This window comes from Leuciscus leuciscus (assembly GCF_965113295.1).
Source record: "Leuciscus leuciscus genome assembly, chromosome: 4".
Taxonomy (NCBI): Eukaryota; Metazoa; Chordata; class Actinopteri; order Cypriniformes; family Leuciscidae; genus Leuciscus; species Leuciscus leuciscus.
In genome coordinates this window covers 18,525,162-18,586,109 of record NC_138728.1, presented here as the reverse complement: position 1 = coordinate 18,586,109, position 60,948 = coordinate 18,525,162, and the positions used below count along the sequence as shown (strand labels likewise).

At 37.2% G+C, this 60,948-nt stretch overlaps 2 protein-coding genes across 5 annotated transcripts; both read right to left on the bottom strand.

Moving 5' to 3' along the window:
* Positions 1–17,322: 17,322 nt before the first annotated feature.
* mdm2 (MDM2 proto-oncogene) lies at positions 17,323–26,018 on the bottom strand. Of its 4 annotated transcripts, none has more exons than XM_082166625.1 (11): positions 25,905–26,015; positions 24,416–24,487; positions 24,258–24,332; positions 23,069–23,202; positions 22,669–22,718; positions 22,495–22,553; positions 22,267–22,336; positions 19,925–20,082; positions 19,668–19,811; positions 18,965–19,033; positions 17,323–18,433 (listed from the first exon to the last, which is right to left on the bottom strand). In XM_082166625.1, the coding sequence occupies exons 2-11, from the start codon at positions 24,473–24,475 to the stop codon at positions 17,810–17,812; spliced, it is 1,443 nt and encodes a 480-aa protein (XP_082022751.1). In that variant the 5' UTR covers positions 24,476–24,487; positions 25,905–26,015; the 3' UTR covers positions 17,323–17,809. The 4 variants fall into 4 exon arrangements, with proteins under 4 accessions (XP_082022751.1, XP_082022752.1, XP_082022754.1 ...); XM_082166626.1 differs by lacking the exon at positions 25,905–26,015 and adding an exon at positions 24,560–25,898; XM_082166628.1 differs by lacking the exon at positions 24,258–24,332 and having other exon boundaries at positions 25,905–26,018.
* Positions 26,019–27,863: 1,845 nt separating this feature from the next.
* Positions 27,864–32,724, bottom strand: slc35e3 (solute carrier family 35 member E3). Its single transcript, XM_082166630.1, has 5 exons — positions 32,115–32,724; positions 31,615–31,725; positions 30,504–30,662; positions 30,168–30,250; positions 27,864–28,216 (listed from the first exon to the last, which is right to left on the bottom strand). The coding sequence occupies exons 1-5, from the start codon at positions 32,526–32,528 to the stop codon at positions 28,030–28,032; spliced, it is 954 nt and encodes a 317-aa protein (XP_082022756.1). The 5' UTR covers positions 32,529–32,724; the 3' UTR covers positions 27,864–28,029.
* Between the last annotated feature and the right edge of the window lie 28,224 nt (positions 32,725–60,948).

Genomic DNA, 60,948 nt, shown 5'->3' with positions numbered 1-60,948 from the left:
ACAGATTTTCCTTTAGCACTTTTCTAATCATTTCCTAATAAATTCCTCATAAACAAGGTCATATAGCTTATGTATGCATTTGTGCTTACTTTACAAAAGCAGAAATATCGACTCCGGCTCACTGGAAAAACGTGCCTGTGGCGACTTTTCTGCAAAGTGATATTAATTTGCTTCTTTTGCTACACAAGTGAAATGTCCAGTGAGTGGCGCTAAAAGTCCATTCAGTTTTATGTGAAACATATGAACGTGAATTTGGCAAAAAAACATTTTTAGGGTGTTGTATGTATTGCAGTTTGGAAAATAAATTTCGGGTGAGTGGCGCTAAAAGGTTAATGCTCTATCTCGTTTGAAAATAATAGGCTATACAGTAAATCCAGTCCAGGCCATACAGTAAATATACAGTAAACCCAAGCCTAAACCTAACTGATAGTGTTAACAAAAGCAAATGTGGGGTATGCTGAAGCAACCATACCATTTTAGCTTACTTCTACAGGCATTTGAGCAGTTTTCTTGTGACTCGTGTTTCCCGAGACTCGTACCCGAGCGCTCTACTTTGCAGGTGCAATGAACCTGGTGAGCTACCAAGCAAAAATACATATGGAGCTGCTTATGTGATACAAACATCAAATGTATTAGTTTACACTATGGTAAAAGTGATTCGAGGTCAAAACATAGGATTGTGCAAGGAACCACATGAAAATATGTCTTTATTATTTATAATTGATAATCTGCCCCTGTAATCATATTTTGTGTAAAAAAAAAAAAAAAAAAAATTGTTAGTGTTTTACCGCCACTATAGCTGGAAGCTGCAGTCAAGATGATAGAGGCACGCTTTTCCAATGAGCCTGGGTTGAGAAATCTAGTGATCAAAAAATGTGGCGCTTAAGTAAAAAAAATAATAATTATTATAATTTTTTTTTTTTATGCATCTTTAATTTCCAAATTGTTAGGCAGTTTCTAATGTGTTCTGTTGGGTTCCTAGAATTTTTCTTTTTTTTTTACTAGTCCAAGTATGTCATTTTCCAGTGCCTAGGAACGACTCGGGTCCTTTCACCAATCTTAATGTTAGTATACATTATTTATAATAGAAAGAATACTATTATAGCATTTATTCATATTGTGAATTAGCTTTTATATCTATATATTTTTATTTTACATTTACATTTTTAAGGTTCAGTTAATTGTTGTGGGCTTTTGTCATTTTAATTTTTTTTTATATTATTATTATTATGTTTTAGGTTTAGTAATTTCTGTACTTCAGTTCTGATTTTCATTTAAAGTCATTTAAAGTATTGTAGTCAATAATTGTATCCCTTAAAACTCATCTTTGATCACCAAAATGTTGTTTGTTTTTTTCCTTGAAAAAATTTCTTCATGTCTTCAACTCTACACCCTTGCCTCATTTAGTATATGCGGTTCTATGAATATGCAAAAATTATCCCCGCCTCCACTCACTCACACCAGCTCAGAGACCCACTACTTGACGATCATATGTTGACGTGATTGGTCACAAGGTAGTTTGTGATGTCAGAAACACCAGCGATTTCAAACCACATTTTTGAGGCTGTCTTTGGTTCACTGCAGTTTTAAGGAGAAAATACCCAGTAATGGTGTTGATTAGTGAATTTGTACATGGTTTGTCTTAAAGCATATTAAAAACATCACATAGACATTTAAACAACATTAAAAGGTTGACTTTTACCACAGGGGGACTTTAGGTTTCTTACATCACATCATATTTCATATTTTTTTTTATAGTTTTAGTGTTAGTTTCAATAACAGCACTGTACACATTGATTTTGCCCAGACTTTTGAGCCAATGCGCTGTTTAGACAAGTCAATGCTGTTCGCCGAATGTTTGATTTTGGACAGTTGGAGAAATCTGGGCAGAAAATCATAGTGTATAATGGATTAGACTTTTGGTTCCATCCAGTTGGAGGATATCGATCCTGTTAAATATTGAGCTGATTTTAAAACAGATAATATGTATGACACTTTATTTAACTGACTCACGTACAACTTCTGGTGCTATCTTTACAGGCCATAATGACTGCTTCTACTCGTCCAAGAAATCATTCAAATTTTCTAATTCATTTTTTTAATCACAACATCAACTCTGCGCTCTTCTTCATGTTCCTCTTCTATTAAAGAGACACATGTTTATGTATAATATGTTGTGTTCAGAATGAATTGAAAGTCTGGTGTGTGATCCTCAGTCGTTTAGTGCACAATGCCCATTTTTTAACTGTATGATGCCTATTTTCTAGTCCATGGATTTGTTTCACCCATTTCATAACCCACCATGTCAGAATCAGAATCAGAAAGAAATGTATTGCCAAGTGTGCTTGCACACACAAGGAAATTGTCTTGGTACTGAAGCTTCCAGTGCACATATACAAATACAAATACAACAAGAAACATAGTGATAAAAATTCTAGGAATAAAAATATAAAAATATGAAAAAATTATAAGGTCACAGTTGGGTTTAGTCAGAATAAACATTTACAGATTATGAACATAATTACAGTATTTTGAATAGCATGAATTAATATAAATATCACCTGAGTTTAGAAGATATTGCACTAAACAATGGGATTATTGCACTTACAGGCATATGCCTTGGGGGGCATGTTAACTGTTCAGAAGGGAAATGGTCTATGGGAAGAAACTGTTCCTGTGCCTAGATGTTCTAGTGGCCAGTGATCTGAGTCGCCATCTTGACGGTAACAGTTCAGTCCAGGGTGAGTGGAGTCTGTGATGATTTCACCTGCTCTCCTCCTCACTCTGGAAGAGTACAGGTCCTGGAGGGTTGGCAGGGGGGGCACCAATAATCCTCTCCGCAGTCCGGACTGTCCGCTGTAGTCTCCTCAGGTCTGATTTGGGAGCTGATCCAAACCAGACAGTCATTGAAGTGCATAAAACAGACTCAATGATGGCTGAGTAAAACTGAATCAGCAGCTAATGTGGCAGGTTGAACTTCAGCTGGCGATGGAAGTACAGTCTCTGCTGGGCCTTTTTTACAATGGAGTCAATGTGATTGTCCCACTTCAGGTCCTGTGAGATGGTAATGCCCAGGAACCTGAATGACCTGTTCATGATGGTCAGTGGGGGGGAGTGCGGGGATGTTCCTCCTGAAATCCACTATCACCTCCACTGTTGTGAGCGTGTTCAGCTCAAGGTTGTTATAACTGCACCAGACAGCCAGTCTGTAAGCAGACTCATCACCGTTTTATGGATGAGACCGATGACAGCGGTGTCGTCAGCAAATTTCAGGAGCTTGACAGAGGGGTCTTTAGAATTGCAGTCATTAGTGTACAGGGAGAAGAGCAGTGGGGAGAGAACACACCCTTGGGGGGCGCCCGTGCTGATTTCATTCGTGTGAAAATCATATGTCTAATACCCTAGCGCAAAAGTAATATCACACCTCTTCACAACAATCCACATGATTTAAGGACTCATTTGCATCTAATTTACGAGTAATGGTCCAAAGTGTTTGTTTAACGTCCTGCTTTAGCAGGTAACACTAATAATTACACATTAAAGGTCCCATGACATGCTACTTTTTGTAGGCTTTAATATAGGCCTTAGTGGTCCCTAGTACTGTATCTGAAATCTCTTTCCAAAAATTCAGCCTCGGTGCAGAATTATAGCCACTACAAGCCAGTCCCAGAATGAGCTTCCTTCAGACAGGCCGTTTCGGTGTCTGTAGCTTTAAATACTAATGAGGAGGAGAAAGGCGGCGCAAGGTGGAGGGTGGGTGTGGCCTTGACCATCTTGCGCAACGGTAACGTGGCGTGCATGTTTACGTTGGATATAGCAATGGCACGAAGACACGCAGTCTTTCAAGCATTTCAGTTTGACCCAGAATCTGATCCAGATGGAGAAGCAACGGATGAAGAAGTTGCAACTCAGCGGCTCCAGCAGGACGTTTCCGAATGGTTAGTTTAAAATATTATACGGTACTTTATTCGGATGGTTTACAATTATTATCATGTAGCTATCGCGAACCTTCTGTTGCCTTTTCATGAGAGATCTGTAACGTCTGTATTTATCTTATTACAATTACATCAAGCTCTGCGATCTTGAAATGCGGATATCGCGCGCGCCATATAACCAACAGGAAAACGGTTATCCAAATAACAAAGACGTGTACAACACTCGCGTTACAGTGTGTGTATTCACACACATAAACTGCATAGCTAATGTTACAGCCACATTCTACATGTAAAATCTAGGTAACCATAAACAGTAAAGCAACACACTTATATATCATTAGTTGACTTACTTGTCCGAGGTGTGTAGTTGAGCCAAAGAGAGTGATCCAGACTTTAGTTTCAGACGTTCAGCAAGCCCAGCTCTGTATTGACCCTTCGGCTTCGGTGTTCATTTGTACATCCAATTATTGAGCAATTGTTATGCTTCGCTCGCTCAAAAGCCATGATATCTCTCGTGGACAAACTAAAATCGTGCGCGCGTTCCTACTTCCTAGCGCATTTTCTCATGGGCGGAAAATATTCTCTGGGCGGGCAAAGCAGAGACAGGGGAGGTAACATTTCCTCCTTATGACGTCATAAGGAGGAGATTCAAGATCAGCGCGTATGAGCCTCCATTTTCTCAAAGGCAGAGAAAGATAGCAAAAGCTCGATTTACACCGATTGAAATTTTTAGAAACTTGGGGACCATATACAGGCTAGGGGAACTCATATTAATGTTAAAAAACCTCAGAAAGTGAAAATTTCATGTCATGGGACCTTTAACACTTTGAGAACTTCATCTTACAATTTAAAGGAGGGCGCACAGTGAAATCAGGGACAAAGCAATGTGACATCTTGATAATTGCTGCAATTAGGCAGATGCTATTCCTGAACAGAGCTTCTGAAACTGTTTGAGAGTCTTCAGCAAACTTTTCCTGCATTCGGCAACTTCTGTTTCACATACTGAATGCTTTTTGTGTCCTGAGACCTGAGAGTAATTGTGGATATCAGCTTGACAGACAACCCAATTTAGCTATCAGGTATCAGTCAGTCTGAGGTAGAGGCGGTCTGGGATTTCGCACCGGGTGCCACAGGAGCTAATTTGAGTGATCCTTGGGTCCACGGCAGTTCTAGCAACAAGGCCACAATGGGCTATATAAGAAACTTTATATGACAAACCGTCAACTTCTAGTCAAACACAAATTGGCTCGCACCAAACACGCTGTCCGTCATAAAAATGCAGGGAAAATACGGTAGGCCGACCCAGAGGATTTGAACTGAGGTTAGAATTGCAAACAACAAAAAACTCCATTGATATTCCGCCTGCAAGTTGTTCTTCGAAAGTGTTTTGGATGCTAACTTTGCAAGAGTGAAAGATCTGCCCTTGTATTTGATCTGTCAAGGCTGTCTGAAGAAGAATGGAGTGTAGACACATATTCAGTGTTATTTCCCCAGAGGGGGCGTTTATTGTGCGCGACAGCGACTAAGGTTGAATAGGTAAATATCTCATCGTGGATTGTTGTGCTTTGGGATCTAGGTGAATTATTGGGGTGCTCTTTGGTGAAGTGCTCCGGTCAAGGTAATTGAGATGTTTTCCTCTTCAGACAAGGGGGGTGGGACTCATAGACCGATCCCACTTGCTTCCTGCAATGAAATGCATTGACTTCAGGTGATGGCATGCTTGTTAAACATTGCCTAGATGCCGTTCCAGGGCTGACAACTACTTTCACAACTCGTCTAGTTCTTCTGAGGCTCTCTTGTTTGGAGCTTGTACCAAGAGCTGTTCTAGCTGCGAGGTAATTGGAACGAGGAAAGAGCTGCCTCTTAGCTAAGTGTCGTTCTTCTGTTGATCTGTAAACAATTGTCTCGTTGGATTCGCCATGACTAATGATTATGAAGTCCTGCTGTGACTAAGTGGCTCACAAGGATGCTTTTGAGCCTGTGCTTCTGTTCCTAGATTTAACTCACGGTGAGATTTAGATCGCTGACATAAGGTGAAAAGCTTTCTAAAAAGCACTGTGAAATAGCAGTGGGAATGTACACAGATAAACAGTGCACTTTGCTCCGTCACTGAGAATCTACTCTGCTCTGAGGCACTAAGCTCTGTGTGTGTGCTAACACCATGTTTCCTATCAGTTGAAATGGCAAGATGAATGAATTTGCACGTTTACTAATTAGTGTGTGTTAATTAATGGTCCCTGCTAATAGAAACATTGCCGTTGGGTGAATGAAAAATAAGGTTCTAGATGTTAGATCTGATAGCCTTGTGGGCAGCACTCTGAAAAATATTCAGAGTTTGAATCCCGACTGGTGGTCCTTTCCGATTCTACCCCCTTCTCTCTACCACTTTGCTATATAAATGGGTTTTTTTATTTGTTTTTTTTACTTTTGCATTTTTAAGATAAGTTTAATGAATAAAAATGGCTTTTTTTCCCCTTAAACGTTGAATACATGTTTGTGTACACATCAAAAACAGATTGTCATAAAAAGATAAAATTATTTGATTTTAAGCTATATATATATATATATATATATATATATATATATATATATATATATATATATATATATATATATATTTATTTATTTATTTTTGTTGTTGATTGGACCACCTGACTGTGATTTTGGGAATAAAAGCTTAACTTAAATATTAATAGGCAGTGAATCAGTGTTGTTAACATTTTTATAAACAATACAAAAATATAAAAATATATATATCAGGTCAGTTGTAACACACTGACATTTTTTTAGTTTATGCCCCAGCCAACCCAAAAATAAAAAGAGATATGATTCTTTCTAATGTTCATTATTATTATTATTAATGCACCCAAAAACAACCAAAAAATATTTTAATTCAGAAATGAAAACATGCTCATCATAGAAAGTGTGTATTGTATGCATGAATTTCATTTTAATGTACTTTTGAATAAATTAATAGATCTGATAATTAGATAATTTCATTGACTAATATAATTTAATTAATTTCGAAATAGATAATTTTATTGACACTGGTACTGTTGCTGATACTCGGGTTTGAGATTTGAACCCAAGTAGTACAAAAAAAATGCATCCCAAACCACCCTGCAGTGTTGTAGGACTCAAGGCTGTGAAAAGGTCTGAATGATTCAGAAAGTGTAACTATGCTTTGAATCTTTAATGGAGCTTTGGTTCACACCAGTGTCACGCAAACCTCCACAACACACACACACACACTGAGTGGATCATACAGTATGTGCAACTCAGCACTGCTCCATTAGAAAACCAAGACCAGAAAAAGAACAGATTCTACCACAAGTCCAAAACCATGTTTTTATAGTCTTTGTTTTGTCATGGACTAAGTCTGGTCTTGAGTACTACAACACTGCCACCCAGTAAAAATCTACTTTGTTTTACTGTTGTGGAACATTGCCTTCAGATCAAGTAAAAAAAAAAAAAATAATTAGGCTAACCCTAACAAAGACCGGCAAGTTTGGTCCTAGAGAGCCGCTGTCCTGCACAGTTTAGCTCCAACTCTAATCAAACACACCTGAACAAGCTAATCAATGTCTTCAGGTTTACTAAGGCTACAGGCATTGTGAGGGTTTTATTCAGGGTTGGAGCCAAACTCTGCAGGACAGCGGCTCTCTAGGACCAAACTTGCCTACCCCTGCCCTAACAAGGCTGCAGCAAAATTGGACATGAGGTTTGATAGCTTGAAAATCAGTGTTGTGATGAAGCTGCAAATGAGATGGGATGCAGACAGGAGCCTGACCTTCACATCACAGCCGGACCGACATAACAAAGTGCCTCGGCTCCACAAACATCCATAGAGTCTGATTGCCAAGACTACAGACACATAAAACTCGACAAATGGCTTCACATGCCATCTGCTCAGACTGGGGATTAAAACGCCTATTGGATACAGAAAGAGCTACAAAAAAAACGTCTAAAAGGAGAGAGAGCATGAGACAAATTTTAGCTGAAGCAAACCGAGCCAGCGCATTGTTTTGAGCCCGCGCTTTCTTTAAAGTCATTGATGAAAGAGAATGCGTGCAAGTGAAAAACAGTTTTGGGAATCAAAGGAGTGCCTCCATCACTTCGGTCTTCCCCTCAGGATGTCATACACCATAGCTACTGCAAGGACATTTTTCAGTCTTGTAACTCCAGGGTGTTGTTTATACACTTCAAAGTGAAGCATACAGAGCAGCCCAAGGTAAATTAATGGCTGTCCAATCTCCTAACTTTGATTTGACAGGCGTTTCCACTCTGCCCTTCCCGTGCACTCGAGGGCGATATCGCGTTGACAAACTCTTCATCTAATGAGAAGACAGAAAAGACAGAAAATTAGATACAGGGAAAGTCTGTCCATTTGAGGACTGCTTATCTGGTTTTCCTCCCATGCGTTTCTGTATATTCCCAACCTTTTAAAGTCACACATTGACGGTTTTCCGGTCCATTGTAATTCCGTCCTTACCGAGAACAAATGAAAGAGAGAGCGCCACTTTCCAAGTTTTTCAACAATTCACAAGAGGGACTCACGTCCAAATGACAGAGTGCTCCAATTACTGTCAATTACCATTATCTCTCCAACCAGGCACACGCTGAGCCTACAACTAAAACATGATAAGAACGGACATAAAAATGCATTCCACATTTCTGAATGACCCCATTACATGTGGGACTGTAAAAAGGAAAAGAATTTTAATTCCACTCCGACAGAATATTTGGATAAAAGAACTAGTCAAGGAACCATAAATTGGAATGGACATCAAGTTCAAACCCAAATATTGCAAAACTGGACTGTGCATGACAATTGGCATGACGTTAGCTTGGCTCTCTGGAATACTTGATTCTGATTGGCCATTTAAAGTTTCCTGAAGTCAAATATTTTTGAATAATGATCAATAAACACTAAGGTCCCTATCATACACCGGTGCAATACAGCAGCAGGCGAGACACGAGTGTTTTTTGCTAGTTTCACCCCGACGCAGTTATCTTTTTCACGTCCTGCGCCACGTTGTTTAAATAGCAAATGCATTTGCGCCCATTTGTGCGTCCATGGGCGTGCTGGTCTAAAAACCTGGTCTAAAGTCAATGGCGCAGTATTTTTTGTAGTTATTGAAAGATCGCGTTAGTAATGTGCACCTATAGACGGGTGCACCTATAGACGGGTCCACAACGCGCGAACACTTTGTCCCGTAGATGGTCTGCTCGCACGCTTTAACCTCACACACGAGCCGATCCGTTTCCTCGCTAGAGAAGCGTTCAGTTTTTCCGCTTGCAAATTCCGGCATGTAAATAGCGAATCCGCCATGGCGCGAGCACAACTGGTATTTAAAGGGAATGGGAGATGAGACTGATTGGTTTAACGCACGTAAATCCCAAAACACACCCATTACTTATTAAGAGAATAGGGACAACCCTTTTAGACCATGCGCCGGGCGCGCCAACCATTTTTCCCGTCGTTAAACTATAAAAGTGGATTTAAACACACCCTAAGTGCACTTTAGACCATGCGCTTAGATCGTTAAAATGGAGCCCTCAGTCTCAATCCCTTACCATGTGAAATTTATGAATGTTAATATGAGGTCTATTATCAAGGACACTTGTCGTTGCTTGAGGATTTCAGACTGCAGCTTGTCTTGAGAGAGGATTGTTTGCTGAGAGGAAGGTGGATTGGGCATTTTTTTTATCCAACATTGGCCATGTAGTCGCTCATTTAGAATACAAATGTATTCATTTTATAACAAAGGTTAAGAACAAATTCATGTGAATTAGGCTGATTTTTTGGTGAGAAGTTCTCCTATATATAAATATATCTATATATCTCCTCATATAAATACAAATAACCAATGCAATTATTAGGGAATGAGACAAATTGTTTTTGCACTAAGAATGTGGAAGATTTGATTGAGAGGTTGAGAGCTTTATTTGTGATTTGATTGTAAAGTTCTTTGTTCTGCCCACTACTCCTGTTTGTTTCTTTTTATGCTTTAGCAACCTTTGATTGTCTAAGTCCTTCCAAGCCTTTTTTATCCCTCATACAGTATATGTCAGCAGGCTGCTGAAGCATCTGTTGTGCTGAGCGTCATAGTCATATGCGAATTAAAGCAGGTGAGTCCAACGGGCTTGCACGCAGGAAATTGATTTTCTCTTCAGAAGAAATAAAGCCTCCACTAACTTGAATGTGATATTTCAGAAGAGAAGCGATGATAGTGGAGAGAGCAGATTTTAACTGGTTGCTTAATCTGTATTGGACAGGCTATGTTATCCACACATCTGCTATTTTTCAGAACACTGAGCAAGCATATGTAAAGCAGCCTTGGTTTAATGATTTATCGTCCCTCTTATTCAATAAATCATGTGCTCTAAGTGCAAAACCATGAGGGAGTTGTGAATCAGAACATGATCCAGCAGATGTTCTCTAATGGAGGGTCACAGGTCTGGCCTGATCTGCTGCATTAGGGGAACTGAAGGGGGAAAACAAGCATAAATAAAAATACCACTAACCATCTTCACATTGTTCTGTACTACTGTCTATCCGTTGTGCTGTCCATTCATCCATCTATCCATTCATCCATCCATCCACCCATCCATCCGTATTTCTGTTATACCATCCATTCATTATTCTGTATTTCTGTTATTCTATCTATCTATCTATCTATCTATCTATCTATCTATCTATCTATCTATCTATCTATCTATCTATCTAACTAACTAACTAACTAACTAACTAACTAACTAACTAACTAACTATCTATCTATCTATCTATATATATATATATCTGTCTGTCTATCTGTCTATCTATCTATCTGTCCGTCCGTCCATCCATCCATCCACCCGTATTTCTGTTATACCATCCATTCATTATTTCATTCCATCCATCCATTATTCTGTATTTCTGTTATTCAATCCATCTATCTATCTATCTATCTATCTATCTATCTATCTATCTATCTATCTATCTATCTATCTATCTATCTATCTATCTATCTATCTATCTATCTATCTATCTATCGATCGATCTATCTGTCTGTCCATCCATCCATCCACCCGTATTTCTGTTATACCATCCATTCATTATTTCATTCCATCCATCCATCATTCTGTATTTCTGTTATTCTATCTATCCATCTATCTATCTATCTATCTGTGTCTGTCCATCCGTCCACCCGTATTTCTGTTATACCATCCATACATCTATTTCAATCCATCCATCCATCATTCTGTTTTTCTGTTATTCTATCTATCCATCTATCTATCTATCTGTGTCTGTCCGTCCATCTGTCCATCCATTCATCCATCCGTATTTCTGTTATTCCATCCATTCATTCATCCATCCATCCATCCATCCATCTATCTGTGTCTGTCCGTCCATCCGTCCGTCCGTCCGTCCGTCCGTCCATCCATCCACCCGTATTTCTGTTATTCCATCCATCCATCTGTTGTTCTTTTGCTCCATCCATCCATCTATCTGTGTCTGTCCATCCATCCATCCACACATATTTCTGTTATTCCATTCATCCATCCGTATTTCTGTCCATCCATCCGTCCGTCCGTCCATCCATCCACCCGTATTTCTGTTATTCCATCCATCCATCTGTTGTTCTTTCGTTCCATCTATCTATCTATCTATCTATCTATCTATCTATCTATCTATCTATCTATCTATCTATCTATCTATCTATCAAGAGTGAATTTATTTGGCTTTTGCAATTCTGCACTAATCAGAAGACGATGAAGTTTGGACGTGCCCTTTAATTGCCTTGTTGCAATATCAATATGTTTATGCAAACAGCTTCTGCTCTGGAAAATTAACTGTCAGCTTGCTGAAGTACGTAAATAAACAAGAAATGGATGCGGAGACAATTTGTTTTCAGTCCTTTCATCCTGTTACGGGGTAACTGTCAAAACAGATAAAAGAAAAAGCGGAAAGTTTGCCAAGTGAGGGAAAAAAGATGAAATGAGAATGACACAGAATCATGAGAGACCCCATTTTGCTGCCTTGATAGCAGTAACACATTGAATGTTGGGATGAAAGATGCCTCTCAACTTTAACAGCCCGAGCTCTACTTACAGTGTACTAGTTCTGTAGAACAGTCCAGCCATGAAATTGTGAGGCTGTTTTCATGCAGAGCTCTGCTAACTAAGGCTAATTGTGTTTAAGAAAAGCATCACTATTATCATTGCTATTACTTTGAAATCCATAACTGTTCCTGCATTTTTTTTCCTATATTGTTTCTTAAACATTTATGCATTATATGTCATGCTTTAGGAGCTCAACGAGAACAAAATGGGAAACCAAAGAAACCTCGTGCAACCTTCTGAAACTTTAAACACTGGTTTAGATAGTGTGATTTATACACTAAATTTTTAAAGACTTTATTTCCATTTTTGTCTTTGCATTGCACAATGTGACTTTGTATCTCACAAATGCAACTTTGTTTCTCGTAATTGCTACTTTATATCTCGCAATTACAATATTATTTCCCATATTTGCGATTATTTCTTATTTTAAATATGCCATGAAATCATCTATTTTCTAAGTGCATGTTGTTGATCTTATTGTGAATGATTCACAAATGCATGTTTCATATTTCTGTTTATTTCACCACACAATTTTGAATTGAAAGGTCATAACTCAATCTTTCTGTGAAACGTCAGACTTTTCTCTGATTAATTATGCCGAACTTCTCCAATAATTTCGCCTCCATCCAATCAACAACCAATGGATAGGACCAAGTTCCCGCCTTACTTTTTTCCCACTTTTCATTATTCTATTTCAGTCGGATGTACATATGAAACAAATGAAAGAAAATATCTGTTGCTACTTCATTATATTGTGACTTTTCTCTCTCAATTAGCAGTTTTATTTTTTATTCAGTTTTATACATTATTATTATTATTACTATTTACTGTTTTCTACACTAAAAAAGTTGGTTTAACTTAAAAAAGTATTTTGAGTTTTGAACTTTAAAAAAATGTAGTTCATTGAAATAAAAAAAAATGAGTTAATACAACAAATGAGATTGGTTTTGTAAATAGAAACTCAAAATATTGTGTTATCTGAACCACATTAATTGTCTAAGTTGATTTGACAAAAGACAAAAAGTTGAGAAAACAAATCATGAAATAATTTTTTTACAGTGATATTTTTGAGGATGCCTCATCTCACCTGACACAACTCTTTCATATAAACTCACCTAATCTGGTTATACATTTTACATAACTGTAGATATAGTCATAAAGACAGCATACAAAAAAGGGTATCAGCGAGTAACCATTACACATCATTTATACTGAGAGAGAAGAAATATTTTCTGGAATGAAAATAAGATAGTGATCGCTTGTGTACAACAAAATCAGTTGAGCTGAAAAGGCCTTATATAAAAAGTAAACTGCAGTAAAAAAAAAAAGAAAAAAACATAACGGGCACAGTAAACTGCCTATCACTAGAAGCAAATGATGTGGAGCTGTTGGCATGCTGCAGGCTGGCACGTCACATGTCAATGTTTCCAGACACCAGCATATAAACAGCTTCACTGTGCCCTGACTGTAACAAACGCTTTAGCTGACAAACAGGACAAATAGCTGTCCAGGATCCGCTTGTACTCGTGTGACCGTACCAGAACCCTCGGCCTGCTCGTGGCCAGGACGTTCATCCCAACCTTCTGCAAGAATGCGATAGACAAATGCGGATTTAGACGCTCGGTGGCACGTGTAGCGCGGCTGTCAAGCAAGAGACTGTTCAGCATACACAGTCATTTTTCTGTAGATTTTTTGGGTTTTCCCATTTTTTTTCCTATGACAAATGCCATGAATTTTCCTCCAGGGATAAATAAAGAATGTCTGTCTGTTTTTCTTTATAGTTATTTCAGCAACGAATGCTTTTATTTCAGTCTGATGACTGCTGCATTTAATTTTTCGGCTGTGTATAATAAATAACTGTGCCAATATTTTATCATTATCCTTGGGGCAGAATATAATGGATTGTACACTAGTTTAAATTATGCAAACATGAGTTATAAATGTGAAATTAGGTTTTGAATATACAGACATAAGAAAAGAAACTTCCCTATTTTCTACTACTGTTGGTTTTATTTATGAGGATTATGGATTTGGGTTTCCAATATGTTTCGAGGAACAGAGAGATTAGACATTTCGTTTCATTTTGCACACACATGCGTACACACACACACACACACACACACACACACACACACACACACACACACACACACAAACAAACACTTTCTTTCTTTCTCTCTCTCTCTCTCTCTCTCTCTAACACACACACACACACACACACACACACACACACACACACACGTGTGGGAAAGGGGGAAAAACATCACAGATCTCATTATAAATTAATAGTAGTTGCATTATACATACATGTACACACTCACATGCCATCAATACATAATTTGTTACTTTTTCCTTTGAACTGCCTTACTTACATACAAAGGTTCAGCCTTTTTAATGAAATAGTCGAAACGGAGCTATATGTCTTTAATGATGAGATAACTCAATGCTACTGGTTGATAAATAATACTGATGATAATAATAATAATAATAATAATAATAACCATGTGAAAATTTGTTAAAATTACTTATTTATTATACTAATGCATTCAAATAGGAGGCACAAATTATTGTGGCAGGGTGGACTACTAATGAGAATATAGTATCTGCTGTATGAGAATGCAGTGTCACAGTGCCCTCTAGCGGTAGCGCTCTAGAACTCGCCACATCTCAGAGCGATAGTTCGCTTCATCTCTGTCAAGTCCTGCGCCTCATACAGTATAAAACTAACACGTCGTCATATGCCCTTAATAATAAAGGTTATTTAATTACTAGCTCCATGAAGAACCTGTAACATCAACAGAACCTTCCCACTGCCCAAAAGGTTCGTCAGATTAGGGATGTTCTTCACACCCATTGGGGTTTCTTTTAAGAAATGTGAATTGAAAAGTTATTTTGGCAAAAAAAAATGTGGTTTCCTCTATGGTATTGCTGTGTAAACCCTTTATTTGTGTTTAAAACCTTTACTTTAAGAGCATATTTCTGCACAAATGAGCGGAAACGACGCTGGTGTGCGACACGTAGCATTACCTCAGCGACTGCGGTAAAGAATAGGCTAGGCTACTAAAGATTCTGAAACCTGGAGGATTTAAAGTTGTTGTTGGATTTTCACTTTGTATCTTCAGAACTGGGAAATGGAGTTATGCGTCTCTGTGATCATGTGAATGACAAATTTGTTGGGAAGAAAAATATGGCAGACTGACAGCATCCGTGTGATATGACTATGAGCACACATCACATTAAAGATTAATTTGCATTGCTTCGAGAGAAATGCTTTGTCGTGCTATGGACCTACAAGCATGGTGAAAAATATGAGTGGCATATGGCCGCCAATGTTTTTATTATTTTACTAAGAATTCCCAGTAAGCTAAAGGTGTTCTAAAAATTCATTGAGGCAGATTTTTAATAGATGAAGTGGCACTGAATCTGCCCAGAGGTTACATGATGATGACACACATGAGGACTTTCCATATACATAAGACGTTTTTACATTAAAAAACAAACAGACGAACATCATTACTATTCTTTATAGCCTGTTTTCGACTGGGGGCAGAACATTTGAAATGTGGAAAATGTCACATTTTAACTGCAATATAAAATGTGGAGAAAACATTGAATACTTTCTGGATGCACTCTATATATCCGTAGTTGTGTTGCATATATCAGATAACAGGTTCAAGTTGCCAATTATGTAGCCTTTGTCAAGTTTAAAAGCATTTCAGATGAGTGCACGGTTGCCCTCGGCTGTTGATCAGTCAGAACTGTCAGATGAAAGGCTTGGCAACAAGATATAAAGGCAAAAACAGTTTATGTAAAATTTGATGGTTGTCAGATTGCACACGTCAAATAACGTATGCTCCTGCAATGATACTTAAAGTAATAGCGGCTAATATTTATAGCTTGTATGACCCGACTCCCACCTTTTCAAGTCAATGCAAAACAAAAGTATGGTCAGTAAGTCAGTATCTACTTTATTCGGTCACTGTAACATTTTCTTTGAAGTGCATAGTTGGACACAGTGAGGCATATTTCCAATCCCCTCAAATTAAATACTTTCATTTGAAAAACCTAATTTCTCTTAAAGATTTTAATTACATGCTTTAAAGTGCAATGAAATGTGAAATAAATGGTTTATTTAGGGAATAGAACTCAGGGCACAACATTATCAGGCATGAGATGAGAATCTGGGCACATATGAAACTTTTCGGTCCGTAAAATTCATTAACTTTTATTAGAGAATTTGTAATATATATATATATTTTTTTTTTGGTGAAGCACATCCATCAGGTCACATGGGTACAGGAAGTGTATGGCAAGACTTTGGTGAATTAAAAGGTATAGAAGTGTATAGAATTCAATAAGTAGCTATCATAAAACAGTTAAACAGGGATCAAACATGGGTCAGCTGTCAAAGAACAAAATGCATGTAATACTGTTTATTTTATGATTATTAAACTTATTTCATCCATTGCTCTTTAACAGACGCCCGTGATTTTGGTTGTTTTTACCAAGTCTTAGTGTGATTGTAATTGTTCATGTTGTGAGAGTGTTTCAGAGAGTGAAATGACATACCTCAAGTCCTCAAGTCTGAAAACTTCTGATAGCACTTCATTTGTAGAACATCTGGCTGTTAGAAAAGAGAATAACTATTAGTGTAAACCTTTCAGGTTCATTTGGCAAGTTGCTTCCACTTTGCGCGTTTCAACTGAAACAACTTAACATTAGGTGACATTTACACTCTGATAACTTGCAGAAACAGAACTGGATAAGTCTTTTTGAACATTTTTAGAAAGAAAAAAAAAAGGGAAAAAAACTGTCCTTTGAAAATAAGCATCTTACCATGTCAATGAACTTGTGTTGTGCAACTTCAAAACACTTCTTTTTCTTTTTTTTTTTAAGCAAATTTTAAACAGAACATTGTTAAATAGCTGGTGGAAGGTATATTCAACAAAGTAAACGCACAATAGAGAATACAAACGATTCACTTGTTCATGCTGCAACACAATAGATTCCCATTGTAAAGCCTTTTGTAAATGTAAGGAGGCGGAAGTTTGTGCCAAGTTGCTATTAGAGAGAAACAAGTCAGAACTTGTTTGCTGATATTGAGTGAAAAGTGGGTCCCTAGAAACCAAAGCTCTCTCTGGGTGACCGCTGTGTACGACCCAACAAACAACAGCACAGGCAACTGACTCCAGCCACCTGAACCACCTTTCCTACAGCCCACTGGCTGAAAACCATTACACACCATTCAAAAGAGCAATCATCACCTGTACTGTAAATGTGTAAGAGCCTCAAAATAATCATTTATTATGCCTCACTCAGAGAAAATAAAACAGTCTTTGCAGCAGAAAACAATGCTGGGGAGCATTTCCTTCAAGAGGAGGAACAATTTAAAGGGGATGTCTCAAGAGCTCAGGAACATTTCAGTGCAGCAAAGAACTCAAATTAACATCGATCAGAGAAACTTATACATCAGCATTTACATAAATTAAATTATTACAAACATTTCTAGTAGATGATATAATGCATACAGCATCACTGCAAGTCCACAAGTAGTTGTTTTAATTCTAAGCCCTTAAACTCGACCCTTAAAACATAAATGTATTTTCTAACCAGCATGTGAGTGAGAACCTCGCTTGTTGAGTCATAAATAAAATTCATTAATCATTAAGAAATTTGAACAAGAACTATAATACAAGGCAAGGCAACAAATGAGCCTCCCAGACTTCATGTGAGGAAAGTAGAGGAGAGGAGGTATATCTGCAGTGCCTCAGCTCACGTAGGTCAACACCACTGACTGAATGGGCTCTCGGCACACCGGACACAACTTGTTCCGGTTCTTTAATTTCTTGGCGCAAGTGTAACACGCCATAAGGTGTCCAGTCCTTCCGTGGACGATGCAGCCATTCTTGGGGCGACTCTGACAGATGACGCAGGGCTCGAGGCATGTGGCGGGCAGGCAGGCCTCCAGGCTGTTGAAGCGCTCTAACTCAGGGGTCTCTTCCTGGCTGCTGCCCACACCAGAGGAGGTGGAGGGCTGCGATGACGAGGTCTGAGAGTCAGTCAGGGAGCCGGGGGTGACAGAAGAGGGAACTACTTCTTTGGCGGCGGCGGAGATGGGAGATTGCAAGCACTTGCCGTCGGGTACGTCCACTCCTTCGTCCGTCTCTGGAAGAGGGCTTGAGGGTTTGGAAGGAAGCATTTTGTCATCCGAGGCCAAGATGGTTGTTGTGGTGATGCTGGTGACTTCAGTGCTGGTTTGAGTGTTAGTGGAGGGGTTTTCATTGTTGGAGTCTGATTCTGGAAGCCAACCGGGTCGGACATTCCAGCAGCTTTTGCAATGCCGAGGAAGAGGAGGGTTGAGCACGTTACATTCAGCACACTTCCAGTAGTCCTGAGTGAACACATAGTTGCATTAAGTACATGTTTTTCATATCTACTATGCACATGCACATTTTTCTTGCTTTTTTGAAATACAAAAGCCTGTTAAATCCAAGGGTCTGAGAAAGGGTGGAAATTGACATGAAACACTGGTTTTGGTGCAAGAAACTTTAAAATGAAATGCTATAAAAGTTTAAAATATGGTCAACATGAAATCAAAATGTAAGTTATTGATACACATTCCTGGTCGTATTACACACAATTCATTAGTGCACAAAGTTCATAAGGGGGGAAAAATGTCTGTCTTCATAATCATAAACAAAATGTCATAACCAGCTGCTTCTCTGAAACAACTTTCTTTTTTTGGCAGACTCACAAAAGCCTCTTATTTTTAACCCCCGACCTTTGATCCAAATGGCACCACAATAGTATGCAACACCCACTTTTCATGATCCAATCTAATCATAATAGATAAATTCAGTTTATCAGTTTATCTGGATAAAGTCCAGTTCTACTTTCATTATTGAAGTAAATTGCTACATACTGCCTCAGTTATCTCAGTATCCTCATCAAACGAGTCTTCATCCTCAGCGATGATTGTGACTTCATACACCTGAATGAGCAAAAGAAAATTGCAGTGAGTTAAGGACAGTTAAACAGATTAGGCTACTACGTCAGGAGTATCCAAAAACTCAGTCCTGGAGGGCCACTGTCCTGCATAGTTTAGCTCCAGCTTGCCTCAACACACCTGATAGGAAGTATGCATAGAAAGACCTTGATTAGTTACTTCAGGTGGGTTTAATTGGGGTTGGAGCTGAAATCTGCAGGACAGTGGTCCTCCGGGGGAAGGAATGGACACCCTACTTCTACACTAATCCAGATACATAAAAAAATAAAATAAAATCTCTACATTTTGGCTTTCCAGCCACAATCAGGCGACTTTTTTTTATCCTGTGAAAACCAAGTTTTGTAAAGACACTCTCCTAAGTGGATAAATTTGAAAATGCTTTTTTCGCTAATAAAATGAATGTGCAAGAATAATTACGAGTTATCTCAGTGAGCTTTTATTACATTTAATGTGCAGTAAGAAGATTTGAACATTTTCTGATGTTTCAGTGTGGAAAAGAAACTGTGGAAAATGCTTGAAGACGCTAGTGCGGACAGAGAGCATTTTGAAAATGCGGTTTTCAAATGTATCCGGATGTTTGTTAATATATCTCTCAATAGAACAGGAGTTGAGTTGAAACCTCGTTGTCTCCCGGCACCGAATCCTCATCGTTCTCACTGTAGGCATCGGAGTTGATGGACTCCACCTCGAACTCCACACTGAAATTATCAGAGTCCGAGTCCTCGCTTTCATCACTGCCTTCACTGTGAGAGATACCTACTTCCTGTTGAACGAACAAAACACTGGTTAGAGAGGGCCACGTGACAGCACAAAGAAGATAATGTAACCGCTGGTAAAACAAAACTATGTGAAGGACCGTTTAACGGTGCTACTCACAGAGTTGCTGTGTGCGTCCGAAGACTCGCTGTTCCTCCTCTCTCGGTGCAGGCCGCCAATCACACACCAAGACAGGCTGTCATCAAATGTCAGGGAGAAGCTGTCTGACTTGTGCCTTTTCCTGCGTTCTCTAAGCTCGTCTTCGGCTGAAGAACTCTCTATTGAAACAACAAAAACCGAGTTTAGCACTTAGCTGTTTTTGGACACGTGCCCTTATCAGGCATGAAAACAGGTCAGGGGTAAAAAAGGTGAGAAGGATGCGGCAGCAAAAAATCCAATCCAATCAACTTATATATATATATATATAGTGCTTTTTAATGTTAAATTCATCAATCTGGTGAAAATTAAACAAAGAAAAATTATTTTAGTTACAGTGTCTGTCTACATTACTACTACATAATAATAGTTATAATATTAATCCCATGATAGTAATAGCCATATATTGTAAAACAAATGCACTGAAAAATAAAGGAAACTTTCATAATTAGTTTTGTACTAATTTCTATACTTCACATTAAAGGTGTGATTGGGCTAGCCCAGTGTCAATCAAGAAAAGAACCAAATGGGCCGCTGATCTACGTGTTTCATGGGGTGTCAAAAAAAAACAAAAAAAAACTAACGCTGACTTTTTATTGACCAATGCATTACACACTAATTACGCACTAACCCAGCGCCGCCAATTAAGCAAAACAAAACGAATGGGCCGCCGATGTACGAGTTTTATGGGCCGTTAAGACAAAAAACGAAACAAAAAAGTATGAGATGTATCGGCCCAAAAAGCACGTCGGCCCACCGGGAATCTCCCGGTAGTCCCGATGGCATTAGCCTACATGCCTGGACGTCACACAAAACAAAATCCTACCTGTAGCCTTTCACCATCCACTTATTTAGCTGCTGTTGCATCAATTGACATGCCATCTCCTTTCCTCTCTTTCTTTTTCTATGTTTAGCCCCCGACAGCTTTTTTGCATTATCCATCTTTTTCGACGACAACTCACTACTCGTTCCTGCTCGCTCAGCGCTCACGGCGCCCGCACCAGCTCGCGATATTAGCCCGCCCTCTTCTATGTCAAAATAAAAAATAATGACATTGGCAACATCGCTGTCTGTATCTGACAGTACAGTTAACATTGTAAGCGAACTTACCTCAGGATTGCTTTCCGACGTGCGGTTCTTTGTTCGGCAGTGTGTCATCAGACTCGCGGTGTTAAAGACTTTGAAAACAATTCTGCCCTACTCCGACTCGGATTGGCTGTCAGGTTTCGGCATTAGGAATGATGATTGTTTTTTTTAAAGCTGCTAAGTTTATGGTAACTATAGAGATATAGCGGGTAAATGCTGGCCACGACCACGACCACGACCCCCCCCTCCCACCCCATAAATATTTTCTCATCGGATCTGCACAAATCACGTAGGCGACCCATTTTGGTTTTAAAACGGCAAATTTCGCCGAAAGGTGAGGAGTTTTCATGCCTGCCTTATGATGGTTTTCACATATAATTGCTCTGTAGGTAAACAAGAACACGCTGCTTCTTAGGCTTTCCAAACATTTCCAGTCTGTTTTTTTCTTGTTTTTTCTGTACGTTTACAAAAACACAAGTTTGAATGTATACTGCTTATTGCATTAGTGTAAATCAGTTAATTTGCTGATGGTCCTTTTCTATGCACTCAACTTATGGGCCATGCAGGAGCAATGCTCAGAGCAATAATCCTGTTTTAATGGTGCATCTGGTGCTGCTTGCTCAACAAACTGCCTTTGTGTGCATAGTTGGGGTTTTAAAATGGGCCATTGAAGAGCAGCAGTCATCTGAGCACATTCTGCACAGCCTCCAGATCTCAGTGTCCTTTTGAGAGGTTCACAGTCAGAGAGAGAGCAGTCACTATGGTACCACATGTTTACCCACATGCCACATATAGTCCTCTGTCAGGACTGAAGGAACAGCACAAAATGATCCATTATGAGGGTTGTCTTCCCTGCTCAGCGGCTGAGGCTGTTATAATCTAAATTGGATATACTTATATAGGGCAAGAAAGCAAACAGTCCTTAAAGAAAGGAGTTGCCTCAACCTTTCACAAAACTCCCATGAAAAAATAAACAAGCTGCCAATCATGAAATCTAACTGGCTAGCAAAAATAAAAGGAAGGGACAAGCCCTTCCCGTTCAAACGGGAAATATGCCAATACTGGAAAGAAAACTGACCATTAAGCTCTACTCAAAACATTTGTTAAGTGACAGCTGAATGTAAAGATACAACTCTATCTGAAATCCCATCAGACCCAGCTGATCAAGCATGTGCTTTCATACACACCCAATAGGACACAGCTGGTGTGTGTGTGCTTACCAGGATCACTGCTCCTCCTCCTCCTGCGCTGCTGTTGTGAGGTAGATGAGCGAGAGTCTGAATCCGTATCCTGTAACAGCGAGTTGGGTTTCAGTCATGCTTCAATCTCAAACACAGCAGGGGCTCTATAAAACCCATTCAAGCACAAACGCACTACCAGGGCAACTCTGTGGAATGGGTCAATACTCTGAGGTTCTAAGTGTGTTGAGCATTAAAAAAAACGTTTACCCCAGGCCCTCGATCTGGTTCACTTTGACTCCTGGGTTCAGAGAAGGTAGACTGAGTTTCTGTAAAAGGAAACAAGGACAAAAAAAAAAAAGATAAGAACATTTGTTCGAGCAAAACAATAATATTAAAGATGGAACAGTGGAGATAAAACAAAAGGTTTAACGGTCATAGTACCTGGATTTTTCACTGTCACAAGGTTTCTATTGATCATTGCAAAGAGGGCTCTGGAGAAAAAAAAAACAAGGTAAAATTAACAAGTAAAACTTTCATATAGCAAATTTCACTTTCAGTTCTTTAAAAAAATATGAGGAACACATTATATATGCTCTTTTAATATATACATATACATATATATCGCTTTGTTCATCTAATGTGACTAATCAAATATACAATATACAATACAAATAGCTATTTAAAATCTTAAACAGGTGATCACAGATTCATTCAGAGCTAGTAGGTTAAATATCCCAGACGCTGCCACCTGTTGCTTTAAAACCCCACCCTGATATTCTCAGGGGTCATTCATTATTGCTGCAGCTGTTTCTGTCTACGTGAAGTTAGGGTCAATACGCACCGTGGCTCTTTAACTGAGAAACTTTTCACTCCGAGAACAGCACCAAGAGCATCCTCTCCGCAGTGAACGATGTGTTGCTGCTGCTTGTCATATAACTCCTTGCTCATGATATACTTCCCCAAATAAAACATAACCTAAACAAACACATAAACAAAAGAGTAACGTTTAGAGATCCACAAGGAAACAATTTCCCGAAACAAGTGTGTTGAGAGAAAGGATGGTAAAGATGTGGTTGGTATTTAAATACAGATGAGTAATACATTCCTGTTAGTCAGACATAGTTCCACCCATTAAAAAATAATGACTCATGACTTCATGCTAAAAAGTTGACAACAGATGAAAATATATCAAACAACTTAACATTTCATAAGTAAGCATATTATCCAATTATCTATGTTACTGCACAGTGCACACTACCAATGAAAGACAGAAATTAAATTTTGTAGTTTTAATCGTCCATGCAAAACCTATTGCCATTTTATATATATTTGCTAAGGTGTTCAGAATGGTTTCTTACCAGATTGACTCAAAAAAGCCCTCCCTAAAGTCTCTAGGCATTACTCGGGTCTTTCCATTAATGCAAAAGGGATTTTTTTTAACATTCTATCATCCTGCAATCAAAAACCTAAGACTTCTTTCAGTTTGATAGAAAGTGCAAAAAATCCCTTTTGTGAATTATTATTCATCTGTAGCACAACTTGAAGTTTAATACTTTGGGTTTGGGGTTTGTTCAAATCCCTAAACCAAAGAACGAGCAATGTGAAGAAAAAAAACGTAAAAATAAATAAATAAAACCTTTCTTGTCTTGCAAACACCAAGAATGAATATCTCACTGAATAAAGGCAGTAACTAAATATAATTCGCCACCCACTGCACTAGAATATTTACAAACGCTATGAAGGTTTACCCATACACACAAATGAGCAGCAGCAACATGAAACTGGAGAAGGATTATTTTAGCTAGTAATTTCAAACACCACTGCCATATGACCACAAACTCATTTCAGAAACTCTCAAATAAGTGCTTATATGAAAGACTATTCACACAAAACATACGGCAAGGTTCAGCTACTAAAATAACTAGCATAATTCCAATTAGATATAATAACACCATAAAGCATGATGTGTATACTAATGTTTAAAAGTTTGAAAGGACTAAAAACTGCTGTCAACAGACACATCTCCTCACCTCCTTCATAGTGAAAACATCTTTATCTGCACCTGCATCCTCTAACAGCCTTTTTAACTGCACCTTTGGTCTTACCTAAAGAAGTTACAATAAATAAGACTCAGTCATTTCAAGGCATAAAAAACACATGTGAATACTCAAAAGAACACTGCATTTACCAGTTTTTCATTGTCAACCTTGTTGATCTGAGAACTGCTTAAACAACTCTCTGTTGCCATATTTGTAGTGATCTGTAAAACAAATAAACAGCTGTTACATGAAGCAAATCAGCACACATAAAAACTTCAGAAAGTTAACATTACCTGTGCAAATGGAGGTAAATTGGATATTCTACCTAAGAATCTTCTATATATACTCTTCTAGCTGTACATAAAGTGCTTGAGCTCTGGGTGAGTGAGGAGTGGGAGCCGGCTGAGAGCCAGTCTATGGTTTATAAACGCAGAGAGACATGTCAGGGCTAGAATCCACCGCGCCGATCATCATGTCCTGGGCGGGTTCGGGCATGACAAGTCAAAGCGTGACTGGCTTCCCACTCCTAGTGGTGGAAGACGATCTTTGCTGAGCTGTCTGTCTGTGTCTCTGCGATCATGTCCGGGCATGTCCCTCTCGACTACACTACTCCACTACACCCGCCCAAGCTTATCAGTGACAGGTGAAATAACGAAGTGTTTGGACCAAAGCGATGACCAGTCCGGATTATTAGAGCCTCAGTCAAATAAACCAAATAAACTAACCAAAAGTTCATCATTTACAAGTTCTACGGATGGATGGATTGTCATGCGAGTAAAGCTCCAAATGTCTCTGGAATACGACCGTGCTTTGTTTATGTATCTGAAATGCTCTGCAAACAGTAGTAACGTTTCACACTAAAACACAACAACAACCTCAAGTGTGTTGTCTTCTGGATTTATATCTGACATCTGCGTGCACGGGAATATCCTCCATTCAGATTAGCTGAACATGATTAGTGTAAAACCCGGAGCATCAATTGCGATCGACGTGTAAATGTTGTTTTACATGTGATCGATCAGATTAAACGATTAACGTTAGTATTGTGCGCTTTTTGACGCGTCAGGTTTCATTGTGACAGATCGTGATCGTTATTTTCCTGTTTATCACCGTGAAACTGCTTTGAAACAATCTTTATAGTATAAAGCGCTATGTAAATAAAGGCGACTTGACTTATCCAGCGTAAACGTCATGCAAGCCGTTGTTTACGTAAGTTACGTTACTTTTACACATTTCGTAATTTCTTTACAAGCAGATTAGTGGTAATAGTATTAAATAATCAACATAAAATGCTTCTCGCCGAATGTGGAGTGCTGCATATTTGAGCGATAAGAAAGAACTACGCTGTCGTTATTGTCACAGCGCAACAAATGCGCGCTCTCTCGGATGTCGGTTTCCCGCTGTGGACACTCAGGAAAGCCCGAGGCTGCAGTAGGCCGCGCTTACAGAGCTAGCGCCTGGCTAACTGAGGCGAAGGATTTCAGGCGAATAAACGGATATTAAAGCTTCATGCCGTGTTAAAATATTAAGCTGGAGCGTTTAGCAGCATTTGCAGATATATGCAGCCTGATAGGTGTAATACATATATGAGAAAGTGCGAAAATTGTTCAACTGAAAGTGTTAAATAATATGTCTTACCTGCTGGTGACCGTTGAGAGACGCGAACTCTAACTCCCTCTAACGGCGACCGTTTGAATTTGAAATGTTCCAGCACGTGCACTAAACGCGGGGTGTAAACATCACACAATACACTCGAGTATGTAAATGATTGTCAACTCTTGCTGTTTTACTGTTTATGGGTTTAAAGTAGCTCAGTTAAATTGTAAAATCGCTTTTATATTTTCAGGTAACATAGGATTGAGGATTATCTATGTTGCTGTAAAAAGTTAGATTTTTTTGTCTCCTTGTTTTTATAATATAGTTTTAGCAGCTGAGTTCTGCATAAATCAGGAATATGTTTGAAGCTAACAAGAGAATATGACAACAAAGTAAAAGTATTACCAACATTTTTATTTTTTTAAATTACATTTAGTTGTAGAATGTTATTCTCTGCTTGCCCATGTTTGCCATTTAAAAAGTTGTAGCCTATTTAAAACGTATTGAAAATGATTCAGGGCAAAGGTTTGTTTAAAGATTTTTGTTTAGAGATTTTGTAAAAACATTGAGATACTTAATTTTATAAAAGTTAGGTGACAAAAATCAGTTAGGTATACTAATCTTCATTATTAAATGTTTTAAAATGTAGTTCATCTGCTCTACATATTTTATGAGCTCTATCCTGCCTTTCTAAATGCTTCAAAGTACATTTTCACATACTTGTATAATTTTGAATTAAATATACAATTTAATTTACCTAATGCTCTTTGGGTTCAATTTAGTCCATGTTTTAATTGTACTATGATACATTATCACTTATTTTCATATTATTAGGTAGTTATTTAGTGATGGTATTTATGTATGATCACTTGATAATATTAGGCTAAATGCATCTCGAATCAAACCACTAAATAATGATTTCCTCCTTTGATTAATTAACTACTTTGCATGTTTCTATTGTGTTAACTGAAACCCCTTTCATCAGTTGTTTTGATTTCTTGTTGAGTAATGATGACTGTTGTCGTAACATGACCCTTGTACACATTATTGTGAATGGTAGACCATTGGTTTGCCAACTACACAGAAACTTGCTAGTTAGGGGAGCTATTGTTTGCTGAGGGAAATCAGTGCTGTATAAAGGGGAAAAATGCTTTGGAAACATGTCTTGTACAGTCCCTGTGACAGGATCTGATCTTATAGGGCACAAGCGGAATGACTCAAGAGGTTATTTTAGTGCAACATGTCCCTTTACGCTCAACATGTTTGGGCTTGTACGTCTGTAATAATGAGGAAATTCCATGGACCACTGAAGTCATCAAAAAAGCTAATAATTTAATTAATGGTAGTAAGGATAAAGACAAATCCTAAAGATTAAAGTGTAAGGCATTTACAGTGTCAAACATATGATCCAGGTTTTATAGTTCTCATAAAACATTGATCCTTTACTAAGGCACAAGCAAACTTCTTTCCACTTAAAGGGATAGTTAAACAAAAAGTGAAACTTCTGTCATCATTTACTCCCCCGTATGTTGATACGAATGTATTTCTTCTGTGGAACACAAAAATATATTTTGAAGAACATTGAGATCTAAATATTAAAGCCCACCGACGTGTTTAAATGAAAACACTCTTGATAAATCTCTCAAAATCTCTTCTTTGTTTGAAATGTTTTTTGGGTGAACTATCCCTATATTTTCAGCATTTTGGTTTACCATATCCCTTTCGAAACTGGGACGTGTCTAATATTCACGCAAAAAGCAGCAAAACATCTAGATTGGAGACAGGACTTTGGAATGTGATTAATGTTTAAGTTGCAAAAGAGAAAAGCATGTAGAAAAACCCTCAACATGAACTGAACAAATTATTGACATTCCATTTCATAGACGGCAAAAGACTCGCGTCTTTTTGCCAAGTAGGCAGTGACCCTTGTCCTCAAAGTTGTGCCTAGACTCAATACAAGATAACATTCCATCCTTGAAAAATGTGACCAAAAAAAAAAAGTTATCTGTAACCTTCTATAAAAAGTTTTATTGTTGTACAGACCATTTGAAAATACATCATTAAGTAAAACATACAAAATAAAAAAGGAAATGCTTCAACATTCAGAGTTTTTCTCTCAAACGTTCTGCATGTTTATTTGCAAATATTGAATTTTGGCACATCAGGCCTATGGTCTCTGTGTGAGCTTGCTTTTGCCCTCCTCCTGCTCTGCTAGTTTGAAATGGGTGTATGCCAGGATGCCAGTGAGGGTGCAGAGGATGCCCAGACCTTGGTTTAAGGACAAGGGGTCCTGGAACAGAACATACCCACCCAGTAATGTGATGCAGAACTTGAAGTGTCCAAACATGTTGTAGCTTTGAAGACAAATGTTAAGGGATCTTGTTTGACAATCACTTTTGAGATCTCTTGAGGCTTATGACTTGTACTTGAGTCACAGACTTAAGTCACTTGAGTCACAGACTAGAGTCATGCACTCATAGAAAGAGCTTCTAAATGATTATTTATGAACATTAACATTCTTTTGACCATTTATAGTTAGGGTTTTTGTGTTTTATAGTTAGGCTTGTGAATAAGATATTTTAAAAAGCTAATAAATCTGTTTATAACAAACAAATAAATAAAATATGCTGGTTACACTTAATTTCACAGTACATGTACTTACAGTGTACTTACCCAAGAAAGTACTGGTAATATAATGGAACTACATGAGTTAAGTTTAGGTTTGGGGGAAGGTTCAGGGTTAGTACCTAGTTATAACCCAGTTATTGTAATTGCTAAGTACATACCGGTAGTATGTTATTTTGGTAACACTTTACAATAAAGTTTCATTAGTTAACATTAATTAATTATATTAGTTAAAATGAACTAAGAATGAACAATACTTCTACAAAATTTGTTACGTTATTCTTGGCATTTACTAATAGCTTTTTTTTTTTTAAGATTAAAAGTTGTATCTGTTAACATTAGTTAGCACTGTGAGCAAACGTGAACTTAAACATTTTGAATTAACTAATATTAAAAGTTAATAAATGCTGTAAGAATATTTCTCATTGTTAGTTCATGTATGTTAATGCATTAACTAATGTTAACAAATGAGACCTTATTGTAAAGTGTTACTGTTATTTTTTCTATTAATTTATTTATGTTTTGTGTTCAAAATTAGTAAAATCTGTTAATATTGATTTATGGCTATATCAGTCTTGTGAATATGTAAACGTTAATAAATCTGCTCAAAATAAGAAAAAAACGGTTAATAAAAACAGATGCTATTTTTAATATTGATTTATGGTTTTATCAGTCTTGTGAATATATGTAAAAAAGTTAATAAATCTGTTAAAAATAAGTATAATCTGTTAATAAAATAACAGATGTTATTTTTTATATTTATTTATGGCTATATCAGTCTTTTGAATGTAAAAATGTATAACATAAGTATAATCAATTATTAAAATAACAGTTTTTATATATATACCGATTTTTGGACATAAATATCAGTGTTAAATAAACCTATACATAAATGGTAACACTTTAGTTTAGGGCTCAATTCTCACTATTATCTAGTTGCTTATTAGCATGCATATCACTAGGATATAGGCTGTTTATTAGTACTTATAAAGCACATATTAATGCCTTATTCTGCATGACCATATTCTACATCCCATATTCCTACCAAAAATACCTTACAAACTATTATTAAGCAGTAATTAGTAGTTTATTGAGGCAAAAGTCGTAGTTAATAGTTAGTCAATAGTATGCTTTTATAAATTATATTTGTAAAATTATTTATAAATGAACATTTTATATAAATTATATACAATAGAAATGTATATAAATTATAATTCCAGATCCTTGGCTTGAAATCCCAGCAGCTTGAAATCCCTTTGTTGACAGAACACTTACCTAATAAATGGCCCAAAAGTGCAGTTTAAAACAGAGATAGTCAAGTGCTCCCTCTGCTGCTTTCTTTGAGAGGTCTCACTCATAAACTCACTTTCAATGGGTGCATTCAAAACTATGAAATGTTTCTAGTATGGCTCAAGGCTACAAAAAAGTGCCTCGATTTACAGCTTCCTCTTTCATTATTAAACAAGCGTGTAACTATGCTTTAACTATTTGCCCAGGCTCTGTAAGCAAACATGCGTTTAACTGCTTGCGTTATAGGCCTAACCTGACAATTAACAGACAAGTAATGTTATAGAGCACTGTTTTCAGATATTTGTCTATAGGGTGTGTTTTGCACTATGAATAGAAGAGAAGGAAATAGCCACAGCTGTTGGTATTTTAGAGAAGTAGCAGAAAGGATACGTAACAGGAGACGTGTTCCCAATGATCCAGTAAATGGACAGATTAACCAGAAAGGCTATAACACCAGACAGCAGAACCATAACCTTGATGAAGGGGAGGAAAAAAAATCAAGAATCAACTATTTGAAATTGCAATTGATCTTAATAATTATCTTAAATCGAGCTTTGTGAACTTTTTACCCAATAGAGGGGAGTAAAACATTACGAATTTGTACTTTTTTTCCAGAAAATCTGGGCACAAGGCTTTCTCTGTGACTGTGTGTTTGTGTAAGAAGGAAATTCCTTTGGATAGTTGCAGAGGGAGTGTGTGAGCCAGTGAGAGAACTCGCTTTCTTACCAGGGCCTGAAATGACCAGGGGCCAAAGATGCCGCCCTCTCCGCTCAGGGGTTCGAAGAACGGCACCAGGACCAGGAGAAATGCAGACGAAATGGGTGCCTGATAATACAGTAACTGCATAGAGTTCACCTGCAGCTCATGCTGTTTGGCACCGACCCACTATATTAAGAGAAACAAGTCATTAGTCAATTAAATAAAGCATAATCAAAATATCTGAATAATTAATGAAGGAAATAATGTTTTTATGGTCAGGAATGCTACTGGGGATCCATGAAAGTACTTTCTTTTATATATATATATATATATATATATATATATATATATATATATATAGATAGATAGATAGATAGATAGATAGTTAGATAGATTATTTATTTATTTTGTATAATAGTGGTAGATTTGTTCTATAGCTACTTTTTTATATATGTTTATTTAAAAAAAGAAAAACACTAAGAATGTTTGGTTGATTTGGTTTGGGGTCAGTTCGTTTTTAAAAATGTTTTTGAAAGAAGTCTCTTCTGCTCACCAAGGGTGCATTTATTTATTCAAAAATACCATAAAAACAGTGATAGTGTGACATTATTACAATTTCATAACTATGTTATTAAAATGTAATTTATTCCTGTGATGCGAAGCTGAATATTCAACATCATTACTCCATTCTTCAGTGTCACATGATCCTTCAGAAAACATTCTGATATGCTGATTTGCTGCTTAAGAAACATGTATTATTATTATTATCAATGCTGAAAACAGTTGTGCTGCTTTATATTCTTTTGTGGAAACTGTGATGAGTAAACTGAAACTTGATGAGTAAAAGCAAAAGAACAATTATCTGAAATATTTTGTAACATCATACATGTCTTACTGTCACTTTTGATATTTAATGTATCCTCAATATCAAAAAATAATAATAATAACCATTAATACTATTAATAATAATTTAGTTTAATAATAATAATATTAAAACAATCAATTAAAGTTATTATAAATACCAGAATTTCTATATTGGAGGTCTCTGGGTTGGCCAATAGTCTGACTCCTGATTCATGGGAATGAAGGGATATGACTTTACCATAAGGATACCAAGTGAGATTGCCATAATACTTACCACTTGATACAGTGAGGTTACAAAGACCCCCAGTGTGGCAAAGATCATCCCCAGAAGATTGAACCTCACATCATAGTAAGAGTTCAGTATGACCCCTAAAGTGATTGGCACCTTTAACACACACACAATCAATAAATTAGGTGTGTGAAAGGTGGTGTAAAAGCAAATCACAGCTGTTATGTGATCCATTACCCTGCATAAACAAATCTGCATATAATCATGACTTGCTTTTATCAGCATTTATCCTGACCATAGTTCAAACTGATGTATGTACATGCTATACAATTGATGAAATATGTGACAGTTATAATAGCACTCATTATTACAAGCATAGATGCATATTTTTGCATTTACAGTGTGGCATGATAGTGATTTTTGTTTTATTTATTTCCAGATTTAACACATCAGATTTGATGAACACATGAACTACTGATAAGTTAAGTAAAACGTTTGAATGACTTCTTAGACTATACCAGTCGCATAATTGAAAACCCACTTACTAGAGTCAGTTTAATCTTTGTGGAAAATGTCTTTCTGTAGTACATGGTCTGGATGGCTATAATCACGGGTGTTGTCATGGTCTTGGCCAGCTGATATGTTCCTATAGTGTTGCTTTGGAGAGACAGATTCGTGAAAACAACAAAACCACAGAAACTCAGAGCTAGCAGGATGATTTTAGAAGGTCTGAGACTCTTGGGGGAGAATATATCCATCTTCTGGCAAATATACAGCCCCAGCCATGTCACTACGAAATGAATGAGAGTCATGGTCATGTTGGGAAAACCATAGTGCACATAGATCCATTTGTTGATGAACACTATGCAGATTGAAGACAGTAAGTTAGCCAGCAGTCCTGCAATTATCCGGCTGTTTCCAAACAAGTCAGAGAGTCGCGTCGCCATAGTTGAACTCATTTAGACGCAAATAATTCTGGAGAAACCGTTTAGGTGTCTGCATCAGCAGAAATATAACTCCACTGCTTTCTGTGGCTGAATGTGTGAAAGCGGTTCAGAAGAGCTTTCATTCTAGGACTCGAGCCCCGCATTCACTCACTCAAAGCACTGCCACGGCCGTGACGTGCTTAAACGCGACGCGACGCACGCAAATGAGGGATGTTCTTGGAAGGTAACGGTCCAACGTGAAGCTCTCGCGAGATTCACATACGAAGAAAAATAATAGCAACGACGCGCATGCGCGAGAATTTCACAGCAGGACGGTTACCTTCCTTAGACAGACACGCCACGTCACTGCTCTTACGTGCTGTCTAGTCTAGTGGACAAAATAAGAGAATAGCCTAATTTGATCAAATATTTGCAAAAGATTTGGTCCCTTTTATTAATTCGAAGAAATTTATGAAAGTATTAGTGTTGGGGGTTTCTTCCTTCTACTTTAACGCAAAGTTTCAACTGTTTAAAAACTATTTTAGAGGACATAATAGATTAAACACAATCAAGTTTTTTTATTATTTTTTATTAAACAGACACATTTCAAACAATATTTGGTTGGTTCTCATCTGTTAACTATTCAGAGTTAGGGATGATATGCTTTTTCTGGACTTTTACAAAGCCTTCGATTCTAGTGAACATGGTTTTATATTCAACACTTTGGAAAAATTACAGTTAAAACAGCTCAAACACACATTTTAGTCGCAGCCTTGTCTGTGAAAAAAAAAAAGACGCATGTTTTCCCATTCAGTTTTGTAAAAATTGTATAGGGTCACTAACGAGCCGAGGTGTGTAACAGTGTAAGTATTTTTTGCACAACAATAATTGAATCTTTGATGATTGAATAAGTGCAATTCCCCTTTATTCTATAAGATGGCAATGTCTGATACACAATGATGAAGTAACGTTTCACTCATAGTTACTGCAGGCAGAAAACAAAAGAATAGGAAGTATCATCAGCAAAACTTGAAATGGCTCAGCGATTTACTGCAGAGCAAGTACTGAACGCTATCAAATATTAGTGTCACTGTCATGAATAAGCTGTCAGCGATCAAAATATTGATTTTGAATATTTTGAAAATTATAGTTTTGATAATATGTTTGAGATGGCGAATATTGCCATGGCTTCTTGAATGGGAAATGAGCTCTGACGAGGACAGTGATGATGGTATAAAACATCTGCTCAAACTGAACCCTTCCAAGCTCCAAAAGGTAACAAAATATGCTTTATTCTATTCTTCTGTAATTGTATATCAGGAGAGTTTTATATTATCGCGACAGGTAGAGATCCATCCATGTTAGATATAGATCCGGGTCGCTAAAGAAAGACCCGAATATGTAATAATGATTGGTGAAACATTCATGCATTTAAGGGTTAATGATAATAACAAATACTTAGACTCATTATTTAAGCCTGGTGTAAAAAAAAAAAAAAAAAACCTGGTTAGTTACCTAATATAATACTAGAAAGAAAAAACATCATGAAAATCATTTTCATTATTTAGTTATTTTAATATGTGAAAGTTAGCAAGGAGAGACACACTTCTCTGAAATAGATAAATGGCAATTAGCCTAAATTGGTCCAATTGGTCATGCATGACAAATAACATGATATATTTTAATCCTCCACCGTGTTTTTAGTTTAGATTAGAGCAATGTAACATTCTGATTAAATATTATAGGATAAACCATTAAAAAAAACATATAGAAACTATATATATTGTTTTTAAGATTTAATAATTTCCAGGACTTTTCCAGGACTGAGATCACTATTTTATATTCCAGATTCTGATATATCCAACTGTTTGATAACCATGGAACCAAACTGACCTTTGTTTAGAATACCCAATGTCACCAAAAGGTGGCAGTACAGTCCTGCCAACTCACTAAGCCCGCCTCCTATGATGTAATTATTCAGACAGCACATTTCCCCTCAGTATAGAAATGCCGTTTATTGTGAAAATTGGATCTGTTCCCAAAATCCTGCTGACGTGCAACATCAATATGTTGATTTCTCCTCTGAAACTGAAAAACATTTTCTCTTCTCCTGGTCTGATGACTGTAATAGTTCATGAGTAAAGATATATTAGTTGCCTCTAACTGTGTCTGCATACAGAATTTATCCTGCAGACAGTGTGTTAGTAGTGTAATGAATCTGCTACCAGTTCATCTCGAATGAATGTGTGTGTTTTCAGTGAACTATGAATGCCGCAAGCAATCGTTCATCTGCAGGCATCTGCATGAAATTGTTTCCCTCTTGAATCATTAAGGGGGCTTAATTGACTTTTTAAATGAGGATGAGCTGCTTATACTTGCTGTATTGATTAGAATTTCAAGGAAGTTCAGATCTGTGCAGTTACTAATGCCCGTGATAGAAGTTTATTCCTTGTTCTTTCCCGCAACCAAATAGGAATAATCTCCCAGCCAGTAAAGACACCAGACTCACCCCCTACAATCCATGTGAGGAAATTATAGCCCCATTGAGCCATAAGAAACATGTTTCTTCATTGTTTCTTTTCTGCTTTCTGTAGCTCAACTGGTAGCCCTTAATACTTAGTACTTTTTACTGAAATAATACTGTCAGGGTTATGTATTTTTTGTGTGTTTGAGTTTTACTGTGAGTTGGTTTTGCTCTGAGTTGTGAGTCGGGTTTTCCATTACCTTTATTCCTATTTCCCCACTTATGGCTAGTATTCTTAGTTACTCATTGTTTAATTAGTATTTGCACCTGTGATTCATTTCGTTAATTGGTTTGGTTCTGAGTATTTAAACCTAATGCTGCGTTCACACTGAACGCGAATTGAGCATCAAATTCGCTTCTATCGCGTCTAGTTGGACGCTTGGACATTTTGAATCCACTAGCGCGTCCAAAGCGAATTGGAACTAATTTCAACTAAAAACGTACAACTTGTTATGCGTGTTGGCCATTCATTTACATGACAACATGTTTTGGTAGCCTGAAAAAGCAAACTTTTGTTTTTGAAAACTGTCTCTGTGTAAACAACAAAAACGCGAATCTCTGAAGACGATGGCATCATGCACATGCATATTACATGTTCAGTCTATAGTGTTTCATCGCCATCTACTGGCTTGGCAGCAGAATAAAGAACAGGGGTGTTAGGTAGTCGTTTTCACGGATCCGTGTGAATGGGGATCGTTTTGACAAAGGTGTCGTCTGTACATGGAAAATTCAAAGGAAAAACGTCTCAGTTTTAAGCATATTGTTGTCATGTAAACATACCCTGAGTTTTGTTCTGTTCATTGTCTGTTCTCATGGCTTCCGGTAACGGCCGTACAGGTCAGGTAAGGTAGGCAAGCTTAGGTGAGAGTAGACGCCTCTCGTGGTTCAAACAAATAGGGCTGAGGAACAAACTCAAGCTGCTCTGACATTTCTCTTTAAATATTCTCGTTTTAGACTTCTAACTCAATCCTCTGCGCTTCTGCATTCATCAATACCTCATGCGTCCGGTCAAAGGTCACTCTTCCGCCGAAACAAAACTCACGTACGGAAGCCAGTGATTCTAGTTTATAAAGTTATAAATATGGATATTTTTCTTACAAAAACACATCGCTTTACTTCAGAAGGGCTTTATTAACTCCATGGAGCCGTATGGATTACTTTTATGATGGACAAATGCGCTTTTTTGGGCTTCAACATCTAAGGTACCATTCACTCCCATTATAAAGCTTGGAAGAGCCAGGATATTTTTTGGTATAACTCTGATTGTGTTAGGCTGAAAGATGTCATATCGTCACGCCTGCCAGCTGGAGTTCCTATAGCCACCAGAGGGCACTCCTTCCGTCTTTGTTATATCATCATGGACTGCATTTCCCATAACCCATTGCCCGGACTAATTATTGTTTGATAACTTCCACCTGTGTGTCATACACTTGTTAAAGGTAGGGTAGGTAATCATTTTTCTAAAAAAAAAAACATTCCAAATTTGTTTAAACTGTCTTTATATACCAATACATAATTAAAATGTAAGTACTCTGAAAAAGAAAATATAAAAATCGAGTGACTGTAGACCTTTTAATCTGCAATAAACACAGCTCATTATTTCCATTCACTCCACCCCCTCCCTTCTGAGCTCCTTCCAAAGCCACGCCCCCAAAACACATGAACGCGCGACGCCAAACGCTCAGGCTGGAACAAGACGCATTTATTACCTGAGACGAGTGGAGAGGAAGGAGCGCAGTACATACAGTGACATCATGTCAGAATCACATGTAATAAAATACCTAACTTTATCACTATGAATATAAACAAATAAGATTTCTTTTAGTACTCACTATCAAGCTAGCATATCGATAATGGTAAAGTTTCATTCGGTAACGAGCTATATTTATAAGGCAAAACTAAAAACAGGTTGCATTGATACACGTTTTTCCATTACCATCAGTTACACTGTGATGAAGATGAATTTCGTGTAAGATTCATAACATATACGGTCAGGGATGTAGTGGAGGCTAAACGCACGTAAACGCCGTTTACGCACCTCCCAAAATTCGGAAATAGCGTTTGCCCACCTCCAACGTGCGTTTATCCACCTCTAAATTTCACGTTATTTGAGCGGACTTTGCTTTTCCAGTGCGTGATCGCCGATCGGTACATGATTCGAGCATTTGGGCCGTTAATGACAGAGCAGAACGTTGAGCAGAGAGCGCAGCGCGCCGACACACACACACACACACACACACACACACACACACACACACACACACGGAACAAAGAGAACGGCACACACGGAGCAGAAAACACACGCTCGTTACTATACAAGCTGCGCGAGAATTAAACTTGATCGCAGCCGCAACAGAAAATCATTAAAACTAGGCAACATTTTTTTTTTTTTTTTTTTAAACAATTCATTACATGCAGCTGGTTTAATGTAATGAGCATGTCAAAACCCAACTGTACAAGACATTCAGAGGGAATCAAGCCTGCACCAGGTTAAAGACTTTTCCCTCTACAGGGAAACACTGATCCACATTTTTCTGATAGACCAAACAACTAATCAATTAATCGAGGAAATATTCAACAGATTAATCGACTATGAAAATAACCCCAAATCCCTATCATTATGTTCAAGTGCATTGCATTGGAAGCCCTGGGTATAAGCCTCCCTCTCTATCTCTCTTAAATAATTTTGTTCTCTCTGTTTTGTCATTTAGTAAACTTTATAGATTTCAACCATATTATTCCTTCTTGAGTCTCTTTAACAAGAACTTCGATTAATGTATGAATTGAATAGTGATTTTGTGACCTATGATGAGGGAACAACCAGTGATACCCTTGGTAGTACCATCAAATGATAGCCTATAGCGATGTCATCAGGATACACATACACCGGTAGGCAGTGGCCCACCTTACCGGGTGATCAAGTTGTGGTCCACCAGAATTTATAGTTTACCCACCTCTTTTTTTACCACTACACCACTGTATACGGTGTTTTGCATGTAAGAGTTTCCATGATGAAAACATTGTTGACTCTAATGAAGACTAACGTACACTCCGAGTCCGGAGACAAGTACCGCATCGTCGGCTCGAGGACAGGTCCGGGGTTGAGGGCGAAGCAGAGGAGGTCGTTCAAGAGTGCGGGCAGGGTCCGAGGAAGTAGTTTTTGCCTTGTTTGCCTTCGCTGACTGCATATGCAGGTGCTTTGAGCTGAATATTTCCGGGAACGGTGACGTGATGAGTGCACGCCGGGCAGCGCGCGCAGTGGGGCTCGGGGCGGGCACGAGACATGAAGGCATCTGATTGGTTCTTTACATTCGCACCGAATGGCAGTGATTGGTCAGAGTTTTTACTGTCCTGCAGCTGCTACAGAGGTCTGATTTTTTTCATTCCTTTTTCTAAACACATAATGTATTGACTACTATCAGGATCGAAGGACCATTTCACCCAGTATAAAAAAAAGTGTTTCTGAACAGGATTACCTACCCTACCTTTAACTCTGCCTATATAAGCCCTGTTTATTCAGTTACTCACTGCAAAGTCTTGTATGTTGTCACACTGAATTTCTGAGCGCTCTTTTGGTTTTCTGTTTCATGAATTTACCCTTTTACCTTTTTTTTTATTACCCTGTTTGCCCAAGTTATCCACCCTGCATGGTGTCTGTTTTGGATAGTTTTACCTGTGTTTATGACCTCTTGCCTGTTGTATGGATTACGATTCTGGATTACTCTAAACTACTGCACTTGGATCCTCAACCTTTTTGTCTCTGAGCGGTTGATGGCTTGAGGGTGAGTAAATTATGGGATAATTTTCATTTTTGGGTGAACCAACCCTTTAAGTACATATTTATATGTAATTTAATAATTCTATTATTTTTGAAATATTTTTATTTTAAAGTGTACTGACAAAAGTATACTTTAATGCCATTTCTTTTGAAACTTGTAATATATTTGTAATTACACATTTGTAATTATGAAGTTGGAATTTATTATGAATTATGAAGTTTACATTTAAAATATATTAACCTCAAATATTGAATAACATTACAGTTAAAATTATAATCTTTACTTTATGTGCTTTAGTGTTAGTCAACACATCAAAAGTGTTCTTCTGGAAAGCATGAAAATGTTATAAAAACATGATTTGAAATGTACTTTAAAGTAACTTTATTATTACAAAGTGCACTTTTTAGTGAATTGTGTTAATTAACAGTTGTTAAAGTGTAGACTAAATTGGCCTTTTATTCCATTAATATTATATTATTTACTTTTAAGTATACAGTACTTGTAAGATTTGAAGTACACTATAAGTGTACAATCAATACAATTGATCCCACTCCTTCACAAAGGAGAAAATGGTACTATGAATCATAGCAGTTAATGCATAGCAGGTTAGTTGCTACTCCAAGCTCTTACAAACATTTTCCAAATGCCTCTTATTTTCAGTCAATATTCGCTGCATATCTTCTTGATCATTTGTTGAATGGGAAAAAACAGTGTGAACATTCTGCTAAACTTTGCTCAACAGTGTTTGGCATTTGATATTTGCTTGCTGTATATGTCCGTTATGACCATGGCACTTTGGGCCTGAGATAGGGAAAATATGATTTCTTGTTAAAGGAACACACCGACTTTGAGACTTTAGCTTATTCACTGTATCCCCCAGAGTTAGATAAGTCCACAAACCCTTTTCATCTCCGTGCGTGCCGTAACTCTGTCTGACGCACCCACCGTTAGCCTAGCTTAGCACAAAGACTGGAGGTAAACGGCTCCAGCTAGCATACTGCTCCCAATAAGTGACAAAATAACGCCAACATTTTCCTATTTGCATGTTGTGATTTGTATAGTCACAGCGTGTACAAATAACAAGGTCACATGAGATACAGCCATTTCAAACCGTATACATACGAAGCACTGCTACTTCTGCAGAGTGATTTACTCCAACTCTGAGCGAACTCTCTGCTCTTCACCACGGGGCTTCTCAAGTGCTGCGAGCGAATCACTCCTCCCAAGTAGCAGTGCTTCACCTTCTGAGAATATAGTTCCCAGTATGTACGGTTAGAAGATGGCTGTGTCTCATGTGACCTTGTTATTTGTACACGCTGTGACTATATAAATCACAACATGTAAATAGGAAAATATTGGTGTTATTTTGTCACTTATTGGGAGCAGTATGCTAGCTGGAGCCGTTTACCTCCAGTCTTTGTGCTAAGCTAGGCTAGCGGTGGGTGGGTCAGACAGAGTTACGGCACGCGCGGAGATGAAAAGGGTATGTATGGACTTATCTAACTCTGGGGGATACGGTGACTAAGCTAAAGTTCCAAAAAGTCGGCGTGTTTCCTTTAAGTTCAGCATTAACCTTTTCAAATAAAAAGATATCCAGACGTTTTCATGGACTCTTATACAAAATTAACTTTTGCCCTGTGACACTATTTGCCTGTTATCATTAAGTGTTCAGGTTCAGGTTCAAACTTTGACTGTTCATCCTCACAACTGCATTTTGGGAGACAAGACTGTGCCAGCCAGGTCAGCAGTTTAACAGAGACAACATGGGTTTATAATCCCTTGCATTAGAATGAAAACAGCTTGGATGCTTAGAGCAGGACGGGCTTAATGAAATGCAAACAAGTAAATGAAAAACTAAACAAGTAGCCCAGAACTCCCTCTAACTCCATCACACACTCGAGCTCTGTCCCCAATGCAATGAATATCTGCTTTTATAATACTGTATATTATAATGAATCATGGTGCTTAAATTGATTTGTTAAATTCACCTAAAAAGACTGATTTTAGCTTATAGCATTTTATGTACTGCATTTAGACAGAATGCTATGGAATCACCCATTTATCTGATAACGGCCACATTATTGCAACCGGTGAGAAATGCTTATTATAAATCTATAATATATCCCATTATGTTTACAATAAAAAAAACGTAATAATGTACATTGTCAGAAACTCATCATACAAAATACTGACAGTGTTCCGGTGTTAGGCTATCCTTATTAATACCGTATGTCTCTTATATGAATGTAATGTTGCCCAACGACTTGAACTATCAATGATCAATAAAAATGATGGACAAAGTCATGCACACAAAGGCAAAGCACCATCAGGGTAACACACAATATTAAAATAATGCAATAAACATTTACTAAATAACACAATGTAACACAAAACACCTTAATGTACATTACTAATAACATAAAAGGGAGAAACAAAACTATTTAAATATAATCGTGTGATGTCATATTGGTAAATTATACTGCAATGCATAGTTTATCTCCAAAAACCACAAATTTTATAGTATTTTGTTTACAGTAAAATGCAATGTTAAACCATGTAGCCTACAATTTTCTACTGTATAATATAGTAAGGTAACTTACAGTTAATATACTTATTTTTCATTCAGTAATGAAAAGTATCAGCAAATATTGTTTTCTTTAATTAGAATGCACAATTTCACCTCAGATTTGTGTCTGCTGAGCGTTGTTAGCTTAGCAACATGCTAATGTCAGACTCTATATTCGAATCAAGTGTGAGCGTTAAACACCAAAAGAGTGCAACTTTTTTACGTGACTCATGCGAATGATGTCGCCATAGTTGCTTTCCACATAGATCTTTTTTTATGTTTTGTGAGGTTTCATTTTGGTTAGGACGCTGCCTTCGGGCTATATAAACTGTTGACAGCAAAATGACTCGCTGGGTTTTAGAACAGAGCTACTTTTTGCCTTCATTAGCCACATTATTCCACTTCTCCCTCCTCCCCAGACTGTTTGCTAGTCATTTTACACGCGAAACAAGACAAATGTTACATCCAGCTCCCTTATTACTCTCAAAACATCTTGAAAAGGTCTATCAACCCCCCTCCAGTCTGTTGCTCGTACTCTCTTCAAACATGCTAAGACGCTGAGATTCATTTTTAAAAAGGCTGTGAATATTCCAAACATGACAAATGAGATGTTCACCATTGTCTAAGAATGAACAGTTATATCAGAGTGAAACGACAACCTCCGGCGTAGATAATGTGAGTTTTCGCATTAATTCAGACATCATTCTGAAAAGTGTAAGAGGGGGGTGTGCATGATGACTACACAGTGACAGAGAGCAGGGCGGATGGCTTCCAATCACTGAAGCCATCAGATGAGTTCACTTTGAAAAGACAGCCTTGATAAATATGAGGCACAGTAGTGAAGATAAATGCCTTCTTTGAAGCCATACTGTAACGCTGAAATCCACAGAAGACGAATCCAAGGTAGTGATGTTACATATGACACTGAAGCTTCGATGCGCGTATCACACAAGCGAAACAATTTCTAGTGAAGCCCCGTATCGGAGTGTGTATTGTTTTACTAGAGTCACGTGATCGATGACAAACGAAGCCTCACTTTCTCTCCAGTCACGTGCGCGTTTCGCTTTGGGTGTCAGAAGGCTCGAACTCCAGATCGTATTTAACGAGTCGTTGCCTCAGTCTGGTTGATGTGTTGTAGCCTACTTTGAAAGTTAAACAATATATTACATTTAAATAAGCAAAATAAATTTTTCGCTACTTAGGCTATTATTTTTTGTTGTTGTGTCTTTTTGTTTTTGTAAAATCTTTGCACTTTTTGGTGATTTTAGGTAATTTGGTGTTGGTATTGGGGTTTAGGGTGGGATTAGGGGAGAGGGGTGTTGGTGTTTGGTGGAGGGTTTGTATTTAGAGCAATGGCAACATCCAAAAATATAAAAATAATTAAAAACTTTATCAACCTTCTGTCATTCCTACAGTTGATTAAGCACTATCAGTAACAAGTGTCATAAGCACATTTAATAACAGATGATCCTATCAGACAATGTCCTTATTCATTGTGTGTGGAGAGAGAGAGAGAGAGAGAGAGAGAGAGAGAGAGAGAGAGAGAGAGAGAGAGAGAGAGAGAGAGAGAGAGAGAGAGAGAGAGAGGAGAGAGAGAGAGAGAGAGAGAGAGAGAGAGAGAGAGAGAGAGAGAGAGAGAGAGAGAGAGAGAGAGAGAGAGAGAGAGAGAGAGAGAGAGAGAGAGAGAGAAGAGAGAGAGAGAGAGAGAGAGAGAGGAGAGAGAGAGAGACTGAGACTGACTACATTAGATCTTATTGAATCATATAAGCTCATTTTATATTTTAATTGTCACACTTTAATGGGTAAAATAATTTATTTAATGAACAAATCAAACACAAACATGAAAGGTTTTTATTTGTACACATAACATTGAAACTATGGAGTGTGTTGTGGTTGCTTCATCTGCCAGAGCTTCTAACACAGGCTTCTGGCTGCTTTATTTTAAATAACCACCAGATGGCGCTGCTCTCGGCGCTGTTCTCGACACTCTCGAAGCTTTGAATCTTTTCCCGGAACAGTCAGGGGAAAGCCTCAGTGATTCCTGAGGCTTCATTTCCCCATCCCTAATCCAAGGTTTATTAAACAAGTACTAACAAAAGAGCCAATGAGATACAGTGTGCTAAACACAAATACTACCAGACCAAGAAGTGAACACAAGGAGTAAATACACAGTGATGATGACGTGCAGGTGCAGGTGATCAGGTGATGGCTGATTGAGTGCAGGTGGGAATCATTAGGAATGCTGGGAAATGTAGTGCAGTTGAGGTGTGTGACACATACATTACAACTCTCAGTGAGACAGGAGGAATTAGCCTGTCACATGAGGACTAACCTTGAAAGACAGATTTTGAATTAAGCTCACAAATGCTGCCGTGACATGAACAAATGTCATCTGTTTTCAGATTTCAAAGCATAAAGAATCTGTTGTCCTTGAGTCGCATCATTATTGTAAGTTTCATATTAAAGGAATAGTCATAAATTCTGTCATTTAATCTCCTTCAAACTTGTAAGATATTCTTTCTTTTGAACACAAACAGAGATTAGATTTTTCACAAAATGTGCATGCTGCTCTTCTCCGTATAATGAAAGTGAATGGGGACTGGGGCTGGCAAGCTCTTAAAAGATCAAAAACACAATAAAAGTACCATTATTCACTGAAAATCTTGCCCTGTTCTGTACCTCGAAAATGGGTCAATGATGATCAAGATGAACAAAAGAGCTTCACTGCTTATCAATATTTAATATTTATATCAAATCAAATGTGCAACCAACATAAAAAAATAAAAAAAAAAAGATTTCACAGTAAGGAATCCTGCAGACTCAAGTTCAAGTGTCAAGTTCAATAAGTCTTGTAAAATGGCAATTAATTGACTAAAGAAATAATCATATTTTCAAATAATTCATGCAATAAGCAATATTATATGTGACCCTGGACCACAAAAGGGTCACAAGGGTCAACCGAGATACAACTCTTTGAAAATCTGGAATCTGAGGGTGCAAACAAATCTAAACAGTGAGAAAATCGCCTTTAAAGTTGTCCATTTATGTTCGCAATTTTGCTGCATCCACTCATAATTTTTTGTAAATATATATTTACGGTAGGAAATGTATAAAATATCTTCATGGAACATAATCTTTACTTAATATCCTAATGATTTTTGGCATAAAAGAAAAATCGATAATTTTGACCCATTCAATGTATTGTTGGCTATTGCCACAAATACACCCGTGCAACTTATGACTGGTTTTGTGGTCCAGGGTAACATATTATTAATTTGAATTATTGACATCACACCTAGTGCATCACGGGCCAATTTTGACTAAAGATATTTATAGTGTTGGGTTCAAGTCCTAGAGTCTGAGTTGAGTATGAGTCTTTAACCATTCAAGTCAGAGTCCAAAAGGGGCCGAGTCCAAAAAGTCTGTGTCTGAGTCCAACTAAACAAAACTGTATTTCATTAAAGGTGCAGTCTGTAAGAATGACAGCTAGTGGTCGAAATATGTACTGCAGTTCAAATTCAAAATATCGGATATTGTTGTTTCCCCCGCCCCCGCCCCTTCTCCTCAGACTCGATGCTCAAGCGGGTTGCTACTTTGAGGACACTCAACAGGAACGAGCGCACAATGAAAGCCGTGGAGACTTACTTTAATGAGTTGATTTATCCACGTTTTAATGCTCTTGTTCATAGAGATTTTTAGATGGATACCGAGGCTTTTTAGGTTGGGTAGAATCTGCAATCTCTGACCCAGTTTGTTTGCTAGCCTGCCAACTGGCATCCCAGGGTGTCGAAATACTATTGGGTGAACTGGCAGTGGGTGAGATCACACAGACCAAAACACAAACAGACATTCCAACACGGAACGCACATTTCAAAGTTAAATAACTGGCTGTAGCATTGTTTTTCAGAGAAAACCTAACTATTTACGTTCACTTTAGACCTAAATGACTGTGTATTAAGTGTGTAGAAGCACAATAAGAGTACATGCGCATGCTGGCCAGTGACAATTCTGTCAATTGTCCCAAGCATTTTTCACCTAATCCCTGGCCTCGGATTTTTTTTTTTTTTTTTTAAGTCAGAGTAAAAATGCATCTGCTCACAGAAGCACTCATGCTCACAGAGAGCATCAGTCAGCACACAAATTAAGTTTTCTTTTGAGCCCGAGTTCGAGTACCCAAACTTTTTCAGTTCACTTTATTTGGCTTGATCTATGGTTCTATCGTAAGAGGAGCGTGAACATTAATCAAAACATCCCTTTGTTTTCCACTGAAGAAACTAAGAAAGTCATACAGATTTTGAGTGATTTGAGGGTGAGTAAATAATGACCAAAAGTTCTGTTTGGGTGAACTTTGTATCTTTGCCGCATTTTTAAAAGATTGATGGTGTACATCTTCCTACCCGGTTCACCCTGCAAATCTTTTTTTTTCTTTTCTTTTTTTCTCACACTTCCTCTAAGTACTCTCTCAGTTAGGAATTAGTTGTCTTTGAGTTATCACCACACTCAGGGCCTTGACGCTCAAGGGAAGACAAATCTGTCTTCATGACCATGTGAGCGGTTTGTGTGTGTGCAGGAAATACATTCATATTGTTATCTCTTTCAAATTGGATGCTTTTTAGTCTACCAGCCTGTGTGAGTGTGATCATTATTATCATTATAGTGGTTTATTCTGTTTGACTGACTCTCACATAAGAAGCATGTCTGAAGTATGGTTGCATGTAGTCCTCTTTACAACAATTCTTTACAAAAACTGCCTAAAACGAAACATTTTAAATGAAATTGAGCCAATTTACACTAGTATTAGAATTATATATTAATTGTATATTAATAACTTTTCTGTAGACTGTAGATTTTTGCAATGCATTCTGGGACATTCATTGAAATAAATTCGAAATAAAATATATGCAAAACGTTTACTTGAAAACCTTGAAGAAAATTTGAAATGTTTTCTTGGCAGTTTAAGGACCAAAAAAAATACTATAACAAAAACCAAAATAAATATTAATTAAAGCTAAATAGAAGTAAAACAAAATAATAAATATGATAAAAGAACATAAAATTACTGAAACTTAAACTACAATTTAAATGAAAACTGATAATATAAAAATAAATGCTCATTCAAAATATTAATAAATACTATGTAACTATACAAATAATACTAAAATAACAGTTTAATTAATTTTGAAGTTTACAGTCAATTTTGCGACATCGCATTAAAAAAACCCGCTAGATTGAAACACCAATATGCCAAAATGTGCATAGACTTATGCGCTCAAATTTGTTTTATCCGATAAGAAAACATGCTCATAAACTATGATGGAGACACATTTACAGAATAAATCCCTTGATGTGCAACAAAAGTGAAGCGACTTTGCCTCGAAATGGGATGTCATTAGGTGTGTTCACGCCAATTACCGTAACAATTCGGAACTGTAGAAAGCCTTCAAGTGCTTGTAATTACAACGTGTAAACACGTCATTTTCTTAAAGCAACGATTTATACCATCTGACCACTGCAGATTTAAGGTGTGTTCGACTTGAAGCGACACTGTGCAGACCAATCAGTGTATGACATCGCACGAGCGATTCGAAAGCATACAGAGCTTTATTTACGGTAGCCTAATTACGACGTGGCGTGAACACAGCATTTGGATAACCAATGTCATTACACTGCAATGCATCTTAAATGTTTTAGTTATTCTGAAATGTTGCTTTAGTTATTCTGAAATGCCTTGTCAGAATGATTTGGTATAATGACCTCCCAGAAGCGTCTCACATGATTGCGTTCACAAACACCAGGCATCCAAACGCAAGATAACATGACAGTGTTTGTTTATTGCGTTTCATCTGAGAGCTCTGAGATACAAGTCATTTATGATGGAGGATAAATGAGCATTGCAGCAACTTCAACTTTATTAGATATTTAGATATTATTATTATTATGAGATATTTTGCGCCAATTTCCCAGGAAGTGATGATTTTGTTCTCTTAAACACATGGGATGGAAAGTGTGGGAATTGGATTTTCCAAGTTAAATTCACAAATTTGGATGGGAACATAGCTAGTGAAACAGAATGAGCAAGTGACACTAATGCTTTGTTGCATAATAAAAGTACAAGTGAAAAAAGCCCTTTCTCTCTTTCTCACATGCGTCTTACTAGATTTCTGTTTGTGTAACTGAATTGGTCAGTGTGCCCTTCAGCTTTGCGGCAGACCCTCAGGACACAGAAAGAAACCTTCCTCCTGCTCTTCAACGTAAACAAGTTGGTGTCCCTTTCCTCTCTCTCGTACATCCATCAAACAATGATAAATATCTCATCGTCCTCCATTCACAGAGGCAGCAGAGACCTCGCCGTGAGGATTCAATGCAACACTGAAGTGCTCGCGTTGTGATGACAGCTTTTCATGATATATCTTGAATATCTCTTTTTTTGTACAGTATAACGCTTTTTTGCCAGCGGTAATCTCAAATACTTTTTGCTTTAAACAGTTAATCCACAAATTCTGTCATCATTTACCTGTTATTTTAGTATCATTGAGTGAGCCTATTAATGTTTTGAATTAGTTTTTATTTTTATATTATTTATATTTTAGTTAACAATAATAGTCCTTTCATTGACTCATCATTAAAGTTCCAAACTTAAAGGGATAAAACGATAGTTTATTCAAAAGTGAAAATTCTGTCAGTATATAATGTTCAGAGAAGAAAGGACCTTATTTTTGTTCAAAATATGCCTAATACATCAAACACTCTTTACTTTCAAGCTGTATTGCACTCAATCATGTACCATCCTCTTAACTAACGTGATCTCATGAGTATTCATGTTTTTTTTATGTAAAGTGTGGTTCTACCACAATCATTTGCTGACCAAATTTCAAAGACACCAAAACGTAAATTAATAATTACGTATGAACAACAATACAGATGTGCAAATGTGTACGAATCCTTATTTATGAATATTAAAATCATGGCATTAATATCTTGATTCTATTCTATTAAATTGTCATATCAATGACATTATTTTTTCAGTTTGCATTTATTAAAGTGCAGTTCATCTACTTTTTATTCTATTTACTCACACTCGGGTAATTTCAAACCTGTATGACGTCCTTTTTGTCTGCAGAGACAAAATACATTTTGATAGTCGCTGGGGTCCAAAACAAGATCAGACCCTACTGACTTTCTTATATGAACAAAAAAAAAATATATATATATTCATAAAGGTTTCAGTTACACTTTATTTTAAGGTGTCATTGTTACTGTGTAATTATATATTTAAGTACTGAGTAATATTACGCAACTACATGTACTTACTGTAGGGTTAGGGTAGGATTATGATTTGGTTGAGGGTAAGTATGCATAATTTATGTAACCCAGGTTGCATTGTAACTTAATTACTTGGTGTTACATGTTTGGAACAAAATAATTCGATTTTGGGATAACATTCCTTTAAAGAATCTAGAATCTATAGGACCTCTCTAAAAAGGTTGTTCCAAAAGTTTGCTGATTTATAAGATTTAGGTTTTAGACAAATTCTGAGGCTTGTAGCCTATCCTTTATTGATGAAGCAATCCCAGAATGCTTTGAAATCAGTTTTATCCAAGAAGATGGTGGACAGAGTCTTTGTCTGTAATCGACAGATGCTACTGATAGCGATTAACTTGTTTAGAACCCAGAATAGTCCTTAAACTTTCAAGAGAAACTTTAAAAAAAGTGAACTTTGTAGAAAAGGGCACTTTAAGCTCCTCTGTGGTCTGCCCTTTTTTAAAAGAGAGATCTTAGAAAAATTATTCAGCTGATATTTTAAATAGATTTGGCATTCTGAGAAATCTCTGTGGATATGATTCAGAGCTAATGAGGAAAAATATGCATGCTCAGGAGAAGCCATATCTGATCTGTAATAATGGGAATTATGCTATAAGTGATTTGTCATTTGGTCATATTTCTAGTTCTTAAAGGAATGAAATCCATCCAGAAATAGCAATTCGTGTAATTTTACTAGCAATGTTCCATCTCCAAGTAGGTTGCTTCAAATAAGTCATCAAATATGCTCAGTTATCTCATGTTCTTACTGATTAACATGAATGGGACTATTGGAATTTTAGCAATGTCTGTCCACACTAAATAACATTAAAGCACTCTCAGATATATGTACAAAAGTAATGAGACCTATAGAGAATTTCTGTCCATACCACTTTCAAAGTACACACATTTAACTGGAACACCACTGATGTCCATATTCATCGTAACAAACTGGTTACAGGAATCTACGGAAACCACGAAGGGTCATGGTGATGGAAAAGAATATGAAATGTGAGGAAAAAAGTATATTCCAATGCTTTTTCAAAAGTGTGCTCACTAGCACCGCCCTTCACTGCATCTTGACAAACTTTACATTTCAAAATGCATTTTGTTTCATGAAAAAGTCCGAACGACTGGCACTGTGAGTGGTGACGTTATTCAGGAAAAGGTGACCATGTGAGCGATTGGATTCATTACTCTCTTTATCTTATCCGTGCAATCCACTTTCTTTTCCTCGCAGTATGTGTCCATGAGCTGGCATTTTCTATTAATTCTCTATGGGAGCTTTTGGGCAGGATTGTTCAGGGGATTGTGGGATTGACAGCAGGGCAGAGCGTGATGAGAGTGATGAGAGCATCGGAAAGTTGGGAAATACTGAACTTGTGCAAATGAAAATAAGAGCTGGCAGCCAATCACTGTGAGACGACGACAAGCTGAAGCTGTCAGAAATGTTGAGCTTTTGAACACCATTATGTCCCATATACCTCTATCCACATAAAACCTTCATATCAACCTCTCTTTCCCCCAAATTGACCAGCAGGGGGCACTGATGAGTTTAGCTCCAGCCTCTGTGCAAAATCTTGAGCTCAAGGCAGGACAGAGAGAGGCAAAAATGATTTAGTATCTGGGTCATAAGAAATAATTTAATTTCATTGGCTTGGGAAAATATTTATCAATTTGTGCGTGGCATTGTCACATGGCATGTAGGTGTGAAACAGAAAGAAAATTACTATGATTCCAGCCAAGTGATAAAAACAACCCAAAAGCATGCTTTAACAAGTTATCGATTACCATGTGTCAAGATGTTTGCAGTGACTTCAAATGGAAAAACTGTCAGGCTAATTAAATTCCATGTTGGTTTTGACCAGCCAACCCTGGACTGTAATTTCTGAACATGGTTGTGCTCTGTCGACTTTCATTAGGTTTTGATAACTTTGCTCTCCTTTGAATGCAAAAATACCTTTTGGATGTGTTTTTTGTTGTTGTTATTGTTGTTGTCATTGTTGAAATTGGTTAACTGGGCCATGCTATAGGGTCAGTGATAAATAGGCCTAAGGGTGTGCGACATAGAAAAAAAGAACAATTTAAATATGTATATAATATAGACCAGAGCCATAGAGAGAGAGAGTTGCGACACTCTTTGATGTCGCCGCTATGGCTGTCACGTGGTTCATGTAAGCCCCAATAGTTCCAAAACGTACGCTGGCTGTCATGTTCTTCTATGGGACAGACAGCAGCGATTGCATTATTGAACGGTAAATATAAAATAAAACACACACCCAAGTACTTTTTCAGCTGTTATTGCATTATTGCATTTTGTTAATGTCAGTTTTGCATTTGGAGATAAGTTTTAAGCTATATTTTTGGAGGGAAAAGCTTAGTGTTCATGTTCGCATGGGTAGTAGCACTGGCTTTAGCGGCTCTAACTTAACTTTTCCATATCATTCATCTGATGATGGACGTCTCATGATATTTATTTTAGCACAACTGGGCTGTATTAGGCTATTGATTCCCGTGATTTTGCTTATAAATTTTGATTCAGCCATTAGCCTACCTTCGTGATCACGCAAAGAGGTCTGCCGTGGCGGTCCGTTCAGAATTCGCTTAGAAGCTAGCTCCCTTCTTCTGATGAAAGTGGCCACCCCCAGGACCACAACGTGAAACATGATCATGTTAAGACTAAGAATATTATTTTAAGATTAAGGCCATACACATTATCAAAACTATAACAGATTAAAAACGAATTTAAGCATGGCTGATACAAATGAAGGTTTTCAAATAAAATATTTTTTATTAAACAATGACAGACAACAAAAATGTGTGCTTGTGTGTGTGAACAAGAAAAACAAAAACCAGGGGCAGGTGATCCATGAAACAGACAGGACTGGTGATGGCCATAACAATGCTAAAGGTCCAGCATTGTTCTCACAAGCCGCTTCACTCAAGACAATAATAACATAATGAAAAGTTAGTATATTCCAAAAAATTAAATTAAATAAAAGTTGCTATAAAGGTGGTAGCGATTCATTACCGAACTCTTAGCTGACGAAGTCGCGCTAGCTAACTAACGTTAGCTAGCAGGCAGTGCTTGAAAATTGGTTGAAACAACCAACATAAAATATAAATAATTACGCTGTGCATGTACAAATGAAGACCAGTATAAGCATCGCAAAGGGCCTCTGATACAATATAGACAGTTGACAATTCAAAAGAGGTCGATATTTCGGCAACTTAACTCTGGAACAACTCGACGCGCAGCAATGTAAGTGAATGGTGTCCAACGCCCAAATGACAGAGTTTGGAACTATTCCGATCTTCATATCCCGGAAGTAGGCGGTTAAAAGCGCCGCCATTATTTACAACGGAGGTCTATGGGAGTGTCGCAACTCTCTCTCTCTATGGCTCTGATATAGACCTTATGTAGCCCCGCCCCTTTTCAGCGTTGCGCTCGTTGTCTTTTGACTTCTGGTCTGTATTTTCACAGCGATTTTGCGTGTTTATTAATTAACGGCTCGTTTTAAAATCGTCCCGGTCGACTGACATTTGTTAAGTCATCTGCTTTAAACATTACAATTCTCATGATAACTTTCGTTAACTTTACATTAAGTAAATCCACTTCAAAAGCTGATTACTCCTGGGCAGCGATGCCATAGAAATATACAGAGCGACCGCAAAAAACGGAAGTTAAAAGACAATATTCTAAAGATGGCGGCGCCCTCGTTTCTCTGGCGCATAAGGTGTGTGTGTGTGTGTGTGTGTGTGTGTGTGTGTGTGTTCCAGGTTCTTAGAAATGTAGAAACACTGCATTTTTAACAAAAGTTTACATGAAATAACCTTAAAAAATGTAATGTGGTGAAAAACATATTTTCTACTTTTTACTTGCATATGTACAGATTAAATATTTAAAAAATATTTATCAAGCTAAAATTAATGCAAGGTAAAATGAAATGATTACATTTTTAAGGGCGTATTTTAAGAAAGTTATTGACCTCGACAAACAGTCTTGAAGGTTATTACGATTTATTGTTATAAATTTTTTTTTTTTTTTTTTTTTTTTTTGGTGAATAAATAATACAGATTATGCCAAAGTGCTTAATTAGGTTTTCTTTTCAAGTAAAAAATAGTTAATTAATGTACTTATAAGATTACCAAAAATGTGTTAATCATACAAGAGATGTATGTAGTTAAGTCACTGAACTGCATTCGGAGTGTATTTTTGCATAGTTGATTGATCCAGAAAAACTGAGCCTAATGTCATTGACTTGCTAGCAAAATGTAGCATGGCCTGTTGGTAGATGACATAACTATACCATCTGAACCCAAAAATCTATGCTAACCGCTATTATGGCCCTTCTTGGTCAGAATTCACACTTTCAGGGAGGTTTTCCTGGAATTACCCATTAAATGCTTGATGAATCCACACACATGATTGAAGAAACATCTCCACCAACCGGAAGACCAGTTGCCTTAAATTGCCCCCGACAAGGCTTGTTCGTCACTTCAATGCCGAAAAAAGGAGCCAGTACGTCTTAAAAATGTACATCTGTCAGTGAGCTTTAAAGTGTTTTAGCTGTGCCTTTTACTGCCTGCCTCATTACATAAAGAATGGAGGCCAGCATCTGAAGTGGGAGGGTTACATAACACTCTCAGTCCAAAGAGTGTGTGATATTATGGGTTCGTTTCATGTAAAGGCAAGACAGATTCTGAGAATTCAGAACATTAAGCACCATGTTAACATCTATACAGAGCATTAGGACAATGATGGCTTTAGAAGTGCTTCATTGAAACGGCACATGATTCTTGTTTTCCCCCCATCTCCTGCTGCACTATTGCACATTTTGATAGGTGATTCTTTTGTGCATGCTTTTGAGAAGTCGCACAAATACATATTAAATTTAAAGGTGTGTTGTTAAAGTAATAGTTCACCTTTAAAAAAAAAAAAAAAACTCTGGTCATTCCATTTAAAAATAACAGAGTAAATGTTGTACTAAAAAAGTTACATAAAAGTTAATATATTACATGTCTTCTGAAGCCTTTGATAAATTTGTGTGAGGTACAGACCAAAATGTATAAATAAGTTTTGAGAGTTTTCGGAGATGGTAAAGTTTTCATCAAAAACAACCTAAAATTCAGTCTATCCCTCACAATAAGCTTTAGAAGACTATTTTTGAAGCTTGACGTCATTTGTCCGCATGCACTTTCAATGTATGGAAAAGATAGAAAAAACGTTCCTGATATCATAATGAAGAAAAAAGCTTAACTAAAAAAGAAAGAAATTCTTGAAAAGAAAACCTTAAGTAGTTTGGCTTAATCTTTTAAGCTGCTTATAAAAAATAAAATAAAATAAAAAGTCATGTGGTGCAACTCCCCAAAAACCATATGATATTTATATTTATACATTTATAATTCATGATATTTGGGAAAACTTTTTAGCTTTAAAATATTTAAGAATAAAATGACATTTTTAAAATCATTTTTAAAATACATTTTCTTGAAAATGGTATTGCCATAAAAACGTGTAAACCATACGAAACCATGAAGTACATTGCTTAAAAAAAGATATATGGATTTTTGTGAAAATGATCATGGACACTCTTATTTCTCATTGACCTACAAATTAGGAATGACATGAGGGTGCGCAAATAATTTTAAATATTTTGCGATAACATATCTGATTCATAATTGGGTAAACCTTGGCAAACTGCGATGGTTTTAATATAAAATTGTTGTCTGACTACTTCTGAAAACAGATCCAAGTTGTAACTCCTGTGAAACCCTGTGACAGTAGGACGGTGGCTCTGTTCCAGTAACTTTGTTTGACACATACAGTATGCACCGTCACAGGTGATTTAGATTGGAGGCCATCATGTCGCAGCTGTCATGTTCATGATGGATGCATGTAAGTAACTTACTCCGTTTTTCTTTCCGACACTCCAGCCTTGGACTTTACAGGAAGAGAGGAGAGGAGTGAAAAGCTCTTGAAAGCTTCGAATTTGAAAGCACTTAAAAGTGTTTTGAAGGTAAATTCCTCACAGATGATATTTTGGCGGGAAAATACTCCCTTGAGGTTTATCCACATGCCACAGAAAACTATCTACAAAAATGTCCCAAATTTGTGGGCCTTTTTTCATCTGTGTTTTATAACAATGTAAATCCAAGAGACAAATCCCTTATATATAGTTTTTCTGATTTGAATAGCACCATCCTGACCTCTTGCAGGTTTTGTTCTTCTACTTCAATTGAAATATAATGATACACTTTTACATACACATTAAATTAGATTTTTACAATGTAAGTGGTGTTTATTTGAGCTATTGTGTTAGTCTTTAGTAAGGTAGGGTTGCACCAGTCGTTCGTAAGTTCTTTCTTAAATCGGAATGTAAAGTCCACACTATAGGCTTAGTAACTACTAGCTAGTTTGTTACTAACTCTACTTTATTCGGCTGAACCATTTGTTCTTAAGGCAGAACATAGTTAGTAGATCGTAAGCTCTCAGTTACGTAATGCATAGTTGCATACTATGGCGTTTACCCTCGACGACCCAATAGCAGCCTTCAAATACGTGAGCAGAAGTTGTTGAAATGTTGTGAATTTCAGTTTATCCTTCATTTTAACTTCTTTTACCTCACGTAGCAAACTTTCTAATAACTTTCCATTAAATATGATATTACTTGATCATGAATAACATGTGTTTTTATATGTAAATCACATTTAGAAACTGTATTTGGAACAAAAGGATCAATAAATAATATCACATCATTTGATTATTATGACTGATTTTATTTGACACGCACAAAATATTTAGGACGGGTTCAAGTTAAAGAGCCGCTAACAAAGTAAACTAGTAACTTAGTGGCCATTTACATCAAAACTAGGCTAAGTTGTAACTTACGCAGAGCTGATGCAACCGACCCCTAAGGTTAGGGGTTTATTAAAAAAAGTGATAATATGTTTGCCTTTGCAAAAAACACTAATAAATACACACATACTCAACTAACTGCTACTGAGGTCATTGTTTCAAGCTACTCTGAATATTGCCGTCCCAAATGACACGCAGCAGCCATTAACAACTCCTATCTGCGTCCCTTCCATCTCCCGTTAAAACCATCAGGCTCTACCTCTTTATTTCTGGATGGCTTTAAATTGGCTGGAAATTACGCCTGTCATAATCATTTGATCATGTTGCCTAGCAATATGTTGCAGTCCCCACGGCGACATCACTGTCAGGACCAATGTGCTCCCATCTGGTGGAGTGCACTGTGGGAGCGAGAGATTGCTTCCTCCAGGCTTTGGATCTCTGACTCGATTGTCCTGTTTAGGAAGGCCACCTGCTCTCTGATGTTCAGGGATGGAGTATCTCATTTCTGGGAGCACTTTTCTGTTGGATGAAAGCGAGCAAGTGTGGGTGTGAACATGAACCAGATTTGGAACACAAAACAACAGACCTTTTGCAGAAGAGTGAGAGTATGTGTACAAAAACAAAAAAAAAGCTCTGACCTGCACAGAACTGCATACTGCTTATACTTAGGTTTAGGGATTTCAGTTGCTTGTTCATACAGACATTTGATTCACTATTGTAAGCTGCAGTGTGAACAGGACGTTTCCAGACTTTCCATTTGTCCTAGTGGGAAATTCATAGTTATACCACTGCACATTTAACTGGAATGCTCCCTCAAGTCAGAGTTGTGACTGGGAAACTCAGCTAAAGCGCAACAACCCTGACTTCAATCCAATATGACTGTTTGGCATATCAACGTAGTGAAACAGTAGTAGTATATAATTTATTTGCACTTCTGTTTGTTTGTGTCTCAATAAACAGGTGCACACTATCCAACCTCAATTCATGGACATGATACTTCAGCATTATCTGTGCAAAATACCACTTTTTTATGTATTTGTATTCCGAAAGAGCAAGCACAAAAAAAGGTTTCCCTTATGAAAAGAAAATATATTTCCCTATATATGAATGATCAATATATTAAATGGTTTAACAGTATGTTTGAAAATATTGACTAATATATCATAATGTATGTAATTTTATATTCAGTAATTCACTTAATAATATATAGATGTAAATGTGATCGGAAAAGCACAAGCACATGCATGTACTAAAGTATTTAGCCAAGAGACTATCACTGTGCTGAAGAGTGCACAGCTGTTACTTTTAAAATACAGTAATTCCAAAATAATAGAACATTAAACACTAACAGATCTCCCCCATATTAATTTTGAGCAAAACACGTGAAATAACACTTAATTTGAACATTTGCTCTCCTTTAACGTCAGAAGCAAAGCATGCTGGGAACTAGAAATCTGTAGTAAATCATTCTGTGAATGTGTGTGTGTATATAAATGTGTGAACAACATTCACATTTATATGGGAACATGTATGTGAAATATAATATATTATGTACACTATAAAGAATCAGACTTTGTGAATATTACATGTAATGCAATTTTTTCTTCATTTATAAATATTTTATATGTATTAATATTTAGCCATACATGGTCAATGCATATATTGAAGTATATTGAAAAATATAAGTTTCCCATATGGAAATGCAATATGTAATATATCGCAAAATTTCTACGGACACTCCAACTGTTGTAATATGACGTCACACACTGCAGCTACTTTAAAAAAAAACATAATTCAACATATATTACATTCAAAATGTAAATATAAATAATTCTGCTCCACTTTATTGCAATACTGCAATCCAGCAAATTTAAAGTTTGCGTTCTTTTAATTCAACTACGGGGTCACGCCATGAAGTATCAATCTTCTAATGGTTACATGTCTTTAAGACATACAAATTCAGAGGAAAGAGTTCACCAAACTTGAACTGTGGAAATTAGCTTAATTCGCATGCATCCGCTTGCGTTTCCGGTCTCCTACTTTCGCATGTGTATGTATGGAAGTCGCTGAAATGAAAAGTGTAGTGTGACTGCCCCTTAACACTGTGAACATAGCCTTTCTGCAGGGGCCAACAAATGTAATCTGAGTAAGTCATTGAATGAATCACTCAACTGATTCATTCAAAAGCAGTGATTCATTCAAATACCAAACACAACTACTGAGTGTTGTTTGGAGGCACAAATGAGGTAATCCTGCTTTGACATAATTGGGAAATATTTTCTGAAATGTAAGATAATATTCAACATTAACTTTCTAACATTCTTTATTGATTTATTTTTATTTTTATAAAAGCGATATCATACTCATAATTGTGAATATCAGATCCACACTGATATTTAGGACATCCAACAGAATGTGCTGCTTTCCCATTGTTTTTCTTTGACTGTTTTGCTCATCTCACACATGTGTGGCATTCTGAAACACAGTGCTTGAATACAATACACTACTTTAAAATCGAAACAGATTTAAAACACTAGGCATCATGCACTTTATTAGCCTGGTAATACCAATCTCTGCTACTTCGCTTTGCTTCGTAGACAGAGTCTGGCATGGCATAATTGAAAAGCGTTTTCTTTCTTGCGCTTGTCTGAAGTTTAAAATCATTGGTTACCCATAAGCCAATCACATAACGTTTGGTTATGACGTGTGTTATGCGCATGCTCAGCCGCATCTAACTTCCACTGTAAACACATGTATGATGTGAAAACAAAACCATCGAGCGAAATACCGGAGTGAACATGGCTGTGAACGACTTTTGCAGATTATGTGAAGTAAATCTACGCATCCACGGTACAATCAGCGTCTACGTCACGGCTCTCAGCCCGCCCTCTGTTCGTTGATTGGCCGGCTGTTTTCAGGCCGGAGGAAAACGGAAAGCTATGACGCTGTCTCAGACTGAGTACAGAAGCGAACTGAAATTGAGTGGAAGTACGAAGTCTGACGTAGTCAGGCTAGCACTTTATAAATGGTTACAGAGAAAGCATCATTCACTAAACGACTGAGGATCACATACCACTGGAATTTCAAGTAACACAATAAACTAATGTAGAAACATGTGCTAGGAGACACAACAGCTGAAACTCGTATGTATTCTAAAATCGGTTCAAAATATCAAATATGTTTGATATCCTCCAAATAGATGGAATCATACAATGTAAACCCTAACACTCAAAATAATTAATTGGTTTGATAGGACAAACTTAAATTAAACTAATTAGTTCAGTCAAATTAACTTTTAAGAGTCTTTATCACTTTCTTTTTCTTTCAAGTTAACAGAACTGATTTATTCTAAGTAAACTGAACTGTGTCATTGTTTTGAGTTTTATGAAATTATTTATTTTAATTTAGACGAACTTAAAGGAGAACTCCGGTCAATTTTAACATTGAGCAAATTTTTTTGTAAATTTGGAGTGCTGTCAGTACAGAGAACAACGACAAAAATCGATGTTGCCTACACCGTGTTATCCTCTTTTTAAAATTTGCACCCTATTGACTTCAATGGGGCAAGTTTTAAATCTGCTTTTAGCCTCTTAACATCCTTGATGTGCCATTACAAGTGCCCAGCCATTGTGAGTGATTCCTTCAGAGTGAACGCGGTGAAACTGACTGCAGTAGATGTGAAAGATATTAATAAAAATGATGTTAATTCAGCCAGCGCACATACCTGTATTTTCTTCCTGTTTTCGGTCGAAGTCCACAGTAGTCGATTGTCGAGTTCACGCGTGTGATCATAGATCACTAAACCTATGCGCGTGAACTCGACAATCGACTACTGTGGACTTCGACCGAAAACAGGAAGAAAATACAGGTACAACGATTTTTGTCGTTGTTCTCTGTACTGACAGCACTCCAAATTTACAAAAAAATTAGCCCAATGTTAAAATTGACCGGAGTTCTCCTTTAAGTTTAACTGAAACGGCTGGGAGCATGCTTTCCCAGCATGCTTTGCTGATGGCACTCGAAAGGGAGAGTTAATGCTAAAATTAAGTGTAATGTAATTTTTTTGTTTTGTGCAAGATTAATGTTAAGTGGGAGATTTAGTAGTGATTAATGTTTTGTTATGCTAATTTAGACGAATTTCTGTTAATGTTGGTTTTAGTATAGTTACCATCATGGTGACAAGTGGTGCATGCAGCTTGATTTGAGATTAAATAACACCTTTATATTGCTGCACTCATACAACAAGTGTTACTGTATAACATACTATTGTTATAACATGTTAACAAATCAGTATGTTAACAAACTAGCTTGTTAAAGCTAGCTAAGTTAATACTAATAAAAGTGTTCACATTGAGATTAATTCAAACATTTAAGTCAAAGCTCTCATGCAGTTTACTCATACATATCAAGTTAAGATTAAGAACAATTAAAATGTAGAAGTAAAATTTTTTAATCTGCCAGTTCTGCTTACTTAAACTTTGAATTTCTTAACTTTATAAAAAAAAAAAGAGTTTTGCCAACTTGAAGCTAAAAAAATCAGCTAGTGCTCTGATGGACAAGCGTTGACTCCTCCAGACTGCAAATCGAGGTAAAAATCATTTATAAAAAAAGTCTCTTTTTCATTCCGCTGCCCTGCATCTTGGCGTTTTTAAAGACAAAACAGTGTTCTGTGTGAATGGCCTCTTACTCGTGTGATCGGCTAAACTGCTTATGTGTCTTTTATGTGTCTGAACACTTGACTGGATGAAGCATCCAATTAAAAAGCACCAACTCCTCAATATCCTTTTGCCATGCTCAGGGAATTCCTAAACGTGTTTAAAACCTCCAGCCAAACAATTCTTCTTGCCTTGTCAAAACGCACTCCTCTTTCTCGCCTTCTCCCGCTCGCTGTCTGTTTGTCTCCCACTCTCACTCATCGCTCAGATACTCCCATCTGTGGAATGCAGAGAGCTGCTCCTCTGTCTCAGAGAGCAAAGGTCACAGCACTGGCCCTTGTTATTTCCCCTAAACATCACCCAAAGTTCTCTCAACATGTATTCCTCTCAGCAAAACGGAAACATTTAAGCTTGCACGTGTTCGCCATGGTTCGGTTTCAGCATGAATTCTGTTATTTAATGAAATAAAGTCTGAGAAGAGAGTATTATACATGCAGATATCAGTGAAATAAGCAGTCTTCGTTGACTGTTTAACAGATAATAGGAAGTATTCCCAGCATGGTGTTAAATGTCTCATAATAATATTTCTAAAGCAACTCAGGGGAACTGTCTTGGAAGATGAAGTGCTGACTTAAAAGCATGCGTTTTGTGTGATGATGGATTATGAGAAAACAAATAATAACTTCGCTCATTTGGCTTGGTTTCAACATCATTTGATCATAAATTGCTGCTGCGTTGCTCTGTAACTAATCTACTAAAAACCTGGTCCTC

What these genes read in the sequence shown, in the direction of transcription:
- slc35e3 (XM_082166630.1), bottom strand. Translation starts at nt 32,528, where the DNA reads ATGAGTTCAACTATGGCGACGCGACTCTCTGACTTGTTTGGAAACAGC. An exon ending in TAACCTCACTGTATCAAGTG is followed by an intron (nt 30,663 to 31,614) that starts GTAAGTATTATG and finishes CTCTTAATATAG; the next exon opens with TGGGTCGGTGCCAAACAGCA. An exon ending in CCTGGTCATTTCAGGCCCTG is followed by an intron (nt 30,251 to 30,503) that starts GTAAGAAAGCGA and finishes CCCTTCATCAAG; the next exon opens with GTTATGGTTCTGCTGTCTGG.
- mdm2 (XM_082166625.1), bottom strand. Translation starts at nt 24,475, where the DNA reads ATGGCAACAGAGAGTTGTTTAAGCAGTTCTCAGATCAACAAGGTTGAC. An exon ending in AGGTTGACAATGAAAAACTG is followed by an intron (nt 24,333 to 24,415) that starts GTAAATGCAGTG and finishes TAACTTCTTTAG; the next exon opens with GTAAGACCAAAGGTGCAGTT. An exon ending in GAGGAGGAGCAGTGATCCTG is followed by an intron (nt 20,083 to 22,266) that starts GTAAGCACACAC and finishes TTGTTTCAATAG; the next exon opens with AGAGTTCTTCAGCCGAAGAC.